Source organism: Gymnodraco acuticeps, unplaced genomic scaffold (assembly GCF_902827175.1).
Source record: "Gymnodraco acuticeps unplaced genomic scaffold, fGymAcu1.1, whole genome shotgun sequence".
Classification (NCBI taxonomy): Eukaryota; Metazoa; Chordata; class Actinopteri; order Perciformes; family Bathydraconidae; genus Gymnodraco; species Gymnodraco acuticeps.
In genome coordinates this window covers 97,613-168,503 of record NW_022990647.1, presented here as the reverse complement: position 1 = coordinate 168,503, position 70,891 = coordinate 97,613, and the positions used below count along the sequence as shown (strand labels likewise).

Below are 70,891 nucleotides of genomic sequence, written 5' to 3'. Positions count from 1 at the left end.
CCGCCTTAAGATAAAGGCAGGGTCAGGCTTCAACCACACTCTGTTTGCCCTGGGGCAAACTGAGTGCATGAAAACTGTACAGATAGTGCATGAGTGCCACTGGCTCGCTTGGCAGCTGCCAGGGTCAGCATCATGTCACACTGTATTTAGATTGTACCACTCACGGGCCAGGCCCATAGAGCCAAGCGCTCTGGGTGTGGGTGAAAGATCGCCCCCCCCCGCTTGGGACAGTATGTCCCTGCGTAGTGGGAGCTGCCATGGCTGCCCGCACAGCAGCTGATATATCTCCGCTAGCCAGTACATAGCTGGCCAGTGCGGAGCTATCAGGATAAGTGTGTGGCGTTGCTCTCTCACTCTGGCCAGAGTTGGGGGTATCAGAGCCAGGGGTGGGAACGCGTACAGAAGGCCCGGGGGCCAATTGTGCGCGAGTGCATCCACGCCTAACGGTGCATTTAGATCGCGCATCGAAAAGAACAGCTGACACCGAGCGTTGTCTTTCGATGCGAACAGATCCACCGCGGCTCTGCCGTAACGCACCCACAGCTGGCTCACAATCCTTGGATGTAGAGTCCAGTCTGCATAAAGTGGTATACCTCTGGACAGTAGATCTGCCCCGAGGTTCCTCACTCCCGGTACGTGCGTCGCTCTCAGAGAGAGGAGACGCCTACCGCTCCATAGGATAAGTTTGCTTGCCAGTGTGTGTAACTGGAGAGAACGCGAACCCCCTTGGCGGTTAATATACGATATTGTGGTCGTATTGTCTGTCCTCACGAGGACGTGATGTCCCCTGAGGAAAGGCAGAAAGCGTTTTAGGGTGAGAAATACCGCTAAAAGCTCCAGGTAATTTATGTGCGCCCGCTGGAGGTCTCTGCTCCAGAGACCCCTCACCGGGCGACCTTCATAAATACCTCCCCAACCTGTCAGACATGCGTCCGTGGTGACCACTTTCCGTGAAAGGACAGCACCCATAGGCACACCTCGTACTAGAAAAGTCGGGTGCAGCCAGTGGCGCAGTGCCATTACGCATTTCACAGTAACCATCACTCTCCGCGCGCCATGGCGCGCAGGGTTTAGTTTTAGGGTGGCCACCCAGCGCTGAAACTCCCTCATGTGTAAGCGTCCCAGTCGTACGACCAGGATGGCTGACGCCATGAGCCCCAGCAATCGCAGGCATGATCTGAAGAGAACATGTTTGCGCAGCTGGAAAAGAGCGAGACAAGCTCTGAAAGCTTTCACTCTATCCGCTGACAAGCGAGCTGAAAAGGGCACCGAGTTCAGGTGTAAACCCAGGAAGAGTATAGTCTGCGCGGGGCACAACATGCTCTTCTCTGTGTTTATTATGAAACCCAGGTTGAGCAGGTGCTTTACGAGGACATTTGTCTGCGTAACAGCCTCCTGCTCCGACTGTGCGAGAAGCAGCCAGTCGTCCAGGTAGGTCGCCAGGCAAATACCCTGTTGTCTTAACGGGGCTATCGCGGCTTCCGTACATCGTAAAAAAAAACCCTTGGACTGAGAGACAGACCGAAGGGGAGTACTCTGTATTCATAACAGATCCCCTGAAATGCGAATCTCAGATATTTCCTGTGTGGGTAATATACTGGGATGTGAAAATACGCATCTTTCAGGTCGACTGATGTGAACCAGTCGTCTTGTCGCACGAGCCGCAGCAGAGATGTGTGAGTGAGCATTCTGAACTTATATCTTCTTAGATATTTGTTCAGAGCCCTCAAATCAAGTATTGGCCGAATTCCGTTCCCTCCCCGTTTGGGAACGAGGAAGTACTTGGAATAGAAGCCGCCCTGACTCTGCTCGGCGGGTACAATAGATATAGCCCTCTTTTCTAGGAGAGAGAGAATCTCTTTCTCCAGAATATGGGCTGACTCTCCTCGGGCCTGCGAATGCAGAATGCCCGAGAAGCGAGGGGGGGTGACAGCGAATTGGAGTCTGTAGCCCCATGTTACTGTCTTGAAAACCCAAGCAGATGATGTGAGCATCTTCCACTGCATGCTCCTTAGAGCCAGTGGAGATGTCACATCTCTCTATTTGTTGTGTTATGGGGCCCTCTAGTGTCTGAACACAGTAGTGCCCCCTTTCGACAATCCCCACCGACACTGCGCATGCGCGTGGCAGTGGTGCTTTTAAAACCCCAGCCGGCACTGCGCATGCGCGTGACGGTGGTGCCTTCACAGACCCGCCTGTAATCCGCCTTTTGAGAGATGCCGAAGCTGCTCTCAGAAGGGGAACAGTTGGCGGGCTGTTTATTGGTTTTATTGTTTTTCTTATCATTTTTTTGAGCTGCGCCCTCGGCCTGAAGCCTGGATGCGTCAGCGGCAAATGTTTAATGACAGAGGAACAAACAGATTTGTGACATGTGTTTTTGCGGACATGAGGATGGTGTTGAGGCATCTCTCGAGGCGGCGGGAACACATTTAGAGCTGGGGAACCGTGGACTTCCAGCTCTGTCACGGAGGGGAGAAGGAGGGGCTGTCACGCCGCTCGCTTCTTCTTCCTTGCCTGCTGGCCGAAATTCTGGGTTGGCTGCGCCTGAGCTGCAGCCGGAACCGGAGATTTTCTGGGCCAGCTCGCCCTCGTCTCCAGCCTGGGCTGGGGACTCGGGGCGGGCTGCGACCTCTGCGTTTTCGGTGTTTTAAACCGAGCAGGGTTCAAGGCAGCTTGGGTGAAGGACTGCTGCTGCGAAGGCAGCGGCTGGACCCTTCGAGGGAGGCAGAGGTGGAGTGCCTCGTCCTCCCTCTTTTTCGACTCACACCTCCTTTGCATGGAAGCAAGAGCGGAGCCGAAAATTCCCTCGGGAACGATGGGCATATCCAGCACATCCTCCTTTTCCCGGTCTGGGAGGTTGGTGAGGTTGAGCCATCTCGCTCTTTCCTGCACCACCATGATCCCCATTGCCTTACCCGTGGCCTGGACGGCGCAGCGTTGGACACGGAGACAGATGTCTGTGACCGCCGCCATCCCGTCCAGAGTGGCTGCACCCGGGTTACCCGACAGGTCCTCGCAGAGCTCCGCTTGGTAAGCGGTTAGCAGCGAGGCCACATTCAGGGCCCTGGCGGACAACGCTGCGGCTTTGTAGGACCGTTCAGTCATTGTCGACTGAAATCGGTCCGACTTTGCCGGCAGCGTGGGGTTCCTGCTTGGTGACGGGCCCATCCTCGGTAGGAGGTGGGCTGCTACCAGCGGTTCCATTGGCGGTATGCGGAGCAGGCCGAGCTTCTCCATTCCGTCACAGTCTAGGGAGGAGGCACCCTGTATTGGGACCTTGTTGCTGAAGGGCCGGTCTCTCCACGAGACCGACACCTCATCCAACATCTCCGGGAAGACCGGAAGGAGTTGTCTCTTTGTCCGCGCTGCTTGGGGAAAATGTTTCCCTTCGTAGCAGGACCTGGAGGTCTCCTTGGCCATTTCAGGCCACGGGATGTCGAGTCTGGCCGCAGCGCGTTTGCACACGGCCTGCAGGTCCATACTCAGACAGGGCGAAGCTGGTATGCTATCGTCTGGGAGAGCAGCCCTCGCTCCAGGCTTTGCAGCCTGATCCGATGACATGAAGATGTCCTCTTCATGTTCATCCGACTCGGACAGGAGGAACACCGAGGCGTCCTCTTCGTCCTCGTCGTAATTCAGCTCGAGGACATCCTCCGCGGGTGAGACCATGGTGAGGTCTAACTGGGAGCCCCAGCTCGGTAAAGCGTGGGGTCCCGTTCCTGCGTGTCTTGCCGCCACCGGGTCCCAGCCTGCCAGGGCGCGGGAATCCGGTTCTGCGGCCATCGCAGATACTGAGCCCCAGACCGACATGGAGAGGGGTTCACTCTCTGTGGCAGATGCCCCCGCGTCTTGACTGCCGGCCGGCAGGTCAGAGGACATGGGGGGTTCCTGCTCCGACAGGCTAGCTTGGCGTGCTAGCCGTCGGCGGAGGCTCTTTACGATGAAGCGGACACAATGTCCGCACGAGCCGGGGTTGTCGATAGCGCCTCGGGCGTGTTCCAGCCCGAGGCAGGACGAGCAGACCTGGTGTGTGTCTGTGCCCGAGATCTTCAACCCGCAGCCGCAGAGTCGAGCCACCGAGTCCCTGACTCCTCTGGTCTGAGGGAGAGGGGCGTCCATCTTGTTCGCCTCGTGGCGTGGAGAGGACCCGCTCTCAACAGGTAGGTTGGGAGAAAAAGAGGTAACCACCCTGTCCTTAATCCGGAGAAAAGGACGGTGTGGGTCTTTTATTCCCAGAGAATACTGACTGGTGTGGCAGTATGCTCCTTTTAATCCTTTCCTCCTCCGTGGGGAAGAGAAAAGAAAAGACTTCCTCGCTACCGTGGTGTCGGTAGTGAGGGAGCAAGCTAACGCTAGCTTGAAAAAATCAGACCTAGCTTACTTTCCGGGGAAAGAGAGCGGCGAGGTCGATTTCAACAATAACTAGCGTTAGTAATTACCGTCTTCCTGCGAAGCAGAAGGAGTAGCCGGCAAGCGCCCGTCGACCGAAATGGATATTTGGGTTCAGTCTGTGGACCGTGAAGCTTGTCCGGCTACCATAGAGATGTGCTCTGAAGCGAGAAGAGGTGTTTGAATGGCGCATGCGTTGTGGCGCAAGCTACTTATAGGGGGTGATTTCCCTGACGCTGATGTCAAGATCTCCAGCCAATCAGGATTGGCGTAATGAGATTGATGCTTCTGTTTGCTCCGCGATGAGGCGCATCCCATAGTGAGACATCGAACGGAGTGTTATGAATGAGAACTGCGCTAGCCTGTGGTGGCTGCCATTAGCAGCTAATTTTGATTCTCCGGTTGTTGTTTTTTTAAGTGACAGACACATTGGATTAACCTATGGATTAACCTTCAGCCGCGTTTTTTCTCGTTTTAATGCCACACAACTTTTGATCAGAATAACAGCTAAAGTGAGCATATCTCTGTTTTTTGCTACATAAAGCTACGTCCTGTGTTGTCTGTATTTGCTTCCCCTGTCACAAGTTCTGATCGCTCAGTGATGATCCTTACATTTCTATCATCTCTGGAATCTCAGGATGTTATCTAAGCTTGTTTGTGCAGATCCAATAAGTATATTGATCGGTATAGCTAGAGTTCTGTGCTAACGGTTTTAAGATTTTTTTGCCCGTGGCTAATTCAGAGGCTCAGCGTTAGCTTTGAGGTTTAAAAAAAAAAAAAATCAGTTAGCTGAGTTTCTTCCCGTTACATAGATATGAAACATTCATAGTTTATTAAATCTTAAGAAGCCCTCAGACACTTTTGCTTGCAGATGTTGTGATTTCGGCCCAAAATGAACATTCAATAAATATCAACAAACCTGGAATAATGTATTTGGGACTTTTTTTTGCTTTTTCTTGTTGTACCGAACCCGTACCGAACCGTGACCCCCAAACCGAGGTGTACCGAACCGTGACTTCTGTGAACCGTTACACCCCTAGAATTGTTTTCCCCAGCAACTGGAGCTATCGATTAAGCGTTTTTGAAGGTTTCTACACAAAATCAAAATTTGTGTTTTTTAGGAATGAGACAAGTTTTGAAAATGTCCCTTTTGGCTAATCAGTTTCTACTTTATGTTTTATTTTTGTATCTTGTCATATTAGTGAGACCTTTTTCCTTGTCATAGTTAATCATTTCTTTAGTGCCTTTAAAACCGAAAAAATAGTGCTTCTCAGACTCAAAATGACACATAATGTACATTTTTGCTTTTGCAAATGTGAATTGCCTCCTGAATTCATGGTGTTTCAAAAGAGAGGAAAAGTCTCAAGAAGTATATTTATTTTTCAAGTAGAAATCAAGATGTCCAAGAGTGCAAACTGAAAGACACTTACCGGTAACTTAATATTTGCCTAATGATTCCTACTCACTTGAAACAGAATATTACGTTACACTTCCTTTCACCTGCACCTCATATTTGTGACAGTATTTTGAACTTATTCTCCATTATCTGTCTTTGATGAGGTAATCCCCCATGTCTCTAAACATCTGTTCAGCATTATCCACATTTCAGAAACTGACTGATGGCAAGATTAAGAACATAGCTGCATGTAGGTACTGGAGAAGTTATGCCCTTATTACATCTCTCAGTTACCCTCCTGTGTTTACCTCCAAGCTATCATCACGTCTCAAATTATCCATTTCAAGGAATGGATTTCTATGAATTCTGGTCTTATTATTTTCACCCACTCTTTTATAAGAATGCTCCACCCACAAAATTACCATTTCTATATGAATTGCTCACTTGTGTTCACTTCAATTCTTGAAGTAATACGTTTTTCTTACATGCATTCAAGGTGAACCAAGAATAGAAAATGGAGAAAAGTCTTAATTAATTCAAGAAAATAGTGACAGAAATACAATATCGAAACAGTTCTTCACAATCTTAATGTTGCACAGTATAATCCATCACATTTATTTAGCTGTACAGTATGCTCATTACTTCCTAAACACTATTTACTTTAAAGCTTCCACATAAACAGCTCTTTGCATCCATGCAAGTCCGGACAAGTCTAAAGTGTTTCAAATAGAAAGGTTACAACTAAAATGCATGTGTTTGGGTAGTAGAGCATATGATTGTAATACAATTTGGATTATACTGTACAGCACTTGTTTTGTGAGAGTTTGTAAAAAGATGTCTTGACATCGTTTTGCTGTTGTTAAACACATTCCCAATTTACTCCTATTCATCAAGACTTTCCTCCATTATTGAAGTTTCCTCAAGAATTCAAGGTGAGCGATTTCGTATAAAAATGATAATTTTGTTGATGAAGTATTCCTTTAATATATTCTTTTCAGAGCCATGCACATTTCATTTTACGTTTGCAGGTAATTTGATGGGCCAGTCATTTTATTGAAGAAATTACTGCACAGTTTTGTTCTCACTTAAACAGTCAAACCCTCTTTATATTTTGCTTTCCTTAATTAAAGCCAGCAAATAGTGCTACGATCTGACAGTGCACTCTGAGGACAAATCAACTCTTTAATTGTATTCAATGATGTGATATGAATGACAAAAGAATGCAAAGGCTAATAAGAGTAAAGGTTAAAGTAAATGTAAATAATAATACAGTGTCAATTAAACATCTACCTCTTCTGACATATTTTCCTCCTTTCTGTCCCTGATGGACGTCAGAGACACAACGTCTCTCCATCTTCCAATACATTCCCCTGCCTTGGGAGGAACAACATATCAACCAGTGGTGGATAATCAATGTTAGTCTGAGAGCAGCTGTGGAGAGCCGTAAAAATGTCTGTCGTTTTGAGTTTGTTTTTGTAGAACAGCCAGGCGTGATGTTTATATGTAAAGGCCTCTGGAGTATGAGGGTTTAATAAACCAATGACAGCTGGGATTTCCACTGAGCATACCTCAGAGACCCTGGGCCTCATCATTCTATCTAAGGTCAAATCAGCATGGACAATGCTGCCAAATCCCATTCAGACCTAGCAATGAACTGTCCCTCACATTTCTACTGAGAACGTCAAATGAGTGTCATGTAGCAGGAAATATAAAACCATTTGATCCAAGAAGAGCATGGTTATTCAGTTTGTTCTTATGTGGATTAAACAGACTACAGGAGGATTCATTGGATAACATTACCACTTTATGATTGAGAAACGTGTTTTCTATTTTTCCATTTTATAAATGCCAGATTTGATCCAATGATGATAGTACCGTTTGAATTGATATTGAACTAATCCAGTGATAGGTTTTTACATCATTAGCTTGAAAATGATCTAGAGGGACAGTTATAAAGACATTGGAAAATGTATTTGTAGGACAAAGGTGTGGTTGCGTATTTCCAGATGGGCATAGATAAAACACACAAAGAAGCATTAACAACACACTGCTACCATCTAGTGGTAAAACAATAATAAATGTTCATAAACAAGAACAGGAGACTTATACATTTTGTCATTTGTGTCACTTAATATTCACCCCAAAAAAAACATATTTTGAAATTAAGTTATATCAAAATGATATTTCATTAATCTGTAGGAAAGGCAAGTGAAAACAATTCCATAAAATATGCATGAAATATAGATGATCTCCTAAAATTTGTCAGGTTTCGCCATCAAGTGTTTCCATGTGTTCTTTTCGGGTCTGAGTAGGATAATATAGCACTTGGGTGCAAAGATACAGCCGAGCAATCCATAACTTGAAGCCAAGATAGCAAATACCTCTGTGGCCGTTGAGTACTTTCCTGGAGAGCTAATATAGGCTGGAACAAAGGCTATCCACACTGCACAAAAAATGAGCATGCTGAAGGTAATAAGTCTGGCCTCATTGAAGTTGTCCGGGAGTTTCCTTGCCAAGAAGGCCAGGAGTAGGCAGACGCAGGCCAGCAGGCCAATGTAGCCCAGGACGAGAGAAAATGCTACGGGTGAGCCTTCATCGCACAAGAGAATGACAATAACACTCTCACGTGGTATCATTTTTCGTGGAGTAGGGGGAAAAACAACCAGCCACACTGTACAGATGATTACCTGCATAAAAACAAACCAGTGTCATTCAAACATTTAAATTAATTATTTCCTAAACAAATAAAGATTCAGAAGTCCTTACCTGGATCAGTGTACACATGGTAATGATTGCCTTTTGCTGTGCAGGCCCAAACCATTTCATTACATTGCTGCCTGGAATAGTAGCCTTGAAGGCCATTAACACCACTATGGTTTTCCCCAGAATACAAGACATGCAAAGAACAAAGGTGATGCCGAATGCTGTGTGTCGCAACATGCAGGACCACTCAGAGGGCCGGCCGATGAAGGTCAGAGAACACAGGAAACACAGAGTCAAGGAGAAGAGCAGCAGGAAGCTCAGCTCAGAGTTGTTGGCTTTGACAATGGGTGTGGTTCTGTGATAGGAAAATATAAAGGCCACAACACAGGTGCAGAAGGAGCCAATGAGGGAAATAGCCGTCAAAATAATGCCCATGGTGCTGCTGAAGGAGAGGAAATCCATATATTTTGGGATACAGGCTGTTCTCTCATCATTGGACCAGAACTCTGGCAAACAGCGCACACACTCTATGGCATCTTAAAGACACAGACAACAAGTCTTAAGCTGTGGCTTTAACACTGCAATTGTTGATCACATTCTCAAAATGTAGGAAAGTATTTTGTCTCACCAGTCTGATTGCTTATCTCCCCAGCTGTGCAAACCACACAATCATGGCAGCACACAGGGAAGTTAGGTCTGATAGACTTCCGGGTTCCTGCGGGACAAATGCTGCTGCATACCGACAAGGGAATCTGAGCAAATGGGAAAAAGGATACTTCACAACCCAGTCACAATAAACATATATAATTGCAAAAAATGCAATATACAAGATATAATTGTATTATATTGATTCCCGTACATTGGTTTCGTTACCGTTCCAAACTATGATAGGTTCCTCGATCTGGAGTTTTTGCTTTCCAACTGTGGTCGTCTCATCAAATTTTCCAATAGTGACAAATTCAATTCCTCCATCTTGTCCCATCTGCCAGTTCACAAGGTCATACATGGCTGCAGGATCCCCATTCTCATCAAACTTGATTTCATCACCAAAGGAGCTGATGTATTCCACCTGTTTTATATAATGAAGTAGCTAAGGGAAGAACGTTATTATTTTGTAATATAAGCAAGATCCATAAATTAGCATTGCTATAACTTGTGTGTACTGAATTGGTGAGCAAATGGGAAGGTATATACCTGCCATGGCTGTATATTGTCTGTATTTGGACAGGCCTGCTGAGAAAATGGCCCTTTTCCTTTTACACAGCTTCTCATAGCCTTCAGTGCATGGCCAATGGCATACACAGCCTTATACACATTGTAGGAAATCCTTAGTTGTGACACATCTGAATAGATATTCTTGACACTCTCCAGGTCTTCTGCTCCAGAACATGGACGTTTATCCTCAACATCATGTTCCTGACCTTCAGCCTGCACACCCAGGCTGCATTGAAACATTTCTTCCCAGAATAGTATCACGAAAGGATTTGCAAGGGCACCTGGCCTCGAGGGATTCAAGCTAAGCAGAAAGTCTTGCAATCCAGCGATCTGTGCTCGACGAATGGCAAAACCCATAGTACCCTGGAGGATGTGGTGGTACTTTTTTGGGGTGGAGAGGACGGCAGCTGTGCTCCAGGCCTCACTGGCAAGCCACTGTATCCCAGTGAGCCCCTCTCTAAATTAAAGAGATATGAAGATGATTTGTTTGCAATGATAAACATATAGACATTCAAACTCAGGCAACATGAATCTGTAATAAAATCAACAAAACCAATAATACAAGTGAGTTTTAATCACAACATACAGAAAATACCATAGTGTTAGACGAAAACGAAATGTCATGCCTGAGAGCTTCATCAAACAAAGCAGCTGCATCTTGTTCCACAGCAAACACTAGGATCACCCGAGCCCCAGAAGAGCGGATCTTGGAAATGATGGACGAAATGGTGATCTGTGCTCGGTTCTTTGGGATGACCTCATGAAGAGCAACACAGGCACCTAACTTTCTAACCTAAGGGAGCATCACAGGATACAAGAGAACTTATTTCATGTTCTAAATGTATAGACTACATAGAACATTCCAACATGACAATTTATTCTTATTAAATTGATTATTAATTGTTGTGTGACCTACCTCATCCGCAAATATGTTGGCCCCTCCAAGGCCATAGGCATCATCCCCTGCTATCACACCTACCCAAGTCCAGCCAAAATGCTTGACGAGTTGTACCATTGCATCTACCTAGAGATAGAAAGAAAAGGGGAAGAAATACACAAGGAGAGGGACAAATATTATATATATTCAGTATAAGAAAAGTACGATTTCACCTACAAGGAATTTGCTTTGGTGGTTTTGGTCTATCGTCCCAGGAATAAACATGTGGATATGATTCTGTTTGTGTGACATTGTGAGTAATCTTAGTGTCCCAGTGTCCTAAGCTTCCTCTTACCTGAAATAAGTCACTGGGCATGGTCCTTAAAAAGGCAGGAAACTCCTTTTTGTCACTGAGACAGGCACAACTGGAGAAATAACTGACCTAAATAAAAGAAAAACAAACGTGTCCCAATGTCCCACAATAAAACATTATTTATTCAGTCATATGGACTAAACTTGAATACTCCAAAGCTTACAATTTGAGTTTTAATCATTGACAGTGGTATTAAAACACAACAAATAACAATGTGGCAAACACAGTTGTGAGTGGCTTTATCTAACTTACCTGTGGCACTTGGAAGACTCCAAGGAAACGGGCAACAACAAGGGACTGAGTAGAGCCTCCGTCTCCTATCACTGCTGGTACAGTCCCACGACAGGTGCCTTGACTCTCTGTCTCCACTTCAACTCCTGAAACCTTTTCATTTCCCACTAACTCCATGACAGCCTTCAGAGCCTGATGGGGCGTACTGCATGAATCAAAGATCTTGTAGCCAAGTGTGATGTTGGGAAGGAGCTTGCCATCTCTATTGATCTCCTCTATGGCAAAGATCATAGTTTGCATCCAGCGGAATGTCCGAAAGTTAAACCTGCAAGAACGGAGAAGGTGTATTCAGGCAAAGTTGAAGCAATTGTAATGCATTTCACTTAACATAGTTCATAAAAAGTTGCTTCACAGAACTAAAAAAGCAAGATCTGTGCCATATGTGGGCATCTGAGCAGAGGTTACATCAAACATTTGCAGCTACAGCATTTTCAAGACAAGTTAAAAAACAGCTTACCTGGTGCAATGTGCAGGAGGAGGCTTAGAAGTGAAGAACAGACTGGGCTCCATCACCATATCATGAAGGGAGAAGAGCCCCCCCAATATGATGTCCCCCTTTTTCTGCACCACAGGCAGAGACATTGATCCCGGGATTATTTTGCATTGTTGGCTCTGGTCTTGGCAGGAGTTGTAGGGAAACATTATACACCACAACAGACTCAAAACCACAAGCTTGGTCCTTCTCCAGGAAAGACCTTGCTCTACTAATCTCATCCATGAATAAATCATCCTTAAATTTAAAATAAATCACTGTCTAGTTCTAATAATATATTTTTGGGTAACCCATACAATCAGTAAAAAAGCACCAACAAATGTGTCAGTGGTCAGAGCTAGTGCTCACAATAAAAAAAACATTATGACCCCATTGTGACAAACACAGTATCAACAGGAAATAAATAAGGGTAACATTTCTAGTAAAGCCAAAACAAAAATCATCTTCAAATTCAAAGTAAAGAATCCTCGTCAACATGATGGTTTGAAAACAAGGTAATGGGCATCAGACGCATTCACTGCTAAATCTACATGACATTAACACCACATTGACAAGCTTTTTTTTAAAGTGGTAAGCAGAGGAAGCTGGCCTGTAGCTTATATAGGCTCCCTGCCTCATATCACAACTCTCAAGGTGACCTTATTTCCCCTGGGCTTCCGATCAATGGAAAAGAGCACCCAGTTTTTAATGGAATGAGCACTTGACCATAATGGAGAATGACTTGAGCTTTGTCATGTCACAACATCATGCCTGACTAGGCCTAACTCATCCTTCAGTGATGGGAAGAGGCAGGTATAGTAGACCCATGTCACAAGAGGCTAATAAACTGAGATACATAACACACACAGACACACAGGAAAAAACAAACGTGACATATCGCTAAATGAGAACATTGTTTACTGTTATAGAAAGGAAGAGGCACGTAAGATGCATTATTGTATTTTTTTAAATGTAAATTGAACATATTGAATTTAGGTAGCTACAGTAAGTTGCTTTCAAAACTGTTGTAACCTGGATTCAACATGTTCTTGATTATTAATGAACAATTTTCACAGAAATTCTGTCCTTTTCCCAACTTTCCTTATTCTTGCTTAAAATATATTTCAAAGGGACTAAACAAGTTGGATGGTGAAATCAATGAGTCATTAGTGGGTTGTGCAAATCATTATCAGGACAAACCCTGCAGGCTACTAAACAGAGCACCACAGAGAGTAAAGCAAAGATCATTTACATGCTTCATGTTGTGCTGCCTCGGGTCAAATGCTGTAGGTTTCCTTATTCATTTAATACGTCCCTGTGAGACCCTTGGAGGAGGAAGGACAGAGATTCCCTAAGACAAAAAGCTCAGTAATAGGAGGAATTTCAAGCTCTCAGGGGAAAGGGATTAGTCTTTTTGTTCCTCTAAAACATAAATAGAATACAACAAAAAGGAGATTGCAATTGTATCGCAGTTTTGCTCAGAGGGCAAATCAAGATAATTAAAGCCCCTGAGTATTGGATGTTTTCGATCACATACACCCTTGCATGTGCAGTCAGTCAAAAGAAAAAAAGAGAATGGAAAACAGAAACAAAGAAAGGTAATACGGATAGAGCTTTGAGAATAACAGATTCTACCAGACAGATACAAACAGAGCCAGTAAAAAAGAGATATGAGACTTATACTTTAAATTAAAGCATATGGTAATGAGCTACATACAACAAGATAGACAATGAATAGTAGAAGATAAAGAATAGAACAGACAGTCAGACAGACACGCGAGAGCAGGAAGGCAGAACTATTTTGTGCATCAAAATATTTGAGTGATATTTCAAAAAATAAAAAAAAGTCTTTCAGCCTCGACCCATGTTACTTCCAACATTTCCAAAATAAATGATTACATTGTATTTCTGTTTTAAATCTGAAACATATTAACTCTTGCATGCAGGGGGAGACTGAATAAATTCAATCTAAATGAGCCAAGTTCAAAGTTGACTGCATTTTCTTCATGTCCAGAAGGTCTTCTGGATCTGTTGTGGCAGCCCCCAAATAACAGTGCACACCTGTGGTCAAACCCTTAAGACTTGGTGAACTCAAGTGACTCCTGAAGCAGCAGACTGGTAGCCTATGTATGGAGGGCAGAAGGGTTGCAGCTATGTGGTTGCTAATGAAACATTTATGGAAGTATGTATGGGAAAATCAGGGCAGTACATGAAGAAGAATTTTCAGTTGCCCTTAAAGAGATTCTTGCAAACCATCCGATGACAGATTTGTAAAGGTTGAAAGAAGACTTTTAGGAATGTGTCCCAGATGGAAAAAGCGGAGGTGGAAAGCACATGATAACCGTGTCCCATTCTCTATAAAGGTCACTGGGGTGGACACAAGAGGAGATACACATTGAGATGCTTAAGGGTTGGATATTGTAGGGTGGGGTGCTAGTGGAGCCTCGCAGCGGCGAAACTGTGGCGCACTTACACTGTAGGTGCGCCGCATTTGCGCTTCAGATGATGCTCCCTCCGCAAAATGAAGAACCCTCCGCAAGATGAGGCCCCCTCCGCGAGGTGAGGCCCCACGCAGTCTGCGTGATCGGCCTGTAGGGAGGGGCGGCCCTGCCAATATGTATCTCTCATCCATAAGGAACTTGAAAAGGATTCGCTGCTTATCTGTGGCGGTTCATGCATCCAACCCTGATGCATACTCTCTGTAAAGCTATTCCAGGCATGTCTAGGGAGACACAAAAGAGGGTTTATAGCTGTATTTAGCTTACATTGTGTGTTATCTCAAGAACCCCAGTTTCATTCCAACTAAATACCTTTGTTGTGCAGTGCGCAGAAAAGGTTTTTTGGATTGCTAAAAAATATTACCTGCATAAAATAAAACGGCTTTTCCTCCAGCCCTACCTCTAGCAATATTTGAGTCTGTTCCAAGAGCCACTGAAGGAGGTTCAGGAAAAAACTGAAACAATAATAGAGAGAGCCTGTATTCCTTTATTGTGTGCTCTCCGACAGTCTAAAGGGGAGTAATATCAACTTTTTTGGAATAACGAATGCCTTAGGGTCTGTATAACATATAAAAGAAGATGGACCTTTCTTGACCTTACTTTTTTTTTTCACGACAGTGTCTCAGGGGATCGTAATATTTAAGAACCTATTAATGTGTTATACCAGATTAACGGAAATAATCTCAGCTAACTGACGATACAAACCATTTTATACCAAAACAAAACACAAGTCTCATAAGAAGCATCTGAATGACTCCTGAGCGAAAAATGCTAACGCACTTTGGCACAGAATGCAAGATAAAAGTACCCTTATTATTACTTATCGTAGCTGCATTTACAAGATATCCGATTAAAGCTGAGGTTCCACAGATTATTTAGGTATATAGTATCATCACTGAGTGATCTGAACTCGGACAGGGGAAGCAAACACAGACATCACAACACGTACCTTTATGTAGCTTCGAGGGGAGATGTTTCACCGTAGCTGTCAATCTGATCAAAATACGTGTTCAATGGCATTAAAACGAGAAAGAAAAAACGCGGCTGAATCGGTTAATCCATAGGTTTTTAACGTCTCTGTATAAAAAAATGATTTAATTTATAATCCATAATTCCATTTTTATGTAAATATCGCAGAGCAAAAGTTAGCTGCTAATGGTAGCCACCAGAGTGGCTGCTGCTTCCGGTCTTGGCAATGCGGAAGTCTCTCACACACACATTACCAAATAAGGACTGTGTGATTTCCCCTCGATTCCATTGGCTCTGAAGGTCAGAAAGAGATGTCACATGCCAAAATCCAGCAAGGTGGGCCAGAGATATGGAAAATCCACCCAAATGGCCCCAAAAGAGGGATTTTTTGGTGCTAAATCTGTCTAAAAAGGTCAAATATCAGGGGAAGTTCTACACACACCAACACATGAACAAATAAGGAGTGAGAGTGACGACGCGTAGCCAAATCCAGAAGCTGCATACCACCAAGGTGGCTACCATTAGCATCTAACTTTTGTGATCCGATTTTTACATTAAAATGGAATTATGGATTATAAACAATTGCTTCAAAGCCACAGATACATTATCAACCTATGGATCAACCGATTCAGCCGCGTTTTTTCTTTCTCGTTTTAATGCCATTGAATACGTCTTTTGATCAGATTGACACCTACGGTGAGACAATCTCCCGTAAAAGCTCCGTAAAAGGTACGTGTTGTGATGTCTGTGTTTGCTTCCCCTGTTGCGAGATCGGATCGCTTAGATACTATACTTAAATAATCTGTGGAGTCTCAGCTTTAATCGGATATATTGTATGTGCAGTTTTGATAAGTAATAAGGGTATCTTTATTTTGAATTCTGTGCTAAAGTGCGTTAGCATTTAAAAAAAAAAATGAATAAAACCGCACGTCCCTGCGGTGTGAATACCGCGCATGCGCATACCGCGGTTATCGCCATGACACGGTATATCGTTCAGCCCTAATACATTACATTACATTACATTGTATTTAGCTGACGCTTTTATCCAAAGCGACTTACAATAAGTACATTCGACCAGGAAGACACAACCTTGAAGAAAACAGAATCATATAAGTACATCAGGTTTCATAGAGCCAAACATTTCAAGTGCTACTCAACTGGCTTTAGGTAAGCCAGTCCTTTATTAGTATAAAAGTGCTTCGTTAATAGTTCTAACGCTCGAAGTGGAGTCGAAAGAGATGAGTTTTCAGTTTGCGCCGGAAGATGTGCAAGCTATCTGCCGTCCTGATGTTAATGGGGAGCTCATTCCACCATCTTGGAGCCAGGACAGCAAACCCACGTGTTTTCGCCGATGGGAACTTGGGTCCCCCTCGCAGCGAGGGCGCAACGAGTCTAATACGAGTCTAATACCGATACCAAGTCAAGAATTGCGATTCCGATTATTTTTCGATACTTTTCTTAAAAAAAGGGAAACAGTCTTAAATGTAATTATTGTGCTTTATTTCACACCAGAACCATAACCAGAACACACACTTTTAAACAATGAGAACAATAAACAAAATAAATGACAAGAATTCGTATTAAATAAAATTAAGCATCATCTCAAACAACTTTTTTGTTTTATAAAATATAATTTTTTTTATATTATATTAACATGTACAGTAATATAAATAATTATTGACAAAATGTATATTGCAGATGTTAGCCACATTGGTAAGTTAGCTAAAAAGATAGCCATATTAGACAGTTATCATTGCCATTAATTGCCTCGTCAAACTACGAAAACGTTCGTTTGTCACAAAATAAATTACACTTGTTTGACTTAGATTTGAGGGCATGGGCTTGAGCATGATGTAATTATGTTATCTATCACATTCGCTAACCTGTCTGTCTTTAAATTCTTTAAACAGCTCTGGATTCCGGTCGGCGGGGTGCTTAGCCAAGTTTGATGTGTTGGCTCCCTTGGTTTGCAGGGATCTAAAACATTTCTCACAGACAGGCCTCGTGGTGTCCGTAGGCTTGCCCTCACTGTCAGAGATATAGCTCAAATACTTCCAAATTTCGCTTCTGGCGTCTTTTTTGTCAACAAGCCGAGGCGCAGCGGCAGCTGCACTCCCACTTGCAGCCATGCTTCTCCTTTTCTCACATGCTCTGGCAGCTAGCGCGTGGCCGCGTGCACGAGAGAGGGGAGGGACTTCGAACGTGCTTGAGAGGGGCGGGACTGCAGGCACGGCTGCAGTGCAGGGAGTGGAAGCAGAGCGCTGAACACACACGGCTCTTATTAAAACGGCGCTTTCTCACCGGAGTACTTTTCCCCGTCATTCTTAAAGTACCGATACTAATGAAACGGAGGAATCGTACCGTTTTTAACGGCAGGGTATCGCGGTACCTTTCAAGTATCGGTACACTGTGCAACACTAGCTCAAAGTGCACCAGATTGAAGCATTTTACTTTAAAATGTTAAAAAATATATTTTTCTGTTTCTGTTTTTGTAGTGTATTGGTCTTTTGTAGAGATTTTTCATTTATTCTTTATATATTCTATTGTGTATTGCTTGGAGGGGGGGGGGCACCAAATCATAATCTCGCCTAGGGCACCAAAATGTCTAGGGCCGGCCCTGAGTCACAGTAAACAAACCTCCAAACGGACAAACTTAGTGTGGGTGGAATAAAGTAACTTTGCAATGGGGAAGTGGAAACAGGTGAGCAGGAGTTGTGTGACTATAATCCTCCCTTAAGGAAAAATGGGCAATGAGTGAAGGATAAAGGATAATATGTAGATTTCCAAATGACAGTGTTGAGACCATTTCCCATACTGTTTCAGCACTATTACGGATTTTCCATATATTAGTGTGTATACAAAAGGCTGAATTCAGCTCTAATTGTCACTGTCAAAGTGAAAGTGTAATTTTATAATATGGATTATAAAATATATATCAGCCAGAAAGTAACTGCTTGTCACAATCCAGGCATAGTTTTCTTACATGTGTTATTGGAGCAGCTACAAAAACAACAAAAGACATACTGATTAAATGTTTGAGTGTGTCTTGTCTTGGGGGGGTTGACTTGTTGATGAATTTTTACAAGACGAACAACAGGCACTGAAGCGTGACACACGCTTGGAAAACACTTAAGATTGTTATTGTGTATATTGCGCCGTCACGACATCACCATAAACCTGCCAATTTACCTTTTACCCCGGGGGTTTAGGAGGAACAAGGGGCCAGCTGGGCAAGCAAAGACAAGCAAGTGTTTCCTACAAAGCTGATGACATCAAGGCCTGGGGCTGTGAAACAGGAGCTCACCAGGTGTTGTGTTGGAAATTAATTAACTTTGAGTTTTAATGGAAGGTGATCTTACCTCTTGCAAAACAAGCTGCTTTCATTAATTTGCCATCAAAGTTGGCAAAGTTTGATAATAGAGAGAATAACATCTTTATGTTAAATGTGAACAATCTGACACGTTAAAACTTTGTTGACGCCATCTAAATCTATGATTGCGTAATCACAGGGTGCTTATTGAAAACAAATGTTTTTTAATAAAATCTACAAAGTTTCGATAGATAATGAAGTTATCATGACACCTTGACGTTTTAATGGTAAGCCAAATAAATGTTACTACCCAAAACAAGTTTTCTAAGATCAGTGATGTCGTAATTATATCATTATAACACAAATGAAAACAGAAGCCAACATCCAGAATAACAATTATACAAAATAATTATTTGGCAAAGGCTCAAAGGTGCCTTTGGATCTGCTCTCTAACTATTATTCCTCTTCCTATTGAAATAACTTTTTAGTTCTGTTCACTGAGTTGTAGTTTGGAATACAAATAAATAAATGGAGTTTACAGTACATCTAGGCTGATCAAATAGGTGTTGTTGTTACTCCATCCAGTAGGCTGCATGACATAGCCTACATAGTTTCCCTGCTGTAACACGTCGGGCCATATTCATAAATCTTCCTTATACAAAGAGTTGCTTCTGGTGATGGAATTTTTTTAATGAATGTTCTTGGAATAATGACATTTTCTAAGAATTTCCTTTAAACAGTAAGGAATGTATCCTGGTAACGAAAATGTCATTCATAAAGCATCTTAGCCCTAAGAGAACTTCTAGGATTAAAACTGTTAAGCATGGGGAGGAGGCGAATTTGTGTCAAGTGTAGCGGAGCAGGATCAATCGCAGGAAATCGAAATGAACTGAAAATCCCTTAATTTTTGTCTTGGTCTAGACAAGACAATGCAAGGTAAAACAGAACAGAACTTCCTAAACATGAGTCAACAGAAAACCAGGACCTAAATATACAGGTTGCACTAATGAGGGGATACAGTCCTAGTGTACAGGAGGACAGTGGGTAGCAGGGTTCATAGAGAATAGATTAAACTAAGGCCAGCACAGAGAATGAAAACAGACAGGAAATCACTCTGGGACAGGAAGTAAAAGCAGATATAATACTAGGGGGAGAAAAATAAAACAGGAAACAGGTGAACTAAACACAATGAAAAATGGTAAACAGAGAACAAAAAGTATCTCATCAACAAGGCCCGGAATGACATTGGTTTGACCCTCTCCATAAACACTATGCATTATGTTAATGCACAACAAGTCAGCAGATCTTGTTCATTGGATTACTGTGAACCCTGCACATCCAACCCTGAATATGTTGCACATTTCTGTATAATGCAATCTCTTTTATAAGGCTCACAGTTCTCCACTTTAGTTGTTATTATACTGATTTTCTTGTACATTTATATTCCATCTAAATATTTCTCTTTATTTTTAACGTCATCCTATTTTTATTTTTATTTTTTTAAATAGCCGTTTTTATAATATATCTATTTTTGTTCCTGGCTAATCAACATATTTCCTCATGCTGTGTTTATGAATTAACCCCCTATTAACCATTAATAATACTAAAATATGTATTTCATTTTCTGTATTATAATATTTATTATTATTATTATTATTACTTTAATTATTATTATTATTGTTATTATTATTATTATTATTATTATTATTATTATTAACATCATCATGAATAGGTGCATACTCATCTCTTATCACCATTGCTGCTGTTCAGCAATTGCACAATATTGCCAGGAGATGGCAATATTGTCCTTGCAATGGCTTACTGTGTTTATATTGTTGAATTAACCAAATTGTGGCAATACAAAGGTGTTAACAAGATTTCACCCAAGATATATCTAAATGTTTCAGTTGTTTTGGTCAACTGCATGCTCTGTCAATCATCATGTGGTGGTAAGGTGTTACAGGTAACTCAGTTGTATCCTGTGCAGTCGGCCTGTTGCAAACGGAGGGTACATACAGTATATGAACAATGTGTTTAAACAATACTGTACAATAATATAGAGAAATTGAAAATATTGTACTTCCCACTTCATGGCAACTGTTTAGTGAAGGCTTTTACTTTCTTTCAAAATGACAATGTTGTCTTACATAAATTCATGTCTTTGTAAATGGAGATTTGATATGGACAAATGTTACTACCTGCACAGATTTTTGGCCTCAACTTCATCATTGGGTTGAACTTGAACACAGACTAACTGCCCAACATCAGTGATATTCTCACTAATGCATGATGTGGCTAAATGGGAGGAAATCACTCCTGCCAAGTCAAATAAATATTGGGAAGAATCAGAGTAACGTTAGAGTTCTGAAGCTACATATAATGTCCATGGTTGGAAAGAAATGTTCAACATACAGGGATGTATTGTTTAGGGTTACTGCATAACTTTGGTCATGTCATGACATAAAACAAGAACATGTGTGTGAGAGACAAGCAAAGGCAACATGGTTGGTTGGTAGCAGATTGTTAGCACACTTTCTATGCTTTAAAATGCTTGGAATTAATCATTTTGTTGAATCTTGTATATAAAGTCTTAATATTAACTTATTTTGATTGTTTGGTTCTAATCATATGAATACATAATTGATAACTTCATAACATACATTTTTTACTTTTAATTCATGATGAATTAAACATCCCAAAAAAAAATCTGTCAAAACTAAACAGTCATTTAAACCGGTACATTTTCGGGAATTGATCTGACTATCTAACTAAATGCATGAACACTTAAGGAGTTGTATTCTTTACTATTCCGTTTTTTATTTAATTTAAAGTTTTAGTTTAAAAAGTGACATCATGGTTTAATAAAAGTGTCAGATGTGGTGCTCCAGGGCAAAGCACTAACAAAGAGTTCAAGTTCCACAGGAGGGCTCTTAATGATCCTGATGCAACAGGCCTGAAGGGAAGTTTCCAGTGAAGGCTGAGGGCACAGGTGTGAGGCAGGCTGGGGACACTGTGAACTCCAGAGGAAGTTTGTTAGTTGAACCTGAGGTTTGAGTCATAGTCAGGCCTGAGGCACCTTCATTTCACCACATGTGCTCAAACTCAATGAGACCCTAAAGACAAATCCTCTGGAGAGCTCTGAAGTGTTTCATAAACTAACAGGCATCTCTACAAACACAAACAAGTTATTTTTGTGTTAAAAAAAGCCGTAAGAGGCATATCAGCTGCTAATTTAACATCTCCTTTGTTGAAAAACAAAAGCAAAAAAACAATAACATCAAATTAAATATCACATGGCCCGATGCGTGTGTTACATTTTTTATTTTGATTAGTTGTCAAAAGTGTAACTTAAATTCCCTTATCCAAATACAGAATCCCTAAAACTGATGTATGAACTAATAGAAAATCAAATGTAAATGTTCTAGAATAATTTAAATAATAAAAAAATCAGTAATTAATGAGGAAAATGATTGTATAATAAACATACAAATATATATTTCTTACCATTCATTACTTTTTGTATAACCTTCACTAATAAGTTTCACTGACTGGTACATGTATTTACTCTGAAAAAATCAATAGTCAGCACACACAAGTAGATTTAAGATGTCTGATGACTGTTTATGTAAGCATTATTTTATATAGTTTAAGCTGTATTTATATGTGCATCAGGAGTATTAATAGACTTGGATGGACTTTTTAGCTGTTGTTACCGTGCCTACATTTAGGTTGTTCTTTAGAGGCACCTGGTGGATTTTTTACATATTGTAATTGTGGTTGTGTATTAAAATAAAACTGCTTATTTCAAAAGTATATAAACTTTAAACTATACATGTAGTTACTTGTTTTTTACTTGTATTATAAGGCAACACTATTTACAAACTTGGGAATCTTACTGATATTCTCTTTATGAGTTCATTTCTAGAGTTAAAATATCCTAAACTCTATGTCTTTATCTAGATACTATGTTCTAGACAGGCCACAAGTGTTTTATTATGTTTAAGTTTATCAAGAATGTATGTGTGGTCTTTTTTTTTGCGTTTGAGCACATGTTGTTCTGCGTTGTTTGTAATGGGTCTTTTCTTTCTTTATTGTGTGTATGTTTATTTTAAGTGTAGAATAAAAGGCACATTTTGAATATGAAGAAACATATTTTGAAGGAGAGGAAACATTCATTAAATGCATAAGAAAGAAACCCAGAACAGTAAGTCTCCGCTTTGCAGGCCCAAATCATTTAATCACGTAGCTCTAATACTCAATGACACCACTGTAGTTTTGCCAAGAACACAAGGGATAAGGAAGAAAAGGACCATTCTGAATACTGTGTGTGAACCATTTAGATGGCCGGCCTTGACTAGAACTCATGGGTGGCATTGCAGGGACACAAAGCATTGTTCAGTACATTTGCCTTTTTTGTCCACAAGTTGCATTTTTGTATGCGTACAAGACGGACACTGCATTACTGATCCACAGAAATATATTCACCATCAGAGCAGAGCAGATACAATTTATAAACACATGCAAAATGAATTAAGGCAGAAACGTTTTATTTGTTTAGGTTTGTTTATTTATCACTTTTACTTCATACTGTAAGACATATAAGGCAAGATTATGTGTACAAGCACAACTCATATACTAGGCCCAACAGGCAAGACTGGTGTGCATAAACTAACATAATTTACAAACTTGTGTATCTCACTGACATCCTCTTAATGATTCTCTCTCATGTGTTTAATTATCATAAGCTGATGTTATTAACTAAGATAGAGTGTAATGTTTTAGATACATTAGAGTACAGGCCCTAAGTGTTGTATTTTTAAGTATTTATATGTTATGGATGCTGAATCAATTGTAAATTCAGAAATCCTAAATGCCTACATATTTATTATGTAGGCATACTGCACAAAAATTGTTTGTTATCTAGTTTACTTATATGTATATGTTTCATGTGCACAATAATGTCAATGTATATTTTTTCATGGCAACGAACAACAACAATGAGTGAACATTTCAAACATTCATGCTCATGAGCTGAGGTTCATTCTTGATCTTGGTTGAACAATAAATGAACAGTGATAACATTTTTGAAAAGGTGGGAAAACATTTTCGAAGTAATAACAGGTGTAGTTTATATAAATCTATATTTAATCAGTTGGTTTTTTTTCAGACATAGGTATGTGCAGACTTTTTCTCATATACAGTGTCACCTGAACATTTATATTTGTTCAGGAAGGTCTATATTTATATAGTAATTAGATATAATAGAAAACATATTGTATATATTAGAACAATTAGTTTACTGTTAAATTAAAGGGCTCTTTGGGTCCCTTTACCCAACAAATGTTTCTTTGTATTATGTTCAGGCTTTAATAAAATAATGTAGCACTTGGGCAAAAAAATACAGAACAGCATTCCATAACTGGAGGCTAGAATAGCAAATATCTCCACAGCCACAGTGAACTTCCCAGGAGAGCTGGCATATGCTGGGATAAAGGTGATCCAGACAGCACAGAATATCAACATGCTGAATGTGATAAATTTAGCTTCATTAAAATTATCAGGCAGCTTTCTAGCAAAGAAAGCAAGTAGAAAACACAACACAGCTAAGAGCCCTATGTATCCTAACACAGCACAGAACCCTACAGGTGACCCCAGGGCACACTCAAGAATAATCTTATCCTTATAGTGGTTCATATTTTTAAAGGGAAACGGAGGATTGATTGTCAGCCAAAGTATGCAAATTATAACCTGTATTAGAGTAAAACTCAGAACACTGAGTCTCTGCTGGGCAGGCCCAAACCACTTCATCATATTACTGCTTGGAAGTCTTGCTTTAAAGGCCATTAACACCACTATTGTTTTCCCCAGAACACAAGAGATAGAGAGGACAAAGGTGATGCCGAATGCTGTGTGTCGCAGCATGCAGGACCACTGAGAGGGCCGGCCGATGAAGGTCAGAGAACACAGGAAACACAGAGTCAAGGAGAAGAGCAGCAGGAAGCTCAGCTCAGAGTTGTTGGCCCTGACAATTGGAGTCTGTCTGTAGTGGAAAAATATCAGGGCTATAGTTATCGCCAGGCAGGCACCAAAAACAGAAAAGGAGACCAAGAGTATACCCATCAATTCCCCAAAGGTGAGGAACTCAATAGCTTTCAAATCACAGTTATTCCTCTCTTCGTTGGACTTGTACTCGGGAAGGCATTTGTCACATTTCACTGCATCTGAAAGCATAAAAATGTTTAGGCTGTACAGCACACACATCTTTAGATAGACAAATAAAGTGCTTGCAGTGATTTTGCCCCATAGAAACACGGTGAGTGCTAGCGTAAAGGCTAGGAATCCTGCTGTCTCACTTGTACTGTTGCTGAACCCCCCGTCAGCACAGGCGACGCAATCAAAACAGCAGATAGGCTTCCCTTTGACAAAAGCCCGACGCGTCCCTGGCAAACAGCTCTCACTGCAAATTGACCTCGGAACCTGTATCATAGTGACAGCATAAAGTCATTAATATCCTGATTAATATGGTGATGAGCTGTTTATTAATTTATTTTACTCAGTAATCAAAATAATAATGTATAAGAAAACAATGTGACATTCAACATAGATCTACAAATAAACCAACTAATTAATACACATGTACTTACTTCAAGATTCTCGCCTGCCCAGATGGCTCTCACATCTTCCTTCATCTCAAACTGCTGACCCTCAGGCTGGGAGGCATCATAGAAGCCAATAGTTTCAAAGACTATGTAACCTGTGTCATCCATCTGCCAGTTTACCAGTGCATAACGAGCCACTGGGTCACCCAACTCATCAAAGAACACATTTTCACCAATCTTGGTGGTGAAATTGACCTGTGTTAGGTAATGGAGCACCTTTAGGGAAACACATATGTTGTTAATAATATACATAACATACACAGTAGAATGAATTGAGGCACTGACTTTGTTTTTATGTTTACCTGCCATGTTTGGGGATTTTCCCTGTCAGCACAAGTATTGTTTTCAAAAGGCCCTTGTCCATCTTTGCATGTAAATAACATGTGCAATGCATGAGCGACAGCGTATGTGGCCTTATAAACATTATTTAACAAACTTGCGTCTGAAACATCTGTGAAGCGTGTGTTTGTTTCCCAAAGAGACTCCTTCCCTGAACAGGCTGGAACTGAACTCTGTGCGTGAGTCTCTCTTTGGGGCGTCAGGGTGCAGCCAAACGCCGTCTCCCACAACTCCACCAGTCCCTGGTCTCCCGCTGTGGTGGAGGGCCTGCTGTTAGCCAGGAACTCCTGCAGTCCAGGGATGTGAGCATTTAGTGCTGCAAAGCCCACTGCACCCTGCACCACAGCATAGTTTACTGGAGAGGCAATGTAGCGATACGTGATCCAGCCCTCACTGCCCACCCACTGCAGGCCTGTCACATTCTGAGCATGAAGCTCCTTAATAAGTATGTCAAGGTCTGTGCCATCAGCAAATGCCACTATTACCTTAGAGGTGGATTTCTTTATGATGTCTACTACCTCTAAGAACCGCTTTCTGGGATCAGTTCTGTAAATAGCCACAGAGTACTCAACGCACACTCCTTCCCTTTCTGCTGCTTCCAGGAAAGTGGCCATGCCACCATTACCATAGTCACTATTAGTTCTGATAGCACCCACCCAGGTCCAGCCAAAGTGTTTCACAAGCTTTGCTAAGGCTTTGCTCTGATAAAGGTCACTGGGGATGGTCCTAAAGAAAGAAGGATAGTCTCTTCTGTTGCTAAGACAAGCACAAGTTGCTGAATGACTGATCTGAAACACAGAAAATTAGCTAATATTTAGATGCATTCAATGCCTTGTACAAAACAGACATTTCATAAAACATTGTCAGATGTTATAATTGTTCTTACTCAACAACGCCAATTCACTCACCACAGGTATATGGAAGGGTCCCATGGTGCGTGCAATACCTATTGTAGAGGTAGATGTGGTTTCCCCTATGACAGCATGGACATTTGAGAGTTTGCTACAGCTGCCTTCCCCATTGTCATACCTATTCATGAGGTTTAGCGATGCCCTAATGGAGAGAGGGATACTGGGGCAGGAGTCAAAGATCCTGTAACCCAGTGTCACTCCTGGCAGCAGTTCTGAGCTGTTGTTGATTTCCCCTATGGCAAATATCATAGTATACGCATACTGAAGCTCTCCTGGGTCCAATCTTACAAAAATGATATATAAAAATTGATTCACACTTTAACATGAATAAATAACACATATTGTTAAAAGTTGTACATGTTTCCACCCCTCTCTTACCCTTCACACTGGATGGTTCCTGGGTTGACTTGGAGAGATGGATTGACACTGACTGGGTTCTGATGGAAGGAGAAAATGCCTCCAATGTTGATGTCTCCCTCCTTGTGAAATTGAGACTGTTCTTTTGTCCCATATGTCTGACACATAGGCTCACCTCCTCTGACGGCCAGGAGGGAAACAAGGAGCAGATCTGCTATCAGCAGCATAGTAGCTATTTACCACCCAATGCCCAAAGATAAAATCCCTCAACTCTGAGTGTTTTATAGTGTTTTCTTCCTACCATCACAAAGCCACTGGGGCCTAGTGTGAATATGTGTTTCGGTCAACTAATTACAGAAATTGTGGTGTGACTGACAGTTAGATGGACATATGAGAAGGCCTATTCTAACTGGTTGTGATCTTTGTTTTTAGCATAACCAGATCCTTACAATAATAATTTCAGAGACATGATATCTGGGATATCTGAGCTGTTTTTCAATAGTATATTTCATCTTTGAGTTTTTATTATAAGTTAAAGGATGAAAATACCTAAATGTTTGGACATTGGGCCAATGGATAAATATTATTATCTCAATAGGCTAACATATCCCAATACTCCAAGGAATCTAAAACCTATGGTGTTACATTCAAGAAGGAACTAAAATGTGTTTACGACATCAAATGTGGAACAAAGAAATAATTTAGAAGAAAAAGACAAAGTTATATAGCTATTTTGTCACAATTCTCATGTTATGTCACGTTTGTAGTTTTGTATGTTTGGGTGTTTGCTGTCATGTTTTCCTCCTGGGTTATTGTCTGGTCCTTTTCCCTGTGTTTTTCCTCCCGTCGTTCGTTTCCCTGGTGTATCTATTTGTCTGATTGTGTTCACCTGTTGTCCTTGTGTTTCTCCTCCCCTGCCCGGCTGTTTCTCGTCTCATGATTACCCCTCCCTGTATTTAGTCTCTTCCTGTGTTCAGTGTTGGTTCGTCTTTTGTTGGTGACTGAGTTCACCGGTGAGTGTTCTGTTTTGTCTGAGTTGGTTTCATTATCCTTGAAACAAAGGTTTATCAGAGTTATCTGCATTTGGGTCCTGCTTCCTCCACTCAATCGTGACAGTACGAACCAACCAGAAATGGACCCAGCAGATGATCCATTTGAGGTGGAACTACAACATTTTTCCTTTCATTTGGCTTGCTGCTATGATTGGTGGAAGGGAGCGTCCAGTGTTCTGCAGAAGGAGGCCGCTCTGGTAGAGGCGCACCGGTTGGCTATGGAGAAACCAGACTTGGTGAAATTCTTACCTGGCTGGATTTTGAACTTCCTATGGGTGTGTGATTTCCAACCTGCTGACTACAAATGTCTCGGTGTGTTCCGTCTGGAGTCAACCAGTGCTTCTGCCCCAGTTCCTGCTCCTGTCCAGGAGTCGTTTTCTGGAACTCGTCTGGCTTTTGGCGGTCCACGGAGCCTTCAGGCGGCTTCTAAGAGAAGGAGTCGCAAGTCCAGGCTAGCAGCCCAAGCCCCAAGAGCCATGATTCCGGTCCCAGTTCTGGCCCCAGCGGCCATGGTTCCGGCCCCAGCAACCATGGTTCCGGCCCCAGTACCGGGCCCACAGCCATGGTTCCGGCTCCAGAACCGGCCCATGCAGCCATGGTCCCTGCTACAGAACCGGCCCACACAGCCATGGTCCCAGCCCCAGTCCTGGCCCCAGCAGCCATGGCTCCGGCCCCAGCAGCCATGATTCCGGCCCCAGCAACCATGGTTCCGGCCCCAGTACCGGGCCCAGCAGCAATGGTTCCGGCTCCAGAACCGGTCCCCACAGCCATGGTTCCGGCTCCAGAACCGGCCCATGCAGCCATCGTCCCTGCTACAGAACCGGCCCACACAGCCATGCTCCCAGCCCCAGTCCTGGCCCCAGCAGCCATGGCTCCGGCCCCAGCAGCCATGGTTCCGGCTTCAGTACCGGCCCCAGTAGCCATGGTCCCAACTCCAGTTTCGGCTCCAGGACTGGCTCTCCGGCCGACGCCAGCTCCCCGTGTCCTGTCGGCGTACCGGCAGACTCCAGCACCTCGTCTCCTGTTGGCTCTCCAGCCGACGCCAGCTCCCCGTGTCCTGTCGGCGTACCGGCCGACTCCAGCACCTCGTCTCCTGTTGGCTCTCCAGCCGACGCCAGCTCCCCGAGTCCTGTCGGCGTACCGGCCAACGCCAGCTCCCCGAGGCCTGTCGGCGTACCGGCCCACTCCAGCTCCTCGTTTCCTGTTGGCTCTCCAGCCGACCCCAGCTCCCCGTGTCCTGTCGGCGTACCGACCGACACAAGTCCCCTCTCAAGTTCTCTCTCAAGTCCCCTCTCAGGTCCCCTCTCGAGTCTCTTCTCGAGTCCCCTCTCAAGACCCTTCTCAAGACCCATCTCAAGACCCCTCTCAAGTCCCCTCTCGACTTCCCTCTCAAGTCCCCTCTCAAGTCTCCTCTCCAGTTCCCTCTCAAGTCCCCTCTCGACTTCCCTCTCAAGTCCCCTCTCAAGTCTCCTCTCCAGTTCCCTCTCAAGTCTCCTCTCGAGCTACCTCCCGAGCTCCCTCTCGAGTCACCTCTCAAGTCACCTCTCGAGTCACCTCTCAAGCCACCTCTCGAGTCACCTCTCGAGTCTCCTTACAATTCAACTCTCAAGTTCCTTTTTGAGTCTCCTCTCCAGTCTCCTCTCAAGTCTCCTCACGAGTCCCCTCTCGAGTCCACTTTCAAGACACTTCTCGAGTCCCCCTCCAGTTCCCTCTCAAGTCCCCTCTCGAGTACCCTCTCAAGTCTCCTCTCGAGTCCGCTCTCAAGTCTCCTCTCGAGATCCCTCTCAAGGCACCTCTCAAGTCACCTCTCGAGTCCCCTCTCAAGTCCCCTCTCGAGTCTCCTCTCAAGTCCCCTCTCGAGTCTCCTCTCGAGTTCCCTCTCAAGTCCCTACCCACTGTCCTGGTCCATTGGAGGTTCCGCTGGGGGCCATGCCAACTCTATGCCCTGTCCCGTTGGGGTTCCCGCCGACTACTCTTCTGCCGGGGGTCCTGCCAACCCTATGTCCTGTGCCGTTGGAGGTCCCGCCGACGACTCTTCTGCCAGGGGTCCTGCCAGCTCTATGTCCTGTTCCGTTGGAGGACCCGCTGAGAGTCTTGCCAATCCCATGTCTTATTCCGTTGGAGGTCCCGCCGTTACCTGTCTCGCCGGGGGTCCTGCCAACTCCTGGTCCTCTTCCGTGGGGGATCCTGCCGAAGCCTGTCCCACGGGCTCTGGTTCCTGTCCGGCCGACACCGGGTCCTGCCCGGCCTCCGGAGCTGTCCCGTCAGCGCCTTCCTGCCCGGCCTCCGGAGCTGTCTGGTCTTCGCCCTCGAGCCCGGCCCTCTGAGAGCCGCGGTCTTCGCCTTCGAGCCCGGCCCCCTGAGAGCCGCGGTCTTCGCCTTTGAGCCCGGACCGCTGAGAGCCGTGGTCTTCGCCCTCGAGCCTGGCCCCCTGAGATCCGTGGTCTTCGCCTTCGAGCCCGGCCCCTTGAGTGCCGCGGTCTTCGGCCTCGAGCCCGGCCCCCTGAGTGCCGCGGTCTTCGGCCTCGAGCCCGGCCACCTGAGTGCCGCGGTCTTCGGCCTCGAGCCCGGCCCCCTGAGAGCCACGGTCTTCGCCCTCGAGCCCGGCCCCCTGAGTGCCACGGTCTTCGCCCTCATGCTCGGCCCGCTGACTCTTCCTGCCGCTGCCTTCGCCCCTCATGCTCGGCCCCCTGAGTTTGCCCACTGTGGTCTTCGCCCCTCCATGGACTCTACCTTGCCCCCAGGCCGTCCGCCCGAGATCCCTTCTGGGCCCTCCGCTGTGCTCCTGGGCGGTCAGCCCAAAACCCGTCCTCCAGACCCCCTCCACCCACCCTGGTGGCCTTAGTTTTGTGTCCCTCCTCCGGACCCCCTCCACCCACCCTGCTTGAGGTTTTGGACTTTTGGAATCCGTCCCTTGAGAGGGGGGTTCTGTCACGATTCTCATGTTATGTCATGTTTGTAGTTTTGTATGTATGAGTGTTTGCTGTCATGTTTTCCTCCTGGGTTATTGTCTGGTCCTTTTCCCTGTGTTTTTCCTCCCGTCGTTAGTTTCCCTGGTGTGTCTAGTTGTCTGATTGTGTTCACCTGTTGTCCTTGTGTTTCTCCTCCCCTGCCCGGCTGTTTCTCGTCTCGTGATTACCCCTCCCTGTATTTAGTCTTGTCTCTTCCTGTGTTCAGTGTTGGTTCGTCTTTTGTTGGTGACTGAGTTCACCGGTGAGTGTTCTGTTTTGTCTGAGTTGGTTTCATTATCCGTGAAATAAAGGTTTATTAGAGTTATCTGCATTTGGGTCCTGCTTCCTTCACTCAACCGTGACAGTTTTATCAAGTAAAGGATTTACTGCATTGCATTATTTTGAAAATGTTCTAGTCAGTAGATTTGAGAATATCAGAATTACAATTCAGCTTCAGGGATGCCATGCACTGATATTTTTAAGAGATTTTTTAAAACTGCAAATGTAGACGTACAAGTGCTACTCTGTTAAAGGCCTGCAATGGTTTTAAAATAGCATAGACGTTTAGGTTTCATTTTCATGTACACTAATTTTAAGGTAATTGTTATTAGTTTCTTCTCATCATTTGTTTTTTAGTATTTCTCTCTGGTCTTAACAGTAAAATATAACATTTTGGAGCAAATATACAGAAGAGCAACCCAAAGCTAGAGGCCAAAATGGCAAATATCTCCACAGCCACAGTGAACTTCCCAGGAGAGCTAACATACGCAGGAATAAAAGTGACCCATACTGCACAGAATATTAGCATACTGAAGGTGATGAACTTAGCTTCATTAAAATGATCAGGCAGCTTTCGAGCCAGAAAAGCAAGGATGAAGCACATCACAGCCAGGAGTCCTATATACCCCAACACAGCCCAGAACCCTATAGGTGAACCTACATTACACTCTAGAATAATCCTTTCAGTGGTATGAGCTGTATTTGTGTAGGGGAATGGTGGGGCAAGGGTTAACCACAGCACACAGACCAACACCTGCAGTAAAGTACAGCTGAGAACATTTGTTCTCTGAAGCACAGCAGAACACTGAGGAAGTGTGTTAGTCGGCCTTGTAGCCTTAAAAGCCATCACTACTGCTATGGTTTTAGCCAAGATACAAGAAATGCACAAGGCAAAGGTGATGCCGAATGCTGTGTGTCGCAGCATGCAGGACACCACTGTGGGCTGACCTATGAAGGTCAGGGAACACAGGAAACACAGAGTCAAGGAGAAGAGCAGCAGGAAGCTCAGCTCTGAGTTACTGGCTTTGACAAGAGGTGTGTGACGAAACCGGAAGAAGACACACAACACCACCAGTGTTAAAATCGCTCCAAACAACGAGAAAGCAGTGAGCAGGGCACCCATGGTTTCGCCATAAGATAGGAACTCGATCACCTTTGGAACACACTGGCTGTGATCTTCATTTGACCAGTACTCCAGTGGGCATGGCGAACACTCGGCAGAATCTGAATAGAAAACATGGAACACTGAAATGTGTTTGTACTGTAAGCAGCAAGTGAGACTTAAGCTCATACTGTATGAAATAAATAATGGCCTTTTAATGTTTAGAGACTTATTGGATTGACACTGGAAAATATATACTTTTTTTACACATATTAATATATAATGAGTTACAGTATAGATTCTACTCACTGTTGGATTTGGTGATCTCTCCCGCAGCACAGGCAATGCAGGAGAAACAGCAGATGGGTTTCCCTTTAATCACAGCCTGCCGGAAACCTGGCGGACAACTCTCACTGCAGACAGACACAGGCCTCTGTAAAAACACAGCTCAACTCATCAGTTACTCAAAGTTAGTTGGCCCTTAATTTATGAATGTTATTTTCTTTCTTAGTGTCTCTAAAAATTATATTTTTTCTCATTGATCTTACACGTAAATCTTAAATGTGAAAGTGCCAATCCCAGTCTGTAATATATAGAGTGAAGGTATATGAATATATATGTGAACATTTTGACATCATTTACATTGGAGAATTTACCTTTTTATTTGGTCATTAATTATGGAAATGTCTCAGGGAACAGTTATGTATTTGAAAAATGACCTCCACAATGAGTATTTTATACCAAACTCTTTTTACCGTTAGGGATCCAGCAGCCCAAGTTGTGTTTATTCCATTCATTATAAACTGCTTTTCATTTGGTAGTGATGCATCATAGCTCCCTACAGCCACAAACACAGTATCTCCTGCTGGATTTCTCTGCCAGTTCACCAGCTCATAGGTCGCTGCAGGGTCTCCATTTCTATCAAAATACACACTTTCTCCTGACGGAAGGGTGAAATTCACACTTTGGAGGTGTTTCACAACCTACCAAATGAGAACAGTGGTGAAATATTGTAAGATTATTATTTATTTTTTATTCAAATAATTTACTGAATGTATTAACCTGTTACCTGTTTTGGCTCAAAGTCATCTTTCCAGATACACTGAGGATTCATGGCATCACCACATTTTAACATGTTATGCATGGCATGAGCCACAGCATACACAGCCTTATACACATTGCTGGATATCCTTAGCTCTGACACATCTGTAAAAGGATTGTTGATGTCCTCTAGTATCTCCGAGCCTGTGCACAGGGTCTGACCATGGAGACCGGACTGAAAACTGCAACCAAATGTGGCTTCCCAGAACTCTCTCAGCAGATTATTATGAGGGTCTTGACCTGGGTTTACTTGCAAAATAAACCCTTTGAGGCCTGTGATCTTTGTTTTTCTGATGGCAAAGCCCAGAGTCCCTGTCAGGATTCCTGAGTACCTCTTAGTTGCCAGACGACCTGCCGTAATCCAGGACTCACTGCCCACCCACTGCAGCCCAGTGAGGTTCTGCTTCAGGGCTTCCTCAACCAGAATGTCTATATCACCCTGAGCTATGAAGGCAACTAAAACTCTTGCAGTGCCACTTTTTATCACTCTGACCACCTTTGCAACGTTTCCACTGGGGCCTGTGCTTGATATGGCTTCTGAGTATTCAATGCAGACCCCCTCCTGGTGTGCGGCTGTGATAAATGTTGCCATGCCATTGTTACCATAATCATTGTCACTTCTAACTGCCCCAACCCACTTCCAGCCAAAATGCTTTACCAATTTGGCCAAGGCTCTGCTCTGATAATAGTCACTAGGGATGGTTCTGAAGAAAGAGGGGTACTCCTTTCTGTTACTCAAACAAGCGCATGTGGCAAAGTGGCTGATCTAACAAAAAAGAAGGGAAACAAAACATATTTGTTTAGATTTCAGATAAGTATTAAGTAACACATTTTAGCAAAATAAATGTTCACCATTGTCTGTCTTTTTCCTCAATCTGCATATGTGCAAACTATGTAATCCTAACCTAAGCATAGCCCTGAAACAAACCACAATAATACCAGTATTAAGTCTTTGTTGATGGTTGTTATATGCTAGATATACACAATTGGAATCCTTTTGCATAAAAAAAGGGAAATCAGTCCAAACATGAAATATTATAAACATTTACCACTGGTATTTGGAAAATCCCAGAACTTTGTAGCATCACAATTGTTGAGGAGGAATCAGAGGCTCCGATGATGGCATGAACAGATGACTGGCTTGAGCAGGTTTTACCCAAAGTCCTTTCCTGTCCATTCAATAGACCCATCACTGCTCGCGTTGAAGTCAGTGTTGAACCACAGCTGTCAAATACCTTATAACCAATCGAGATATTAGGCAGCAATGAGCTGCTATTGTTGATCTCCTGGATGGCAAAAATCATTGTTTGGGCAAAACGAAATTCTCTTAAGTCTATTCTGAAAAGAGAAACAATTGTTTTAACTAACAGTTTTCTTACTTACATGTTTATTTATTCTTTGATGAAACCAACACAATAGAAAAGAGACATGAAACTGTACCTGGAGCATGTGAGAGCTTCTGGAACATCTGTAAAGGAGAGAGAAGGCTTCGATATTTGGCTATGGATGGAGAAAGCTCCTCCAATTGTTATATCTCCATCCTTAGATAACAGAGGAAACACTGGGTCTCCCAGCATCTCACAGTATTCAGTGTTCTCTGCTCCAAAGGCTCCCACAAAAATCACAAACAGTAACATAGCACAGAAATGGTCCAACATCTGGAATAATCTGGCACACACATATACATACACACACACCTTTGTTATATTTATTGTTATTATTACAGACTATATATCTCCTTTCATGGGCAGAGCTTCTGCAGATGATGACGATGATGATGATGATGATGATTGAGGTCCTCTTATCGAATCACTGTTAAATAATGTCAGAGCGCTTTGCTGTTCTTGCTTTGCAACGGTTTTTCGCTGACCGTTTGTAAGACCAATATGTCAAAACGTTTTAAATGAAATTGCATCATATGATGGGGTAACTCATATCCTTTAAAAATATATGCAAACTTAGAACCGAAGACGTTTTTTTTCTAGCTGAATATGTGCACAATAATGAAAAGAAAAAAAAAGAAAATGTAAAATCCATAATCATGAAAATATCTGAAAATATTAAATACAAGGTGTTTTATTCACACAAATCTGAAAACCAAAACATGCGGTAGTGCATTGGTTTTATAATACAATTATACATTTATGAGAAAATAATTATATTGTTCAAAAAGTAATCACATAACTTAACATGGTAATAATCATTTGTGGCACTTTAATGTTTCCAGACTGGGTGACCAATAATTAGCACACAAGAGTTTATTACCCTGACAAGCAGTTGTGCATAGAAGAAGAAATACATCTATTAAAAGTTGTGGAGATGAAGACTATAGCTTTAAAATAGTTTGGTGCAGAATATCTTTTATATGACATTTAAATCCCTTGTAGCCGCTTGTCTGTAATCAACCAAATACATGATGTGTTGAAAATGTGTGCAATTGTTAGGAGTCTGGCTTTGGACATATGTGAGGAATACGTTCAGTCACAGACTCATCCCTTCTCGACACAGCACTAGGTGCCTCGGACAGTCTTTGTGCCTGTAGCCATCAGGCTGCACAACCAAGGGTTAAGCCTGTAACCCAGGGCCGGTTCTAGCCAATTTGATGCCCTAGGCAAGATTTTAGCTGCCCCCCCCCCCACATTTTATCTAGGCCTAGTTAACATTTATTTATGCATATTTTTGTATCTCTCCAGTTTTAAACAATAGTTTTGGTTTACTTTCCTATAGTCTACATTGAAATGATTTCAAACATGTTTTATCCCAATCATTATATAAAGGAGTGCCTTTGAAATATGTGTTTACATAAATTGTGATCAAAACGTTTGGGGCTCACTGAGATAACTTAGACTAAAGTTAATTATCTAAACACTGAGAGTCATTTACCTCACTGAGCATCTCAGTCTGACACCTTGTTGTAGAAACATCTTCTTCTTATATCCGTTAGCGCAGCTAGCATCAGATGCTAATAACAACAGCGCCGGTACCGGTGCGCCCTCTTTCTCTCCCTCGCTCGCTCCCACGCTCACTCGCACTTTGGCTGTGAGCTGCGGGCGCCAGATAAGCCAACATCCCCCACTTTCATCAGTTACAGCGCACATCGTACAGGGCAAATGAAACGCGTAACCGGGATGAAAATGATGTTACATTTACTTAATTTAGTGGGAATGCAGATACAGCATTCCAACTATCTGTTATGCTACGCACAAAATTCTTTATTATTCCGCCGGGTTATTTTGCACCTCTTCTTCTCCTACATTCCACATTGCAGAAACTCTGTTCAAACATCAAAACGTTCAGCTCGGTCGGGAATCGATGGCTATTACTTTTCTTATTCATAACTTTCATAATTCCAGAGATAAATCCCATAATTCATCACATTTTTAACATGGAAGTCAATGGAGAAACTCTTCAGACTTGAACAATCTTCATGCACTTTCAACTGCTCCTTCATATTTAAAAAGTTACACATCTTTCTGACATTATTCGTGTAACACAACTTTTAAATCTGATCCGTACTTAGAGATATTAAACATTGTTTAGACCTTGGTAAAGAGGCCTTCTTCAGATTTTAGAGTGCGTGATGTCACAGCTAGAGTGGAGGACAGATTCTTTTAAACCTGCCATAATTCCCAAACCCTACATTCCTGAGACATAATCTTTCATGAAAAACGTAGGAAAACATCTCGTAGCTTGAAAAATTAAAAGAAATTAGGCAAAAATAATTAACTGCTTCTGAGGGCAGGAAGTGACAAAAACTTTCAACATGTCTCCATTAAACCCCATTGTAAGTTCAGCCTCATCTTTCCCCACCACAGCACCTGCACACCTTTAGTTAATCTGACAAAAAGGCCACATTATTAACCCGAAAGTACACAAAAAGTACACTTCAGATGCTCAAGTTCCTTGACATGCTTCACGCTTTGAAATGTCACCGATATCTGTTACGGTTCTTCAACAAAACGTTCACATGTAAGAGGTTTAACTCTCATTCAGAACAATGAAAATGCTCTCATCTCACTGATTACTGCACATCACCATGGACACCTTTGATCTCTGGACACGTTGTTAGCTCAAATATAAACACTTGATTTGATTGGTCAAATGTTGCTAACCCCACCCCTTTCACGTGAACGCGCTCTCAGCTGGAAAGAGAAACCCTGACTTGATTTAGCGAGTTGATAACCAGCGTCTTGAGACCGCTTAGCGAGATCTCGTTTGTTAGGGTTATTTAAGATAACTCAAACATATCCAGGGTATGTTGAACTGGCTTCGTAGAACAGGGCACAGGTGGCTGCATAGCAGCGCTAATGTCAAAGACACAAACATTATACATTATATTTTTATTTTACCAGGATGCGACAAAAATATTTGGGAAGGCTTACCCGCCACCCCTGCCGTCGACGCTCGTGACACAGAGGGCCTCATCACATAACTTTTGCATGGGGCCACAAGTTGGCCAGGGGCAGCCCTGATTTTACCACTACTGGTTCCCTCGTCTCAGAGTCAATGGGATTCCCTCGTCTCCGAGTCAATGGGATTTCTCCATAAGATTTTGGAAAAAAGCTCGAAATAAGGTCTGTGGTTGACACAAATTTAAGAGGCGGATCACGTTTTGTTCTACAACATTAAATACATCAGCAGTGACCTGACTGGTGATTTTTGAAGAGTTTACGTGTCTGAAAAACGATGGTTGTTAACAAGTGGCTGAATAGGACTACAGAAGTTGTCGAGGACGTTGTACGTCATTACGCCAAACACGGAAACACTCCGCTAAGTTTGTTTTCCCCTGTTCTGCTTGAAAGCAAGTACCTGCGCTCTTGCAAACTGTTAAATAAACACTTCAACTTGTACAATTTTTAATCTGTATTTTTGAATATCGATTTTAAGTTGGCGTGACATTGAAGTCGTGCAACCCTGCTGTAGTTCGTTTATAGCATAACGTTAGCATTTTGCTTCTGGCGATTCGATTTATGATTAGAAAATTATAAAAGTAGGATAGACATGTGGATATTATCCGGCTGAACAAAACGTGCATTTATCAAACAGGTTAGTTTTCAACAGACCTTATTTCAAGCTATTACCTCGGTTAACTTTAGACATCGTAAAACAATTGTAATATATATTTTATCGTAGATTATAAATGTTACTGACACCAGCTATAATATGTACCTAGTTAAAAAAAAAAAAGTATAAAATTCATTAAAATTTAAGTATTTTTTAATGAGAATCTAAAATGTGGGAAGAGGTGGGGCGGCACCCCTAGCGCCCCTATGGGTCGGCCGCCACTGGAACATGGTCTGCAAAGTAATGTCCCTGAATAAAGTAAGGTTACTGTCAGGGTGTGTGGAAAATGGGACCCAAGTGCAGTTTAAAAAAGGACTAAAAAAGGTAAGGTAACAAAAAGCGAGCTTTATTAACCAAGAAACTAATTACCAGAAACAAAACCGGGGAGCATGACAGACAGGAACAAACTTACGACGCGAACAGGCAGGAGACACGGACAAGCATAGGTGACAGGGACATGAAATGATGAACAGACATGGAGCACAGGGGAAGACAAGACTAAATACACAAGAAGGGTAATCACAGGACAAGACCCAGCTGGCAGGGGAGGCAGAAACACAAGGGCAACAGGTGAACACAATGAGGCACAATCAGACACAGGAGGGGAAACTGACGCCAGGAAGTCAAACACAGGAAGTAGGATCAGACAGACACAAGGGCCCTTTCTCATTTCTCTAACTCCCCTCCTCGACTCCCCTCCTCGACTCCTATCCTCGAGACTTAGTCCCGCCCACAGGAGATGCGAACGGAGGAGTCGAGGAGGGGAGCCGAGGAGAGAGGAGGGGAAGCAGCAGGCGGTTAGAGAAATGAGAACTCCTCTCCTCTGAGCGGTCATTTTAAAGAGACGTCCATTAATGATGACAGGAGGTACACAGCCCTCTGTCTGATGGACAGATGTGTTCATGACGACTTATATATTTACTTTTAAGTAATTCACAGTGCGGTATAATGAGACAATAACAGGCTACAGATGCGGACACACACACACATATATATATATATATATATATATATATATATATAAATAAATACCATTTCAGAATCAAACAGAGCACTCTCATAATAACGTAACACTATCAGAGACTGGATATATATCCCCCCCCCCCCCCTCTCTGGTCGCTACAATGAGGGAAATCAATTACGGGCCAAAAGTTTTATTTACAAGTATTAAAAGTAAACAGAGGACACCAAACCAACTGAAACCTGTCTGTCCGCTGCATCAACGCACTGTACAACACACACACCTACACACTGTACCACACACACCTACAGCTCCTAAAGCATATAACAGGCTACAGCCGTGTTGTATTTTATTATGTGAAGCACTAAATGGTTTTAGAAAAATATCGACTCTTTGTTTGTAGATATCTACTAAACTACAGCAAATAGCCTACAGAGAGTAATGTAGCCTGTTATACTGAGTGATATATATTTTACACACTGCTTTCCTTTCTGCACGGACCTCACAGCTGTTCTCTCTGTAAACATCGCGTTGCGATGAGAGCAGTTAATAAAATAATATCCAGGGGATGCATGCAGAGCTGGCATTGGCTGAGATAAGTCCGGCCGTGACTATTTAGAGGCTTCTCAATACTCAAATGTCCCCTCCTCGACTCCTCGGTCCTCGGTCCTCCGTTAGTGACCCGGAAATGAATTTCAGCGCGCCATTTTGAAGGACGTCTCATTTCTCTAAATGCACACCGAGGACCGAGCATCGGGCGTCGAGGAGGCTCTCTGGAGGAGCTATAACCGAGGATACACTGATGGTTCCTTCACGGCTCCTCCGCGGATGCATTTCCGGGAACGGTGGAGGCGTGACGCACGGCCGGACTTATCTCAGCCAATGACAGCTCTGCATGCATCCTCTGGATATTATTTTAGAAACTGCTTTCATCGCGTTGCGATGTTTACAGTGAGAACAGCTGTGAGGTCCGTGCAGAAAGCAGAGCAGTGTACAATATCACTCAGTATAACAGGTCTACATTACTCTCTTTATTTGCTGTAGTACAAAGAGTCGATATTTTTCTAAGACCATTTAGTGCTTCACATAATAAAATACACAACGGCTGTAGCCTGATTATGCTTTAGGAGCTGTAAGTGTGTGTTGTAGGCAGTGTATATGTGTGTCTGTGTGTGTGTGTGTGTGTGTGTGTGTGTGTGTGTGTGTGTGTGTGTGTGTGTGTGTGTGTGTGTGTGTGTGTGTGTGGGTGTGTGTGTGTGTGTGTGTGTGTGTGTGTGTGTGTGTGTGTGTGTGTGTGTGTGTGTGTGTGTGTGTGTGTGTGTGTGTGTGTGTGTGGTACAGTATGTAGGTGTGTGTTGTACAGTGCGTAGATGCGGCGGACAGACGGGTCTCAGTTGGTTTGGTGTCCTCTGCTTACTTTTAATTTAATTTAATTTCAAATCTTTATTTATACAGATAAATCCCATTGAGATCATTGATCTCTTTTTCAAGGGAGACCTGCTCAAGTAGTTCCACATGAAACATAAAAACATAAATAGAACAACAAAAGGACATCATACAGCATCATTTACATAATTATCCACATAAACAGGTACCAATAGCTTCCGATTGAGTAGCATCCAACCGAGCTTTAAAAACATTTAGTGGCACCAGATTGTTCAGTTTCCATTTAATTTGCATAATATTCCAAGACAGAGGAGCTGCGCATCTAAAAGCTGTCTTCCCTAAGACAGTCCTAGCAGTTGGCCCATTTAATAAAATGCATTCGATCTCAGGCAGTAGCCACTTACAATTTTCCGTGAGATCAGGGAGCAGATATAAGATGGAAGTTTCCCTAACATGGCTTTGTATGTTAGGGAAACTTCCATCTTATATCTGCTCCCTGATCTCACGGAAAATTGTAAGTGGCTTATTATTATTAGTGCTGAGCTCTCATACTTTAAATTGCATATATTTATATAAATATATTTGTGTGTGTGTGTCCGCATCTGTGCCTGTTATTGTCTCATTATACGGTATACCGCACTCTCAATGAATTCAAAGTAAATATGTGGGGGAACAATGTTCAGCTGATCTAACAGAGATTATAAAATACAGCGCGCTATGACAAAACACTCGACAGCTGATGCAGCTGTTGCCACATAATAATGAACGGACGTCGCTTTAATATGACCGCTCAGAGGAGAGGAGTTCTCATTTCTTTAAACGTCTGCTGCTTCCCCTCTTCTCTCCTCGGTTCCCCTCCTCGGTCCTCCGCTCGCATCTCCTGTGGGTGGGTCTAAGTCTCGAGGAGGGGAACCGAGGAGGGGAGTCGAGGAGGGGAACTTTGAGTATTGAGAAGCCTCTATGGAAACATCTCTGTTCCCGGAAATGCATCCACGAAGGAGCCGTGGAGGACCGTGGAGGACCCATCAGTGTATCCTCGGTTATAGCTCCTCCAGAGAGCCTCCTCGACGCTCGATCCTCGGTCCTCGAAGTGCATTTAGAGAAATGAGATGTCCTTCAACATGGCGCGCTAAAATTCATTTCCGGGTCACTACCGGAGGACCGAGGAGTCGAGGAGGGGGATTTGATGAAAGAGAAAGGGCCAATGATGAAAACATGTCAAAACAAAAAGGTGGAAAATGAAAACAAAAACCCAAAACCATGACAGTTACGATGTTTTATTTTAATAGCTTTAATATATTTGGGGCTACTAAATAACAAACAGTGCACGAGAGGTTATAAAACTATTTTTTACATGTTTTTGTGAAATATAAATAAAGTTGAAATGAAAACACAGAAAGTCATGGATGGTTTAAACTTTTAACGGATTTATTCATATGAAATACAAATTATCCTAAATGTCAACAATTAGTGTAAAACTGCAAAATGTTTCACTGCAAAATTCAAGCCAAACCATAAATCAAATCAAATACTTATTTTTATTTGTATTTAATTGGATTCAGTTTTCCCCATCAGATGTTTTTTTGTGTTCAGTTCAGGTTTGAGTACAATAATAAAACATTTGGGTGCAAATATACAGAATAGTAGCCCATAACTGGAGGCCAGAATAGCAAATATCTCCACAGCCACAGCGAACTTCCCAGGAGAGCTGACATAAGCTGGGATAAAGGTGATCCAGACCGCACAGAATATCAACATGCTGAATGTGATAAATTTAGCTTCATTAAAATTATCAGGCAGCTTTCTAGCAAAGAAAGCAAGTAGAAAACATAACATAGCTAAGAGCCCTATGTATCCTAACACAGCACAGAACCCTACAGGTGATCCCAGGGCACACTCAAAAATAATCTTATCCTTATAGTGGTTCATATTTTTAAAGGGAAACGGAGGATTGATTGTCAGCCAAAGTATGCAAATGATAACCTGTATTAGAGTAAAACTCAGAACACTGAGTCTCTGCTGGGCAGGCACAAACCACTTCATCATATTACTGCCTGGAAGTGTAGCCCTGAAGGCCATTAGAACCACTATTGTTTTCCCCATAACACAAGAGATAGAGAGGACAAAGCTGATGCCGAAGGCTGTGTGTCGCAGCATGCAGGACCACTCAGAGGGCTGGCCGATGAAGGTCAGAGAACACAGGAAACACAGAGTCAAGGAGAAGAGCAGCAGGAAGCTCAGCTCAGAGTTGTTGGCCCTCACAATAGGAGTCTCTTTGTGAGTCAAAAATATGACTGATGTCAGAAGAGATAGAAAAACGCCAACACAGCCAAATCCAGTTAAAAGTGCTCCCATGATTTCTTTGTAAGACAGGTATTCAGTCAATTTCGGAAGACACTTGTCTTTATTTTCATTTGGCCAAAACTCAGGTGGACAGATCAAACAATCAGGGGAATCTGTGAAAGAGAAATACAATCATTACACTAAAATAAGAAATAATCAAACAATAAAATGTACAAATATTATATTATATCAAAAAATATAAATGTATTGTTGCTCTTTCATATATCCCACTACAAAACACATGAAAATATTCAATTTTCAGTGATTTACTCACTTGTCTCATTACTTATTGTTCCCTCAGGGCACTCAAAACAGTCAAAGCAACACACAGGCTTCAACTTATTCATGACCTTACGAGTCCCTGGTGGGCATGGTTCTCTGCAGACAGACCTTACGACCTGAAAAAATAAAATCTGGCATGTAAAACCCACAAATGAAACAAAATGTTTTTGTATATCATGGACATATAGTTCATTAAGTTCTTATAAAGTATAAGGAACACAATTAAATTAGCTTTTTTAAAGTACTTTGTACATTACATTTCAATTTTAACTTATGATTATAAGAACTTTTGTCCGTTATCTTGTGTGGGTTACAACATATGTAATGTCTGCAATACTGTGTTTTTAATCATCAAACAAATCTGACTTATCAATTAGTTTTCTATCAAGTAAAGACCTTCTATCTATCTCACAGTTTGCATAATACAGTATGTGGGGACTGACACTCTGTTGATTTTACCTTATTCTTGTTTCCTCCCCAAACAATTGTGGTGTTCTTTTTTAGTTTGAACTTTTCCCCCTCTGGAAAAGCGGTATCATATTGACCGATATTTACAATATCCACAGAGCCGTCTTCTTTCATCTGCCAGTTAACTAATTCATACTGAGCAACTGAGTCTCCATTTTCATCAAAGAAAACCTTCGCTCCATTCTCTGTTGTGAAGTTCACGTACTTAATGTGTTCCAACACCTATAGAGGAACAATGATCAATTTAGCAATCATAGACTTAACATTCGAATGGTACACTAATACCTTATATAATATGATATTTATGTATGTGTTGCATTTACCGCAAAAACCAAGAATCACTCAATAATAAACAAATAAGTTATATGCAAATACAAACCGAACTTACAAGCTTAGGCTCAACTTCATTCTTGTTTACACAGGGCTTTCCTGTGGTAGGATTTGAGCCATTTTTACATTGCAAAAGTGCATGAAGGGCATATGCCACCAAGTACACAGCTTTGTACACGTTATTCTCAGCCCTGAATTGTGTCACGTCTGTGTAGCCATTGGAGATAGTCCTGAGATCCTCTGTGCCAGTGCACATAGTAGAGATATTTGATGAGGAGAAGGTGCAGTCAAAAAACATCTCCCAAATTGCTTTAACCATAGCACTTTCTGGTTCATCCGCAGGTTTAAAGTTGAGCAAGAATTCAGCAAGACCTGGTATAGATGACTGAGGCAGGGCAAAGCCCATTGCCCCCTGCAAAATGTTTTTTATCTTGACAGAAGCTAGGTCTACCTGTGTGATCCAAGACTCACTACCTAGCCACTGCTTTCCAGTTATATTATGTTTTTCAATTCTTGACAGTAACGACCTGGTAAGAGACAAAGACATAAACAACAGGACCACATTTGACGAGGATTCCCTTATTGTCTTTACAAAAGGAGACATCTGCCTTTCATTTAATCTCCATGAATAAGGTAATGTGTATTCAACACATATGCCCTCCTTTTTTGCTTCCTTAATGAGTTGAGCGGTTCCTTGTTCTGAGTACAAAGAGTTAGCGTAAATAATCCCAAACCAACGCCAGTCGAAATATTTCATGAGCTGCACAATACCGATGATTTGAAAGTGGTCACTTGGCACAGTTCTGAAGAACGAGGGGTACCGTCTTCTGTCACTCAAACAAGCACAGGTTGCAAGATGGCTTACCTTCAAAGCAAAAACAACAACAACATGCAAAATACAGCAAATAAGAATACAAATATTTTAAAGATGGAAATATATATATAAAGCAACAAATTGGACACTACAGTTGTATCTATTCACCTGTGGAATGGATAGTGGGCTTAGTATGCTGTTTATGCCTTCACTCACTCCAGAAGATGAATGGCCTAAGAGAGCCTGGATGTGACTTCTGCAGCCTTTTGAGTCGTCTCCATTTACAGCTTCTGCAGCTACGTGTACCAGGTTTTCACTCCCACAGCCATTGAACAGCCTATAACCCAGACTAACTCCAGGAAGAAGTTCAGTATCTCTATTAATCTCTTCCACAGTGAAAATCACCGTTCTGGCGAATTTCAATTCCCTGGCATGCCACCTGAAAACATAATGTTAAGTATTGGAACTTTACTAATAAAGAAGTTATTAAAGCTGAAACACACCAGACATATTGTTAAACTTGCGATTTTCATAAATTGCATTCCATTTTTATAGATTATATTTTAAGCACTTACCCTGTGCAGTATTCATTTGGCAAAGCCTGGTAGCCATTATCCTTCAGTTTACGAGTACTGGTTATAGAAAATACTCCTCCTATAATAAGATCACCTTCTTTTGAAAACTCCATAAACCCTTTCTGCCCAATGAAATTGCATGTTTGGTTTTCCGACATTGTCCTTGCAAGCAGAGTGAATAAGATGATAGTGATCCAACCCATCATGAACCACCCTCCCCTTCACTAAAGCACTTCTGACCTGGAAGCTGACCTTTATAGTTTTTCTTTACCACATGAGAAACATCATTAGTCAATGCGAGCACAGTCTCAATTCTCAAAAGATAATTTTTGTTTTTCACTGCACTTCAGAAACTAGTCTTGCTGATTGACAGCTGATTGACAGTTACCTTTTTTAAAGGTCCCATGTCATGCTTTTCCGGTTATTACCCGTCCCCTTGTGTGTTATGAAGGTTTTTATGCATGTAAAACGGTCTGCAGAGTCAAAAACCCTCAAAGTACACCCTGTAGGGAGTAAAACTCTAACACAGAAAATACCTCCCCAAAACGCCTTGTTGGAGATTTCTCTTTTTCTTCCGGGGTACTCTGACGTGGGGATACCCAGAGGCCACACCCTCTGCCAGCCTTTCACGAAACAAAGCTTCCCAAACCTTTCAGTGATTCATGCCGGATATGTACAGCTTAGGCCACTGAAGAACGATGCTGTTCCTACTTTGTTTGGACCAGCGGGAGATTCGGGTACACAACCTGTAAGTATGCATTGTTGTTTGTGTATTTATGATGTTTAAAACAAACAAGGTATCTACCACAACTGTTTAAATGGATAAACGTTTTTCGGGCTACTACGTTGGGATCGCGGAGAAATGCTCTCCGCAGACCCATGCTCACAGCGTTATAAACCTTTCAAGCCACACTTATTGTTTTTACTTCGGCTGTGAGTGTTTGTGTGTGCTCAGGATGAGTTTAGCTTGTTCTCGCTGTATCGCAGACACGGAAGCCTGCCTGCTCCTCGCAGCAGCTCGCAGCAGCTGCGAGCAGCAACGAGCCTCTCAACGTCGCGACCAATCAGAGCACACTGGGCTCACAGGGAGGGGGGGGACCAGGAGCTCCAACAAGCCGTTTAGGACAGAGAGTGAATACCAGTGAATACACATACTTTACAAAGATGCTGTATGAGAAACCAATGTGAGTTTGGAAAATTGCACAGTATAAATCTATTTTGGTATACCTCAACAATGGAATTATGATCAGTAGAAATGGCCATGACATGGGACCTTTAAGAAATAAACATGTTAACTATTACATGTCCTTTCTCTTTACCACACTGTTGTGATGAAGATTAACTTATCCATTGTATCCTTGTCTTGTCTTGGTCCCTCCATTAAGGAGGCTGTTGTTGAATTACAAGCTGTTTTCAACATTATTCAGACTCAGCTCTCTGAACTAAAGCTTCTTTTAAATGTTGATAAAACCAAGGTAATGCTCTTTTCAAAAGCTAAAAATACACCAGAGCCTGTTGTAGATATTGTAACTACGCAAGGAATAAAAATTGAAGTGGTTACCTGTTACAAATACCTTGGTATTAAACGTCATGTCAATAACCTGCTTAAAAAGCTGAGGGTTAGGCTAGTTTTCTTCTACAGAAACAAGTCCTGTTTCTCGCTTGAGGCCAGGAAAAGGCTAGTCACTGTGACCTTTTTACCTGTGCTGGACTATGGTGATTTGATTTATATGAATGCACCTGCCCATTGCCTGGTCAAGTTAGATGCTGCGTATCACAGCGCACTGATATTTGTGACAAACTGTAAAGCATTAACCCATCACTGTACCCTGTATGCAAGGGCTGGTTTGCCTTCGCTAACTGTACGGAGGCTCAGTCACTGGTAGTGTTAATTTCGTTGACTAAAACTATGACGAAATATGTTCGTCAACGACCTTTTTTTCCATGACGAAAACGAGACGATGACGAGACGGCACCGACGGCAGTAAAAAATAACTGTAACGAAATCATGATGCAATATCGTTGACGAAAAGTGACGAGACGAAAATGTAGTTTACTAAATAAAAACTATGCCAAAATCTCTCTTTACTTTCGTTGAAGAAAAATGAGGAGACGAAATATTATCAAAGATAACGTTACTTCAAACCGGAGAGACGTGATGTAAGGAATACATATTTATTGTTACACGTCATATGAATGAAATGATTGCCATGATAATACAACAGGAGAATGGAATGGTGTTTGGCGATTAGGCCCCGGTTTGCAGGATAATCATTCAGGAGGAAAATAACCGCTCCGATGAAATCCCCGGGGTCTAGACACTGGTGGTGGTGATAAGTATGTGGGACCGGTCTGAAGAAGGAAGGTTTAGCTTTGTCCTAGAGGAGACGGGAGGCGAGAGGGGTGGAGGCGGGTTGTGTGTGGTCACCTGAAATGACAACTGACAGGGAGGAAGAGCAGGCATTTAAGGAATTTAGCATGTGCAGCAATTGGCTGCTGAGGGGTGACGCCCTCGTATTTAATGAGGGGGAAGGGAGCAATAGAGTGACGTGTAAGTGACTCATTGTTAGGTCTTCCCAGCGCCATATAGATAGAAGAGTTACGACAACGGAAGTCCAAAAACGGTTATCGTCACGTGGTTCATGTAGACGAGGATCGTTCCCCGGAAGTTCATGGCGGGCAATGTGAATGCATTGATAACAGGAGATAGAACTACGATTTTTGGTCATTATTAGTGAATAAAGGTTTTGATTTGCAATATTTATACAACAAATCGATATGTGTATGTATTTACATCAATATGTTTTAAAAAATAAAATAGAATTTGCTAATATTAAGTGATAATATTAGGATTAGTGTGAACAATAGTTTACATGTTAAGCTAACAGTGCCTTGGTTAAAGAGCCTGTTGCTGTTTATTTATAGCTTTGAATTCTTTAAAACCAATATTATCTTCTTAAACTTGTATGGTAGTCAGGAGGAGCATCACTTTCTAATGTTTATTGATATATTTAGAGGGAGGGGATCTAAAGTAATGCTTTAAAATTCAGATTAGATTAATTTCTACCATTTTCTTAAATTCATGGTAGTTTCAGTAATCCCATGGTAATTGAGGACACAAGTTATCTAAATGACTAATGTCATCTTTATGGCTTTCAGAAAGGACAGGAGACCGACAGGTGACTATCAAAGGACTAGCAGCAGCAGCAGCAGCAGCAGCAGCAGCATGATGATGATGATGATGATGATGATGATGATGATGATGATGATGATGATGATGTTAAATGTGTTGTTTTAGGAACATCCATTGCAAATACATGGGATTCAATAAACATTGAATAGCATATCATGCAGTTTGTCTGTGCCTTTTCCTCCGTGTTGTCCTGGTTTGCTGTGCTGCCTCCTAGTCGCCAGCATGGTTTGCTGTGCTGCCTGGGGATGCTCAAATCGCTAAGAGAAAGGAGTACGAATGTACGGCTTCCCCACTGACACAGAGCGGAGGAAAAAATGGCTGGCTCAAGTCAGCAGGAGCAATTTCATGACCAACAGCAAAAAAATATGTGATGTAATTATATACAAACACTGCATTTGCACTTTTTCACAAAACGAAAACCACACCATTGGGAAAGCTTAATGTTTTGTTTAATACAAACAAACAGGGAAAGGCTTGAAAAACACTGAGAGTTGAGACTCAGGGTGCAGGGTGAGGGTCTCAGTGCAGGTATTCAGGCTCCATTGAATCCCCCTCTGGTTCTTGTGCTGAAAGAGGGAGTAACAGACAGGAGAAAGGGTTATACACACCTATATAGCACACCTATTGGATGGGAAATTGCCTTTGGGAGATAAGGTGTTTACTTATATAAAACAGTAGTATTAAACTTACCTTGTGTTTTCACTCTCACTTAAGTCCCTCTCCCTTTGCCATCAATCCAAAATCAGCTGAGCTGCAACATTATACAGACAGGTAATAATCAACATAATCACAAGGACACAATATGGCTCTGCTAAAAACACTCACTCTTACACGCACCAAAGTTATATTTATCTAATATTTAACTCCCTCCACCCCCGCATACAATCCCGTTTAGAAGCCCCTCTTCTCTAATTCAACAACGTTGGACCAAATAGACTTAAGAGAACGGAATTTACAATTAAAAGGCTGTTCAACGTGTGTTGCTAACTTGCTTCGGTATCCTAGCTTAATCTGTTATCTGTAAACATTCCCTAAATCTACTAATTTAGGGATAATCCACTGACATCCTTTAATACACATGTTAATTTGAATCAGATGTACTGATAATATCCGCAATATAAATCTTTAAACTTCTTCTTACCTTTAAAAGTCCGTAACGAACGGTCTATTATGCTGCAACTCTATAGCTCTGCTAGCCTTGGCGCTAACTTCCGGGGAACGATTGAGAGGCTCCACGATCCGCCATTGCTGTAAAAAAGTGGTCCATTGGAGTGAACGGAGATGACATAACTCTCAGACTATATGGCGCTGGGTCTTCCTTATTGAACTTGCGCTAAAGCTTTCATATCTCTGATAGTCAGTTTTTCTCCCAGCAGTTCCATTTCCGGTGCTGCGGCAGGGCAGCAGCTGTGTGTCTGTGCTGCGCGCAGCGGTACATTTGAATTACACCGGGCAGCGGCACAATATTAACTGTCAGGAAGACTCGGTCTAACTCATGGTCTAACTAACCTTATTTAACAGAAAATAAAATGGCAACAACAGGGCTTGGGAGCAGTGGTCGCACTCGCGTTAACCGAATACCCCCCCGTCAGCGCGAGTGATTGATAAATTGTGCACTCGACGGATAATAATGGATTATGACGGAAATGTTACGATCCTGTCCGTCAAAATGTCTGACAACGAAAAAGTCTAAAGCCACCACTGCTTGGGAGAAAGAAACTATGTGATATTTCGGCTCATTTTCGCTACAATAGCCGCATTCACACTGCAGGACTTTCCCTGGTGGGGCCGCCTTAATGCACGGGCTGACCTGGGCTGAAGCCCAGGGGCCTACGGAGATCGGGGGCCTATCATGAGCCAATAAAAAAAAAGTTTTTTATTTCGGATGTTTTTTTAAAAATTTAAATAAACAAAGTCTTGGCTTTCAGAATATGAAACCTTTATTTCCAAAATCACACGATAAATACATTTTTGAAGCTTGTAAAGGGAAGATGACAGCTCTCCCTCGCCACTCTGCTGTTCTGCTGTTCCCTTCCCTCCGCTGAAATTATGAATGTAAGGCGTATAGTAATCATAGATAACACGGCAGGGTCCGTTACAGTTTGTTTTCATCTGATTTCAAATAAACAAAGTCTTGACTTTCAGAATATTAAACTTGTTTCGGCAATTTCAGATGATAAATACAACTTTGAAGCTTGTAACGGCATTATTACAAGCGGAGAACGGAGTAACTTGACGTCACAGCAGGCATAACAACAGCCGGGGTTTCTCGTGAGTGTTTTCCCCGGGAAACAACATTTTTGCGTTTGTGTGTATTGTACACACAAACACAAAAATACACAAACACACACGTATACTATACACACAGTATGAGCTTCCCCCAGACCAGTAATCCAAACGAAAATATCTTCCCTCCGTAGTATTTTGATCATTTGCTCCGCTAATCAATCAAATCGATGGATTATGACCCCGAAACAGTCAGTGGGCACCACTTAACAGCCAATCAGAATGAGAATATGTTTCACATGTGACGTATTCAAATTGCGACTGATTGAGTGACGGATGAAGGTTGTTTAGGAGAAAAAGTTTGAGAAGAAAAAGTTTGAGAGTGGCGCTCGGAAAAGGAAATTGTTGAGGGAAAAGGAGTTTCGAGACAAGCAGCTATTACAAAACATGCCGAAGCTTACAGGTTATTTTAAACCTGTAGGCCAGGATGAGGAGGAAGGACAGATGAGTTCTGTACGTCACTCATCTGGAGGAGAGGACCAGGCGCGCGTAGAGCAGAGTGGAGAAGTGCGATCACAGAGCCTGCCGAGGCTATAAATGACTTTGATTTGTTGTTTAAATAGGGGGCCTACAAAAACGATCAGCCCCAGGGCCTGATGGCAGGTTAAGGCGGGCTTGCTGGTACTTTGGTTCTTTAGTTCCGTTAGTACCAATAATGTCGCGTTCACACCGCCGGGACTACTCAGTGCCGGGAACTCTTTTGGCCATTTTCAGTCCCTGCTAGAGAGGTGGTACGAACCTGGTGATAAAAGAGTGCCAATTTCTATTCTATTTCTATTGGCTGGGCGAATTGCAAACCACGCCCCGTTAGACTCTGAATTTTTTTTGTTAGGCAGCCATTTTTTTCCTCGCTACAAAACCACATCCACACCTGAGCGAGTAGTTTTGTTGTACTTTAAAGCACAACAGCGCCACTGTTACATTGTTTTGAAACACAGGTTGAATGATTAAGAAGCTTTGCAGAGAGTATCTGGTCAGGTTTGTGGTATTTTTTACCAGCTGTGTTATGGCCACTCTTCGTTTTCCGAATGCCAGGAAGTATTCTTGCCTCGCTTCTGAAGCAAGTGACTCGGAAGACATGTGCGACCAAGCCAGCGTACTCGGCATACATGTGCTACCAAGCAACCGTACTCGGTATTGAGAAACACCCTTTATGTGGCTCTCAAACAAAATGGCAGAATGGAAATCCCTCACGAACTTTTCAACTGGGAACACACTAACCTGCCCCAAGAGGCCACTAAGGCTATAGCAGTCAAAAGGAGACGGATGTCAGTCATTGGAAAGACAGAACAACATGGAATAATTGTAATGTTTTTGTAGGAGCCATTTTATGGGTGTTGTTGGTGTGTCAGTTTATTTAAGTTATAGTGCAATATTATTTTTGAGCACTTGGTGGCGGGGTTTAGCTGCACCAGGTGTATATAAAGAGGTCATAGGTGACAAGAGAGGAAGGACACAGAAGGAGAGAGCATACCGATTCCATCAGCCCAGCAGATGCTCACCACACAACAACTAAACTGTACAATTAAACCCTGAATAAACCTCATCATAAACTGCAACAAAGGACCGGAAAGTCATCTGTTTGTGTCTGCGTCTCGATCACTCTTCAGCCCTTCTGTGAAGTAATGGCAAAAATATATAGGACATAGAAACAGGAAATTGCCATTACAGTTTTGGTTTAGCTAATATGTTTGTAATGAATAGCATGAATGTGTCACTGCAAAATTCAAGCCAAACCATGAAATACAAAAAACTAAAAGACTCATTTGATTTGTATTTAATTTTATTCAGTTTTATTGTGTTCAGGTTTGAGTAAAATAATAAAACATTTGGGTGCAAATATACTGCATAGTAGCCGATGAAGGTCAGAGAACACAGGAAACACAGAGTCAGGGAGAAGAGCAGCAGGAAGCTCAGCTCAGAGTTGTTAGCCCTTGCAATAGGAGTATTTCTGTAGTGGAAAAATAACAGGGCTATAGTCATCGCCAGGCAGGCACAGAAAGACAGAAAAGGATACCAACAGTATACACATTCATTCCCTGAAGGGGAGGAATTCAATAGCTTTCAAATCACAGTTATTCCTCTCTTCATTGAACTTGTACTCGGGAAGGCATTTGTCACAACATGTTCAGGCTGTACAGCACACACATCTTTAGATAGATAAGTAAAGTGCTTGGAGTGATTTTGCCCAATAGAAACACGGTGAGTGCTAGCGTAAAGGCTAGGAATCCTGCTGTCTCACTTGTACTGTTGCTGAACTCCCCGTCAGCACAGGCGACACAATCAAAACAGCAGATAGGCATTTTCCCTTTGACAAAAGCCCGACGCATCCCAAGCAAACAGCTCTCACTGCAAACAGACCTTGGAACCTGCATCAAAGTGACAGCATGAAATCATTCATCTCCTGATTAATATGGTTTACTCAGTAATCAAAATGATAGTTTATGATAAAACAATGTTACTTTCAAAATAGATATAGATAGATGGATAGACAAACTAATTAGTACCCATGTACTTATTTCAAGATTCTCGCCTGCCCAGATGGCTCTCACAGCTGAGAATATCAGATTTAGAATTCACCTTCAGGGATGCCGTGAACTGACATTGTTAACAGCCTTTAAAAAACTGCAAATATGGATGCTTAATGTGCTGCTGTGTTAACGGCCTGCAATGGTTTTAAATACAAAAAAGAGTAAAATAGCATCTCATCAATTTAGTAGAATAACAGTATAGGCCAGATATAACACATATTTCCCTGTATGCTGATGACATGATTGCATTAATATCCAAATTAAAGGAAACAACTCTGGCCCTGTCCCAGCTCATAACCACGTTTGGTGATGTTTCAGGTTACAAGGTTACCATTACTAAATCCTCTATTTTATTATTAAAGAAGCAGGAAAGAAGGATCCCAATTGATGAGGTAAATCAATTTAATTAATATTTAGGAGTACAGATAATGTCTAGTTTACAAAATGTTGTTGAGGCTAATTATTAACCTTTAATGATGGAAATAAATGAGTTAATTGATAGATGGATTTCACTACCATTATTTATAATTGGGAGAATTAGAAATAAATATAATACCAAAATGACTTTATTTAGTTCAAAATATTCCCCTGCCTCCCTTAATTAGAATTGTTCTCAAAACATTTAAAATTAAGAAGAAAATGGTTAAATTCATATAGAATAAGAGGAGGGCAGGCCTTGGTTTGTCTTTATAGTATTTACGCTATGATCAAGGGGGTTTACAGTGTCTAAATGTAATGTGGATAATTACTGGGCAGCTGAGAACTATCATGTTTTATTTTTCTTCCAAGGATGCTCCGCATTAAAATGAAATGCAATATCATTGTTTGAAACTACCTCTTCCCTTATACATGTATTCAGAAACAGTAAGAAACGTACGCAAACAAACAACAACTCTAATTGTAAAACACATGATAAAGATCTCGTATGATGTGAACCAATATTTAAAAGAACCACATACATTATAACCATACAGTCCAGTATGGGGTATTCATTGGTTTGTGCCAGGAAGAGCAGATGCAACTTTCAAATTATTTGAGTCACAAGGACTAAAAATGATCCAAGACCTTTATTTGGCAGATTGAAATGTCATGATGTCCTTTGAAGAGATGGGGTCTAAATTCAATATTGATATATATATATAAGACATTTATCCAAATATAAGCATGTTTGTTTTTATGCGTCTTGTTTTTGTTCTTGTTTTTGAGGAAAAAGTATTGTGGGGGGAAAAAAATAGCATCTCAGACGTTTAGGTTTCACTTTCATGCACACTAATTTAAGTTCATTTTGATTAGTTTCTTCTCATCATTTCCTTTTTAGTATTTCTCTCTGGTCTTAACAGTAAAATATAACATTTTGGAGCAAATATACAGAAGAGCAACCCAAAGCTAGAGGCCAAAATGGCAAATATCTCCACAGCCACAGTGAACTTCCCAGGAGAGCTAACATACGCAGGAATAAAAGTGACCCATACTGCACAGAATATTAGCATGCTGAAAGTGATGAACTTAGCTTCATTAAAATTATCAGGCAGCTTTCGAGCCAAAAAAGCAAGGATGAAGCACATCACAGCCAGGAGTCCTATATACCCCAACACAGCCCAGAACCCTATAGGTGAACCTACATTACACTCTAGAATAATCCTTTCAGTGGTATGAGCTGTATTTGTGTAGGGGAATGGTGGGGCAAGGGTTAACCACAGCACACAGACCAACACCTGCAGTAAAGTACAGCTGAGAACATTTGTTCTCTGAAGCACAGCAGAACACTGAGGAAGTGTGTTATTCGGCCTTGTAGCCTTAAAAGCCATCACCACTGCTATAGTTTTAGCCAAGATACAAGACATGCACAAGGCAAAGGTGATGCCGAATGCTGTGTGTCGCAGCATGCAGGACACCACTGTGGGCTGACCTATGAAGGTCAGGGAACACAGGAAACACAGAGTCAAGGAGAAAAGCAGCAGGAAGCTCAGCTCAGAGTTACTGGCTTTGACAAGAGGTGTGTGACGAAACCGGAAGAAGACACACAACACCACCAGTGTTAACATCGTTCCAAACAACGAGAAAGCAGTGAGCAGGGCGCCCATGGTTTCGCCATAAGATAGGAACTCGATCACCTTTGGAACACACTGGCTGTGATCTTCATTTGACCAGTACTCCAGTGGGCATGGCGAACACTCGGCAGAATCTGAATAGAAAACATGGAACACTGAAATATGTTTGTGCTGTAAGCTTTAAGTTATGAGACTTAAAGGTGGGGTAGGTAATTTTGGAGAAAACCAGCTCGAGTGCGCTAGAATTTGAAAATACACAGCCAGAAAAAATCTGCCACTTCCTTACAGAGCCCCTCCTCCAACACACACGAACGCGCACATGACCAATGAGGGCATGAGATAAGTTTGTGCACAGAAAGAAGGCTGACAGTTATTTTAGCCGGGCCGGCTAAAATGATTGGTCGTGCTTTTTATAGTACTACGGCTTCCACAGATGTCAAAGCAATTAATATATTCATTGCTATCGGGATGTTAAGAGCATTCCATGGAATATAACAAAAAGTGTATCTCGAGCCGGTTTCTCAAACTTACCTTCCCCACCTTTAAGCTCATGCTGTATGAAATAAATAATGGCCTTGTAATGTTAAGAGGCTTATCGGATTGACACTGGAATTCGTAGACTTTCTACATATATTAATATAAAATTTGTTACAGTATGGAAAGATTCTACTCACAGTTGGATTTGGTGATCTCTCCCGCAGCACAAGCAATGCAGGAGAAACAGCAGATGGGTTTCCCTTTAATCACAGCCTGCCGGAAACCTGGTGGACAACTCTCACTGCAGACGGACACAGGCCTCTGTAAAAACACCACTCAACTCATCAGTTACTCACAGTTAGTTGGCCCTTAATTTATGAATGTTTTTATATTTGAATTGGTCTTTCTTAGTGTCTCTAAACATTTAATTGTTCTCATTAATCTTACACGTATATCTACAACTTGAAAGTGCCAATCCCAGTCAGTAATATATAGAGTATACATAGGTAAATATGTGTTTGTTGACAGGAGAATCAACCTTTTTAATTTGGTCATTAATTACTGAAATGTCTCAGGGAACAGTTATGTATTTGAAAAATTACCTCCACAATGAGTTATACTAAACTCTTTTTACCTTTAGGGATCCAGCAGCCCATGTTGTGTTTATTCCATTAATTATAAACTGCTTTTCATTTGGTAGTGATGCATCGTAGCTCCCTACAGCCACAAACACAGTATCTCCTGCTGGATTTCTCTGCCAGTTCACCAGCTCATAGGTCGCTGCAGGGTCTCCATTTCTATCAAAATACACACTTTCTCCTGACTGAAGGGTGAAATTCACACTTTGGAGGTGTTTCACAACCTACCAAATGAGAACAGTGGTGAAATATTGTAAGATTATTATTTATTTTGTATTCAAATAATTTACTGAATGTATTAACCTGTTACCTGTTTTGGCTCAAAGTCATCTTTCCAGATACACTGAGGATTCATGGCATCACCACATTTTAACATGTTATGCATGGCATGAGCCACAGCATACACAGCCTTATACACATTGCTGGATATCCTTAGCTCTGACACATCTGTAAAAGTATTGTTGATGTCCTCTAGTATCTCCGAGCCTGAGCACAGGGTCTGACCATGGAGACCGGACTGAAAACTGCAACCAAATGTGGCTTCCCAGAACTCTCTCAGCAGATTATTATGAGGGTCTTGACCTGGGTTTACTTGCAAAAGAAACTCTCTGAGGCCTGTGATCTTTGTTTTTCTGATGGTGAAGCCCAGAGTCCCTGTCAGGATTCCTGAGTACCTCTTAGTTGCCAGATGACCTGCTGTAATCCAGGACTCACTGCCCACCCACTGCAGCCCAGTGAGGTTCTGCTTCAGGGCTTCCTCAAGAAGAATGTCCATTTCACCCTGGGCAACGAAAGCAACTAAAACTCTGGCAGTGCTGCTTTTTATCCCTCTGACCACCTTTGCAATGTGCCCACCGGTGTCAGTCCTTGATATGGCTTCTGAGTATTCAATGCAGACCCCCTCCTGGCGTGCAGCTGTGATAAATGTTGCCATGCCATTGTTACCATAATCATTGTCACTTCTAACTGCCCCAATCCACTTCCAGCCAAAGTGGTTTACCAGTTTGGCCACGGCTCTGCTCTGATAATAGTCACTGGGGATGGTTCTGAAGAAAGAGGGGTACTCCTTTCTGTTACTCAAACAAGCGCATGTGGCAAAGTGGCTGATCTAACAAAAAAAGAAGGGAAACTAAATACATTTATTTTGATTTCAGATAAGTATTAAGTGGAAAATGTAAGTAAAATAATGTTTTAATCATTGTCTGTCTTTTTCCTCATTCTGCATATGTGCAAACCCTTTAATCCCAACCTAAATTTAGCACTGAAACAAACCACAATAATACCATTAAGTCTTTGTTGATGGTTGTTATATGCCAGATCTACAAAATAGTAAGCCTTTTGCAAAAACTATTTAGAAATCAGTCCAAACATGAAATATAACAAATATTTACCACTGGTATTTGGAAAATCCCTGAATTTTGTAGCATCACAATTGTTGAGGAGGACTCAGAGGCTCCGATGATGGCATGAACAGATGACCGGCTTGAGCAGGTTTTACCCAAAGTTCTTTCCTGTCCATTCAATAGACCCATCACTGCTCGCGTTGAAGGCAGTGTTGAACCACAGCTGTCAAATACCTTATAACCAATCGAGATATTAGGCAGCAATGAGCTGCTATTGTTGATCTCCTGGATGGCAAAAATCATTGTTTGGACAAAACGAAATTCTCTTAACTGTATTCTGAAAAGAAAAAAAATAGTTTTAATAACAGTTTCCTTACTAATATGACTATTTCTTCTGTTATGAAACCAACAGAGACAATAAATGAAACACTACCTGGAGCATGTGAGAGCTTCTGGAACATCTGTAAAGGAGAGAGAAGGCTTCGATATTTGGCTATAGATGGAAAAAGCTCCTCCAATTGTTATATCTCCATCCTTAGATAACAGAGGAAACACTGGGTCTCCCAGCATCTCACAGTATTCAGTGTTCTCTGCTCCAAAGGCTCCCACAAAAATCACAAACAGTAACATAGCACAGAAACGGTCCAACATCAACTGGAATAATCTGGCACACACATATATATACACACACACACACACACACACACACACACACACACACACACACACACCTTTGTTATATTTACTGTTATTATTACAGACTATATCTCCTTCAGAGCTTCTGTAGGAGATGTAGTCGATGATGATGATGATGATGATGATGAAGAAGATGATGATGATTGAGGTCCTCTTATTGAATCACTGTTTAATGATGTCAGAGCGCTCTGCTGTTCATGCTTTGCAAAGTTTTACGCCGACCGTTATATCAAATCATATGATGGGGTTACTCATACCCCTTTAAAAATTGAAGCAAACTTTGAAGTTAATATGTTTTTCATGGCTGAAAATGTGTTATTTGTCAAATAATGAAAAGGGAAAAATAGAAAACAAAATGTAAAATCCATAATACACCTTGTGTATTCACACAAATATGAAAATCAAAACATGCAATAGTGCATTGATTTTATAATAAAATTACAAATGTATGAGAAAATAATTATATAGTTAAAAAACAATAACATTAGTCAACATGCTAATATGTATCATGTTTGTATTGTAGTGCCGAGAGACCAAATCCAACAACCTGGAAACACATGAGCAGTCGTCATAAGGGGGCCGTAGGGGGCCGCGGTGGGCGTTGTGACGAATGAAAACAAAATCCGCCGACCGTAGTCCGGGGGACACCCGGAAAGGTGGGTTGCTGTGATTTATATGATCATTATAGTTTTAAAAAAATAAGAGAATAAATGAAAAACAGGTATGAAATACTATATGACAGTAAAAAAAGAATAAAGTTTAAAAGGGTGATTTCTGATTTGTAAAATATCCATAAAGAAAAAGTAAATCTGTTTACAGTTCTGTTTCATATGGGTGTTAAGAGATGTATCCATCGATCTCTTCACGTTGCTCTCTAAGTGCACCAGATTAATGCTTTTAACTTCAATATTTAAAAACAAATCTTCCCGGGGGAGCTTGCCCCCGGACCCCCCTATGTGAGGTCCACACACCACCTATAAAAATAGCACTTTACCCCTGCTTACACCTATATGCCTTGAGCCTTCATTGTAACTGTCACACTGTGTATATGCGTGGGGATTGTTGCAGTAGAAAATTCCACTGTAGCGACCGGTACATTAATGGGAAACCCTAAATGTTTGAGCACCCTCTATGAAACGTCAAGCTACCCCACAGCACCCCAAAATAAATATCTGGCGCCACTGAGCCTGACTATTTGTGTTGGGGGGGCCCGACTTGTTTTTTTCTCCAAAGGGGGGGCCTGACAGAAAAAGTTTGAGAACCACTGGGCTAAACTAACCTGTATCTGCTCCGTCCAAACTCACAACAACGTCCTGAAGACAGAATTAAACCAGACTGTATTCACCATGACAGAGACAGTCTGTGGTTTGTACATGTTTAATTTCTAGTTTCTGAACAGATGTGAGGAGCTGTGAGGAGTTGATTAAAGAGACTCTCTCTCTCACACACACACACACACACACACACACACACACACACACACACACACACACACACACACACACACACACTTGTATTTCAAAGTACACTGCTGAATGATGTATGTGCAGAGTTTGACCCTTCTGCTCTGAAATGGAATATATTTGTTACATATTAATAGAATTTTTTTTTTGATTTTGGATTTGTGAATGGGAGAAGTAGTAGATGGAAAACATACCAAACACTAATTATTCAAAGTAGAGTATTTCATTGTATATGCAGTAATACTAAGGAGGCATAGGCCTATATGATGATATAATGTTTGACATTATTGATATTTAAAAAAAGTGATTTGTTTTCCATGTAATTCGTGTGTTTTTCTTATCAGAAAGTGAAGTTATTTATCTCCAAATCCAAATGTTACCCTCAATGGCCTTTGTGCCCTGGCATTTGGCCTTTGCGCGATGAAAAAATGTGTGACACCAAAGGCCAAATGGCCTAGCCCCTAAAATGACGAAAATCCAAGCCTGGAGGTCACTGTCGAATGCACTGTACTTGCCCTCCCTGGGGGTTAAAGAGCAACTTGCAGGTTTTTTTTTTTTAAAGAAAAAATCTCAGTACACCATCGCCGTGATAAGTATGTTTAATTAATTGTGTTAATATGCCTAGATTGCCTACTCTCAAAGTCATTATTGAGTCAATAATATAATACATTAACCGTGCTTTACCTGAACCTCATCATGACACAAGAGAGGACGGCAGGAATGTAATTTCCCGTGTTCAGTGAATGCAACAGAGGCAAGACAGCAGACCAACCAGAGAGTTGAATGGAAATACAAATCTGTCTTATTGGCTGACAGGTACCTATCCTGTGAGCTGTGACAATGTTTAAAATAAACTGTCAGTCGGACTCAGAGTTTTTGAAGATGGACATAAAAAAAATGTTCTTAAAAAAGACGACAATTCTCAAGTGGTGGCTCACACAACAACCCCAGAGCCACCACTTGAGCCAGGTAAACAAGGTATGTAAATGTCAGTAAACTTCCAAGTTATGCGAACATGTAAGCCAGTGTTTCTCAAACTTTTTCATACCAAGGACCACTTAACTAATAAAAAAACACTCGCGGACCACCTAACTCCACAAATATCCAAAATTGTATCGTTTTTCTAGAACAGATTACAAATCGCCTGAATATGGTAAAAACAAGTGGCAGCAAGTGTAATGAAGGTGTTGTGCTGGGCTATATCATGCCATTGAAAGTGAAACTTTAGCTCGCTCCATTGCGGAGATATTCCCGCGAGAGTGCGGAAAACTTAAATTTATTTATTTATTTCAAATGTGAAATGTTACCAATATACTCGCGGACCACTAGGGGGCGCTCACGGACCACCAGTGGTCCGCGGACCACACTTTGAGAAGCACTGATAAGCAAAGCATAAATTACAGCTACGTTGACCTTACTTTGAATCGCGGGGGTAAGCTAAACCGTCAGCAAGTAGCTATAGCTAGCCAGATATATTAAATAAACACTTTGTCATACAATCTAAATGTAATGTTTTTTAGCGTTACCTGGTGATTTCAAAGAAAGCTCTGACTTACTGTTCGACATGAAGCTAGAAGCTACCTTACAGTACACAGTTGATCCGGAGTCCTGTCAGTTAAAGTGTTTCATAGTTAGCTTAGCTAAGCATCAACCTAGCACTGAAATATATGGATGTTATGTGACAGTATTTCTGAGAAAAAGTCAGCTGAAATGGTGGCATAGTTGCCACTGCTTTACGTGTCAACAGCATGTTTGAATGTATTTGCAGCAGTAAATGTGGCTGTTTGGCCACTGACGTTGCCATAACAACACCTGAATTTAAATGTGCAACCTCTTTTTGTGACAGATTTTTGCAATAAATTATAATTCTTCTGAATGATATTCCTATTGACAGCTAGTTTCTATGTGAACATTATGAGATGGACAGCCAGAGAGAATAAATGAAAAACAGTTATGTAATACTATATGACAAAACAAGAATACAGTTTAAGTGATTTGTAAAATATCCATTAAGAAAAATCTGTTTACAGTTCTGTTTCATATGGGTGTTGAGAGATGTATCCATAGATCTCTTAAGTTTGCAACAGATTGATGCTTTTAACTTCAATATTTAAAAACAAATCTTCCCGGGGGAGCATGCCCCCGGACCCCCCTAGAGGAGGTGAGGACCCCCCTAGAGGAGGTTAGGTCCACAGTGTTTACATGCTTATTTATACAATATATGTGCTTATGCTAACATCATAAGACAAAAGTTGGTTCCATGTTGTGTGTAGTGAGAACGTGTGTGTAGTAAGAACGCGTGAGGTGGGCATGTGAGGGGAGCCCCCAAGCCAAAGCTCGCTTAGGGCCCCCAAAAGTCTAGGGCCGGCCCTGCATAGCAGGCTCATAATTATAATCATATGCATTCGAATATATATTTCCAACCTCTTCTGTGTCAAAACTTTTATTATATGTACAGCACTTTGGCTCGACCAAAAATCGTATATGTGCGATATAAATAAAACTTGATTTGATTTGATTTGAAAACTAGCATTGTGATCCATATTTATTCATACGTCACACGCGGGAGGTCACGTGCGGAGGCTTTTTTATGCGGAAGTAAAAATGTCTTACTAAAACGACGCCAGATGTCACTTTTTTGAAAATCTAGTGTATTCATAATTTTCCTACACATTTATTCACTGGTGTGTCTAACCTGCAAGTTGCTCTTTAACTGGCGACTGAAAAAGGCGAGCGGTTGCCAGGCGCCGTCAACCCATTGTTCATGCACCGCGCCTACAGCATAGTCAGACGCGTCGGTGGTGATAACGATGGGGGCCTTGTGTGACCCAACATGGCGGCGCTTTGATGTGCGAGTAGTGAAAACACTTCTGCGTAGTCTGCACTCATGTATCCTCACTCTCGTCTCCAGGGCCGGACTGGAACAATAAGTCAGGCCGGGAATTATACACCCAGCCAGGCCACTACCAGTTTTCTTTTGTGCCATTTTTCTGGATTTATTTGTCAATATTTACAGCGTTGCTGCCCATAGTGATAGCCCTAAACTTTAAATCTACTACCGCAGAATAAACATATGGACATGGGTTACTATTTTTAAAAAAAAGAACATGGCCATAACCAATAACATACCATATCCAATATGAAAAAACATTGAAACTTGTTTATTTATTTGTTTTTGGTTCATTTATAGTTGTGAGTGTGTCTGTGCTCCTGAATCAGCCTCTCCTGTCTCCCCCTGCTCCTCTTTGAGGCAGCAGCAAAGACTAGTTTTAGCTCTCAACAAGTTTTTTAAGTTTATCTTACCTTTTTTCACCTAGTTAACTTTTTTTTAATTATTCATCCATATTTTACTAATCACTCCCCCTTCAAATGGAAATATGTGTTTACATAAATGGTGACCAAACCGTTTGAGACCCACAGAGAACTTAGACTAAGTTAACTATCTAAACACTCAGCAGGGTTGGCGTCATGGGGGGTCATTCGCGGGCCATGCCCCCCCAAATGAGTCACTGTGCCCCCCCAACGCAGGGTTGGCAAGCCTTGCCACTTTGCCGTTTTTTTCTTTTTCTAATCATATAAGTGAAAACGTTTCCACTAAAGGTTTTTTGTGTGAAATACATCAGAAATAAAGAATACAAATATAAAACACAGCCTGAGGTGTGCTCACTGCTGCTCTCTGATTGTTGCTTGACGAATGACCCCCGACCTTTTTTTTGTTATCATTACGTGGCTGTGTGTTTAGATGAAAGCCCAGTGGCGATCTGTTCATCTGTTATACTGATTATACAGTAAAGCCATCGAAAATAATATGATATACAGTACAGTACAAGTACATGGGTCTCTGTGTTTCATTCAAGCTCGGCTCTCTGTGTGTGGCACGAGCGCATTTTGTGAGTGCGCGAGCGGTAACGTGGAATGTTGTTAGCATCTGGTTAGCTAGCTACGCTAACGGATATAAAGGGCTGTTTCTACACCAAGGTGGAGGAGAGTCCTCTCCTGTCAGACTGTGAGGATCTTATAACGTCAGCTCAGTGAGGTAAGGACTCTCTCAGTGTTTAGATAGTTCACTTTAGTGTAAATTATCTCAGTGGGTCTCAAACGGTTTGGTCACCATTTATGTAAGTATTTTCGAGGAATACCTTTATATGATCATTATAGTTATTAAAGAGAGAATAAATTAAAAAACGGGTATGAAATACTATAGGACAGTAACACAAGAATACAGTTTAAAAGGGGAATGATTAGTAAAATATCCATAAAGAAAAAGTAAATCTGTGTACAGTTCTGTTTCATATGGATGCTGAGAGATGTAGACTATCCATAGATCTCTTCATTTTGCTCTCAAAGTGCACCAGATTGATGCATTTAACTTCAATATTTTAAAAATAATCTTCCCGGGGGAGCATGCCCCCAGACCCTCCTAGAGGAGGTTAGGTCCACCCCCACCTAAAACATGTTCACATGGATAGGATACTAAATACATTTGCACACTTTTTATATGGTGGCCTATGTCCATATCAAATCAAATCAAGTTTTATTTATATAGCACATTTTTCAACGATTTTTGGTCGAGCCAAAGTGCTGTACATATAATAAAAAATAACCTACAGTAAAGACACTTTACAGCAAATACAACAGCAAAGTTTGTGCAGAATATCAGTATGAGAAAACGACACCCTCTGTCCTTATATGTTTCTGTTTTGGTGGTCGTGCCACAACCGTGCATGTATGCACAAGTCATAGGTGCGCTATACAATAGCACTACACCCCTGCAATGTGTGTGAAAGACAATAGACTTTACAGCATGTTTTTTGAAATTGAAGTTGCGTTGGTGTTTGTGTGTTGGTTGTTGACGGCAGTGTGTGCCCCCCCCTTGGTAAATGATTGCCCCCCCATTCGATTTGTTCTAGAGCCGACCCTGACACTCAGAGAGTCCTTTACCTCACCTGAGCTGTAGTTATCAGTCTCTCAGTCTGACAGGAGAGGACTCTCCTCCACCTTGTTGACAGCTCATGATATCCGTTAGCGCAGCTAGCTAGCACCAGATGCTAACAACAACAATACACGTAACCGGTGCGCGCACTTTCTCTCTCGCTCACGCCACACATACACACCCTCGAATGCCGCGAGCTCTGCAGGTTATTAACCGATAGGTTAAAACCAGCAGCCTTCTGCAGGGAGCCCTGCTGTCTACTTAATCAACAGATTAGTGGCAGCCTGCTTAATTACCGGCTCTGCTTCCTCGGAGGCTCTCGCGGAGCAGACCAGGAGCGGGGGAGCCTCACTCCCCTTTGACTCGCCGCCGGGAGACCCTGTCTCTGGGGTGGCGGGGGAGTGGAGACGTGGGACGGAGCCCCTGCAGCCGCCGAAGGGCGAGTCTGACGCCGAGGCGGTTGTTACAGGGTGGTTTAGGCTAGGTTGCAGCTCCACCCTGTGGACGTATTGTGCCTGTGTTATATATATCTGCCTCACGTAATATACCTGAGTCCGTTGTATGATTGCCGCTTAGTGTGAATACACGGCGTTGAGACACAGCCTGACTTGCCTTGTTTATTAATGCACATACATCTACAAACATGGTGTCAGAAGCTCAAATAGGACCCAGCTGTGGATAGCATGCTACTGTCCGTCGCTGAGACAGAGTGCGTTTATTTGTTTTGGTGAGGTTTAGCAGTTTCAGTTAGCCTGTTAGCATTAGCGTCACGTTGGAACAATGGCATCCAGCATCCCACCTCCGGAGCCTATGAAGATGGCGGGGGACATCCACGGCAACTGGGTGAGCTTTCGAGCAGAATTTGAGGATTATCTGCTTGCGACCGGGCTCAGCGAGAAAGTAAAGCCGGTACAAGCAGCTGCGCTCAGGAGGCTAATGGGGAACGACTGCCGATATGTTTACAAACACAACCTGGGACTCACCGCGGACCAACAAAAAGATGCGGGTGCTATACTGGTGGCACTGGAGAAATACTTCACACCCGCAAAGAACGTAATCTTTGAGAGGTACGTTTTTGGCAACCTTAAACAAGAGGATGGAGAGCTCTTGGATGCGTTTGCTACCAGGCTGAGGGAAAAGGCTGCCTCTTGTGAATATGGAGCTATAAAAGATGAACTCATAAGGGACAGGCTTGTTCTCGGGATAACTGACGAGGGTGCTAGACGTAGCTTACTAAGGGAAAAGGACCTTAAATTGGACGAGGCCATTAAAATTTGCCGTGCAGCCGAGGTCATGGACAGCAAGTTAAAAACCATGTCACTGGGCAGCTCTGGACCTGGGGACAGCATTAATGCCACACAAGGACAGCGATATGGACGGAGGTCTGCCAGCAGGCCATCCGAGTTCACCAACACATCTGCACAACCACAGAGCATGAGAGACGCTGGCGAATGCAAGTACTGTGGCACACGGCACAAGCGTGGGCGGGACCTGTGCCCTGCTTTTGGTAAATCGTGCCGCTCGTGTGGCACTGCTAACCATTTTGCAAAAGTATGCATGAAAAGAGGCAAGCAGGCATGCCAGTTGAATGCTGTGCATGACCCGTTGCCAGGGGAACTGGAGGACAGCGATGAGAGAGACGTGTACACAGCGGAGAGCGTGGGGGCTGTGAACACTCGAGGTAAAAAGTGGTTTGTCAACCTGTCACTGCAAAGTGGGGTTCAGAGGTGCCAGCTCGACTCTGGAGCCACTTGCAATATGATGAGCATCAAGGACAAGACGAGACTGGCGCCTAGAACACCTCTTCTGAAGGGTCTCACCAGATTAAAACTATACAACAGTGAGTGGATGAGCTCATTAGGTGTGTACAGCACACAATGCGTCATTAGGGGTAAGACGCACAGACTGGACTTTGAGATTGTGCATACTGGCCAGAGGCCCTTGCTTTCGGGTGAGACATGTGAGAGACTTGGTCTGATACGCTTCACCATTCCTGAGGAGCTGAATAAGGTGGAGCACTGCAGGAAGGGAGACCTGACCAAGGAGTGTCTGGTCAGCACCTACCACGACGTGTTCACCAGCCCTGTTGAGTCTCTGCCCGGTGTTATTCACTTTGAGCTGGACAGCACTGTGGCACCGGTGCAGTGTGCTCCCAGGAACGTTCCAGTGGCCCTCAAGGCAGCTGTTAAGGCTCAGCTTGATCGATATGAAGAGGAGGGACACTTGACCACAGTCACTCAACCCACGGACTGGATTAGCAATCTAGTCATAGTGAAAAAGCCAGACAAATTGAGACTATGCATTGACCCGAATCCTCTCAACCGTGCTCTGAAACGGTCCCACTACCTTATGCCCACCTTAGATGACGTGTTGTATAAGCTGCCGAAGGCACGTATATTCACCCTGGTGGATGCACGTGATGCATTCCTGCAGTGCCGCTTGGATGAAGAAAGCAGCCTGATGACAACATTCTGGACACCGTGGGGTAAGAAACGCTGGCTGAAACTCCCTTTCGGTGTGTCAGTTGCCCCGGAGCTGTATCAAAGGAAGCAGCATGAGCTGCTGGCTGGCTTGACAGGGATTGAGCCCATGATATCCTTATAGTCGGCTGTGGGGACACAGAGGATGAAGCCAATCGCGACCATGACACAAACCTCATCGCTCTGATGGACAGATGCAGGGAAGTAAAGCTGAGACTGGGCCTGAAAAAGCTGCAGTTCCGAGTGAAGGAGGTCCGCTTCCACGGCCACATACTGTCCGCGGAGGGCCTCAAGGCTGACCCTGAAAAAGTCAGGGCGGTTCTGGACATGCCAAACCCCACAGACGCAAAAGGGGTCCAGCGGTGTGTCGGATTTGTGAACTATCTGTCCAGATTCATGCCACGCTTGTCAGCGGTATGTGAGCCGCTGAGGAGACTGCTGGACAAGGATGTGATGTAGCACTGGCTGCCCAAACATGATGCCGCCATGAAGGAAATCAAGGCACTGGTCACGGCGGTGCCAGTCCTAAGGTACTATGACGTCCGCAAGCCAGTCACCGTACAGAGCGACTCCAGTCAGACGGGTCTGGGTTGCTGCTTGCTTCAAGGGGGACAGCCTGTCGCATTTGCCTCCCGGGCATAGACCCAAACAGAGCAAAATTACGCACAGATTGAAAAGGAGTGCCTGAGCATCGTATTCGCCTGCCAACGCTTCCACTACTACCTATATGGGAGGGGTGATGTGACTGCAGAGACCGACCACCGCCCGCTGGTGTCCATCTTCACCAAGCCCCTCCTCAGTGCGCCAAAGCGCCTTCAGAGCATGCTCCTCACACTTCAGAACTACTGCCTTGCGGTGGTATACAAGCCAGGCCCTGAGATGTACATAAGTGACACGCTCAGCAGAGCCACCACCCCGCCACAGAGAACAGACACACTGTACCAACGTGAAATGGTCTGCAGCATGCAGCAGGAGCAGGGTGACACGGCGGCCATTCAGCAGGCAGACTATTTAAATGTCAGCAGCCAACGCCTGGCACAGATTCGGACACACACTGAGGAGATGTGTGTCTTCAAACACTTAAGTCTGTCGTGCTGGAGGGATGGCAAGGATACAAAGAGGAGACCCCTGTAGCCGTCAGGGACTACTGGGCCATCAGAGATGAGATAAGTGCACAGGATGGCGTGCTCTTCAGGAGTCAGCGGGTCATCATTCCAAAAGCTATGCGCCCGGAAATGCTGAGACGGATCCACTACAACCACGTGGGGGGCGAGGCGTGCTACAGGCAGGCCCGTGATACACTTTACTGGCCCGGTATGCAAGGGGAAGTCAAGGATTATGTGCAAAAGTGCTCTGTGTGCAATGAGTATGCACACGAACAACAGAAAGAGACTATGATGTCACACCCGCTCCCCACACGTCCCTGGCAGCTAGTAAGCATGGATCTGTACAGCTACGCAGCACAGAACTTCTTGCTCGTGGTGGACCATTATTCTGACTTTTGGGAGATCGACCTGCTCCGAGACCTATCAGCAGACACCACGATCCATAGATGCAAGGCACAGTTTGCACGCTACGGTGTCCCAGACAGGGCCATTTCTGATGGTGGAGGCCAGTTTGCCGGTGGAGAGTTCCAGGCGTTTGCGAGAGAGTGGGGTTTTGAGCATGTCATGTCCTCACTGAGGCACCCAAAGGCTAACGGCAAAGCAGAGTCAGCAGTGAAAATTGTAAAGAGCCTGTGCAGAAGGGCAGACCGTGCCAAAGAGGACCCCTTGAGGGCCATATTGCATTGGAGAAATACGCCCACTGAGGGTATGCATTGCAGCCCAGCACAGCGGCTTATGTCGCGGAGACTGAGAAGCCTTCTCCCTGTGGCCGACCAGCTACTGGTGCCTCAGGTCGTCATGGGTGTTCCTGACAAGCTGAAAATGAAACATCAAGCAGCAAAGCTGACATATGACAGATCTGCCAAGGATCTGCCGGAGCTGAACGTCGGCCAGCCCATACGGATGAAGCCACTCCCAGGAGACAGGACGGGCCGATGGAGGAGAGGTGTGTGCCTTCAGCAGTTGGGACTCCGGTCCTATCTGGTCGGTGTGGAGGGGACCACGTATCGGCGGAACAGGGTTGATCTTCGACCAGCCGTCAGTTCTCCCAGAATTGGCCCCGGAGCAGCCTGCGAGTGTGGGGAGCGCCAGAGCGGTCGTCGGCGTCCCCAAGGAGTCTCCAAGGCCATCACCCCCAGCTGTACATGCTGGCGAATGCCGTCCGCCTGTTCCGCAGCCGTCTTCATGGACTCCACCATGGCGTGGAACTGGGGTCCGAGCAGCCCGTCCGGGCTGATTGGAGCGTCCAGTAGCACTTTTCTGGCCGTCTCCGTAACAGACGCCTATACTTCAGCCCAAGGTGGCGCTGGATCTGTGTCACCCACGCGGAAATCCTCACCTGGGAGACAGCGACAGACGCGCACAGAATGAGCGCCGTGCTGGCCGCCTTGCTGATTTCCTCTGCCTCGGTGGTGGACCGCTCTACCAGTGTCCCCACCGAGTTGTAGAGCCGCGTGATGTTATTCGCCGCCGCGCTGTGGTGACGGAGAGGGGGAAAGCATGTTCGGCCACCAAGCTGGCACCCTGCTCCGACTCTGTCTCCCCCGTCCGGGGGAGAGGAGAACCGAACTGTGGAGGGAGACGGGGCAGGAGTTGCATTTTTCCTCGGACTCCTGCCCGGCACTCGGCCCCAGGGACACGAGGCCCCGTCCGCGGGCTCGTAAGCCTGGACGGGCCAATCGTCCTCCTCGGCCACAGCAGCAAGAGCGTCCACTCTCCGCTTCCTGTCGCCCGAGGGGAGATGAGCGCAGTGTGTGCATGCTACCTGCTGGTTTAGAGCCGCGTATGCGTGCTCTGACCCCAGGTAGGCTGTGCTTCAGTAACTGTGCTGGTTTGCTGAAGAAAAGAGGGAGCAGATTGCCGGGCCTCCTTGTGGGGGCCACCTAGCGGGTGGGCGTGGACTACAAGTGTTTCAGTGCTGCGCGGGGGCGCAGAGGGATAACCCAATAGCGATAGCCTTAGAGGGCGAAGCCATATACGAAATAGAACACAGGGAAAAAAGACCGGACAATACACAGGGAGGAAAACATGACAAGGAGAAAAGCAAAACACCCACTACCAGACACACAAAACTAAAAACGTGACACAACACAAGAATCGTGACAGTTTGCCCCTGTTCTTTTTTAATGCAACTACCTGCGCTCCTGCAAACTGTTAAAACAAACGCTTCAACTTGTACAATTTTGAATCTGTATTTTTGAATATCGATCTTAAGTTGGCGTGACGT

The 70,891-nt window shown here is 43.0% G+C and overlaps 5 protein-coding genes across 5 annotated transcripts; all 5 read right to left on the bottom strand.

The window, feature by feature from the left end:
* Window positions 1–7,976: 7,976 nt before the first annotated feature.
* Window positions 7,977–11,856, bottom strand: LOC117554843 (extracellular calcium-sensing receptor-like). Its single transcript, XM_034229392.1, has 10 exons — window positions 11,702–11,856; window positions 11,206–11,509; window positions 10,936–11,022; window positions 10,620–10,727; window positions 10,330–10,496; window positions 9,683–10,160; window positions 9,348–9,578; window positions 9,117–9,240; window positions 8,552–9,024; window positions 7,977–8,472 (listed from the first exon to the last, which is right to left on the bottom strand). The coding sequence occupies exons 1-10, from the start codon at window positions 11,824–11,826 to the stop codon at window positions 8,038–8,040; spliced, it is 2,532 nt and encodes an 843-aa protein (XP_034085283.1). The 5' UTR covers window positions 11,827–11,856; the 3' UTR covers window positions 7,977–8,037.
* An 11,944-nt stretch (window positions 11,857–23,800) lies between these two features.
* LOC117554833 (extracellular calcium-sensing receptor-like) lies at window positions 23,801–26,884 on the bottom strand. The gene is made up of 6 exons (XM_034229380.1): window positions 26,781–26,884; window positions 26,400–26,685; window positions 25,455–26,279; window positions 25,138–25,368; window positions 24,847–24,970; window positions 23,801–24,714 (listed from the first exon to the last, which is right to left on the bottom strand). The coding sequence occupies exons 2-6, from the start codon at window positions 26,649–26,651 to the stop codon at window positions 23,801–23,803; spliced, it is 2,346 nt and encodes a 781-aa protein (XP_034085271.1). The 5' UTR covers window positions 26,652–26,685; window positions 26,781–26,884.
* Window positions 26,885–31,369: 4,485 nt separating this feature from the next.
* On the bottom strand, window positions 31,370–34,839 carry LOC117554840 (extracellular calcium-sensing receptor-like). The gene is made up of 6 exons (XM_034229389.1): window positions 34,680–34,839; window positions 34,294–34,577; window positions 33,213–34,010; window positions 32,899–33,126; window positions 32,453–32,576; window positions 31,370–32,265 (listed from the first exon to the last, which is right to left on the bottom strand). The coding sequence occupies exons 1-6, from the start codon at window positions 34,819–34,821 to the stop codon at window positions 31,370–31,372; spliced, it is 2,472 nt and encodes an 823-aa protein (XP_034085280.1). The 5' UTR covers window positions 34,822–34,839.
* Window positions 34,840–42,203: 7,364 nt separating this feature from the next.
* On the bottom strand, window positions 42,204–45,625 carry LOC117554830 (extracellular calcium-sensing receptor-like). Its single transcript, XM_034229376.1, has 6 exons — window positions 45,468–45,625; window positions 45,061–45,331; window positions 44,137–44,943; window positions 43,740–43,970; window positions 43,273–43,396; window positions 42,204–43,111 (listed from the first exon to the last, which is right to left on the bottom strand). Exons 1-6 carry the CDS (start codon window positions 45,623–45,625, stop codon window positions 42,204–42,206), a joined length of 2,499 nt encoding a protein of 832 aa, XP_034085267.1.
* Window positions 45,626–54,766: 9,141 nt separating this feature from the next.
* On the bottom strand, window positions 54,767–58,616 carry LOC117554841 (extracellular calcium-sensing receptor-like). Its single transcript, XM_034229390.1, has 6 exons — window positions 58,420–58,616; window positions 58,035–58,323; window positions 56,954–57,751; window positions 56,640–56,867; window positions 56,203–56,326; window positions 54,767–55,662 (listed from the first exon to the last, which is right to left on the bottom strand). The coding sequence occupies exons 1-6, from the start codon at window positions 58,614–58,616 to the stop codon at window positions 54,767–54,769; spliced, it is 2,532 nt and encodes an 843-aa protein (XP_034085281.1).
* Window positions 58,617–70,891: the final 12,275 nt, after the last annotated feature.

Excerpts from the sequence above, each read along its gene's own strand:
- LOC117554843 (XM_034229392.1), bottom strand. The coding sequence starts at position 11,826 with ATGTCTCTGCCTGTGGTGCAGAAAAAGGGGGACATCATATTGGGGGGG. Across the intron at positions 11,510-11,701 it reads CCTCCTGCACATTGCACCAG|GTTTAACTTTCGGACATTCC; the intron begins GTAAGCTGTTTT and ends CCGTTCTTGCAG. Across the intron at positions 9,025-9,116 it reads GGAGATAAGCAATCAGACTG|ATGCCATAGAGTGTGTGCGC; the intron begins GTGAGACAAAAT and ends TGTGTCTTTAAG.
- LOC117554833 (XM_034229380.1), bottom strand. The coding sequence starts at position 26,651 with ATGATATTTGCCATAGGGGAAATCAACAACAGCTCAGAACTGCTGCCA. Across the intron at positions 26,280-26,399 it reads GACCCTTCCATATACCTGTG|ATCAGTCATTCAGCAACTTG; the intron begins GTGAGTGAATTG and ends TCTGTGTTTCAG. Across the intron at positions 24,715-24,846 it reads GGGGTTCAGCAACAGTACAA|ATGCAGTGAAATGTGACAAA; the intron begins GTGAGACAGCAG and ends TTATGCTTTCAG.
- LOC117554840 (XM_034229389.1), bottom strand. The coding sequence starts at position 34,821 with ATGCTGGGAGACCCAGTGTTTCCTCTGTTATCTAAGGATGGAGATATA. Across the intron at positions 32,577-32,898 it reads GGGCTGCTGGATCCCTAACG|AGGCCTGTGTCTGTCTGCAG; the intron begins GTAAAAAGAGTT and ends GTGTTTTTACAG. Across the intron at positions 32,266-32,452 it reads AGAGATCACCAAATCCAACA|ATTCTGCCGAGTGTTCGCCA; the intron begins GTGAGTAGAATC and ends TTTTCTATTCAG.
- LOC117554830 (XM_034229376.1), bottom strand. The coding sequence starts at position 45,625 with ATGTCGGAAAACCAAACATGCAATTTCATTGGGCAGAAAGGGTTTATG. Across the intron at positions 45,332-45,467 it reads CCAAATGAATACTGCACAGG|GTGGCATGCCAGGGAATTGA; the intron begins GTAAGTGCTTAA and ends TTATGTTTTCAG. Across the intron at positions 43,971-44,136 it reads ATGAAGTTGAGCCTAAGCTT|GTGTTGGAACACATTAAGTA; the intron begins GTAAGTTCGGTT and ends GTTCCTCTATAG.
- LOC117554841 (XM_034229390.1), bottom strand. The coding sequence starts at position 58,616 with ATGTTACTGTTTGTGATTTTTGTGGGAGCCTTTGGAGCAGAGAACACT. Across the intron at positions 56,327-56,639 it reads GGGCTGCTGGATCCCTAAAG|AGGCCTGTGTCCGTCTGCAG; the intron begins GTAAAAAGAGTT and ends GTGTTTTTACAG. Across the intron at positions 55,663-56,202 it reads AGAGATCACCAAATCCAACT|ATTCTGCCGAGTGTTCGCCA; the intron begins GTGAGTAGAATC and ends TTTTCTATTCAG.